General features: G+C 36.0%; 1 protein-coding gene, 1 long non-coding RNA gene, 1 other non-coding gene and 2 pseudogenes across 12 annotated transcripts; 4 read left to right on the top strand and 1 right to left on the bottom strand.

Annotated features, from left to right (window-relative positions):
• Nucleotides 1–22,190: 22,190 nt before the first annotated feature.
• On the top strand, nucleotides 22,191–28,831 carry LOC113358523. Of its 10 annotated transcripts, none has more exons than XR_003364635.1 (9): nucleotides 22,191–22,355; nucleotides 22,528–22,598; nucleotides 23,941–24,063; nucleotides 24,165–24,236; nucleotides 26,137–26,214; nucleotides 26,668–26,933; nucleotides 27,015–27,218; nucleotides 27,296–27,983; nucleotides 28,554–28,831. It is a non-coding gene; the product is annotated as an uncharacterized LOC113358523 (long non-coding RNA). The 10 variants fall into 10 exon arrangements; XR_003364640.1 differs by having other exon boundaries at nucleotides 27,015–27,360; nucleotides 27,434–27,983; XR_003364637.1 differs by adding an exon at nucleotides 25,361–25,765 and having other exon boundaries at nucleotides 27,015–27,983.
• LOC113362336 lies at nucleotides 25,633–25,724 on the top strand. The gene has a single exon (XR_003365704.1). It is a non-coding gene; the product is annotated as a small nucleolar RNA SNORD96 family (small nucleolar RNA).
• Nucleotides 25,860–25,939, top strand: LOC113362528 (annotated as a pseudogene).
• Nucleotides 26,011–26,123, top strand: LOC113362471 (annotated as a pseudogene).
• A 17,310-nt stretch (nucleotides 28,832–46,141) lies between the features above and the next one.
• On the bottom strand, nucleotides 46,142–46,690 carry LOC113360561. Its single transcript, XM_026604062.1, has one exon. The coding sequence runs from the start codon at nucleotides 46,688–46,690 to the stop codon at nucleotides 46,142–46,144; it is 549 nt and encodes a 182-aa protein (XP_026459847.1).
• Between the last annotated feature and the right edge of the window lie 25,399 nt (nucleotides 46,691–72,089).

Here is a 72,089-nt window from a genome sequence, read left to right as displayed (position 1 = left end):
TGTCTCGAAGAAAATTACGAACTATGAAGATTTAGTATGAAGATGAAGAAGAACTTAAGAAGGTTGAAGAAGAAAGAAGAAAAGTTGCAATAATGGAGTTTGCAGGAGAACGATGAAGTTGCAAAGAAAATAAAAATAAGAAAAAAGAGAGTGAGAAGGAATATATATATAGAGGGAATTTCTCCTCGAGAAAATCAGCACAATTAATACGGAAAGATATAAGAGGTTAAAAGGCAACGGTTACAAAAGACGTGTCGAGAAATAAACGGAAGAAAGAATACGTGTGATAAATGCAGAATATAAAGAAGAGAACAACTGCGGAATTTCTCACATCATTCTCCTACTTTGTAGAGAAGATATGAGAAGAGGCAAGATGTAGGATCATAATCTCACAACAATTATGTCTCAACGAAATTATCAATGGTACAACACAATAGCGTCACAGAACAATTTCAGAAACGACGTCAGCAAGGATCATGAGAAAGATCTGATAGTCCTGCGAAAATTAGAGAGCTTGCGAAATTAACATTTGTAAGGTTGCGAGAATGTCGCAAACCATATCCAAAAATAAAGGACAGATTAGCTGTCATCGACTATGTATTTTCTTATAAATAGTCATTTGAGTTGTAAAGGAAAGAGAGATCTTTTTTGAGTAAGAAACAAGTATTTCCTTATCATGCATTCCGGGGAATTGGATTTAAAGACGAATAAATGTCCAGTTCAACATATTTTGTTCACGGCTTTGGAAAATCCACAACAAAACCTAAAGGAGAAATAGTGGTACGAATTCCACTTGGAGAAATCGAAACGCATTTTGGTCAACTGCAAAACAACAACACTGATCTCTACTCTCCAGCAACAACCTTCTTGACCCCTCCATAGCCACAAACTCTACCCATTCGAACTCTAGCTGCCAACCACATTAAACCCAATCTACTCAACTCAGTTACTCATCTGAGTCTTAACAACCTTCTTGTTTCACAATCAAATCAAACCCATCATTCAATTATTGTCTTCAGCTTTCAATCAAAACCCTAAAATTCTGATCCATCAATCAATTCAAACAATTATGTTACCGATTTCAGATTCAAATCAAACCCATGTTATAATTTCAACGACACTAGAGATATCAATTTTCAATGGCAGTAAAAAGCATCTTCTAATACCTAATTTCTTCCACATCTTCACTGCCATTCGAACACCAAACTCCATTTCTCCTCCCTGATTTTTCAATAGAGAACTCAACCAAGATATTGTAGAATCCACATCACCAAACCCGTATGAATATTCTCATAACTCGTAGGAAACTCGAGTTTAAACAAAATCCATGTTCAGAAATATTTTTTGCATGTTCTTATGAAGACCGACGTCGATGGAGATAAAAGAAGAAGACGACGAAGATAAAAATGATCTCTTTCCTGTCCGTTCTTCAATCTGATGTCTCAGTTCTAATCTAATAACAAGCTTTGACTTCTTCTCAGTTCATCGATCTGATTTCTAATTTAATAACAAGCTTTGACCATAACTGTATCAGTGGAAGCAGTATCTCTTCTCAGCGTCAAACCCTTACCGAAATCCTAATCGCCCATCCATGGCCGTTGCTGATGGTTTGGGGAAGAAAGTGATTGTATTTTTATTTTTTTCAGAAATAAAGAAGAAGACGGAGATTGAGAAGATGGGGGTGTTTTCGGCATCTAAGCACCACGTGTATAATTTAGGCCACATGTACAAAGCTGTTGACTCAGATAACCAGTCTTGGACGGAAAATGTAACGAGGGGAGGTTTCACCAATTTTTTCTCAGTAGGGGAAGTAACTCAAATTATGATCTTCGCCAGAGGAGGAAACACAATATTTCACTAATCATGTTAACATTTCCCACTAAAGTTCATTTAGCTGAGTTGGTCTCCCAATATAAACCTATAGGATTATGTAATTTTATCCATGAGATTTTTTCTAAGACTCTGGCCAATAGATTAAAACCTTTATGGATAATCTCGTCTCCCAAAATCAGAGTGCTATTGTTCCAAAAAGGAGTATCTCTGATAATATTATGTTAACTAATGAGGCTATTTATACTGTCAACCATCATAAAGGGAATAACGGCGTTGCCGTCATTAATCTTGACATGTCTAATGCCTATGCCAAGCTAGAATGGTCCTTTCCTGAATTTTTTTTTTAAATGGTGAAAACACTGGGGTACCAAAATACACACCAACTTTTTCTTAGGCAATCTGTATAGACAAACTCAACACAACTTCGAGAGTTAAAACTCAAGCAAAGAAAGTATGCAGAGTTATATCTCTTTCTCTCTTGCGATTAGAAAATTTACAGGATTGAATCTGTGAACCTAATCACAAAGAGAGTTCTAGGACCGTACCAAAGACCAATGTCCAAGGATCAATCAAGTCGTATTCAACAAACCGGGTCGGACGTATCTACTATGATTCATCAACGTACAACATGTGATATTTCAATTATAAAGATAAACAATATAATACGGAAATAGAAATAACATAGACACCAAAAATTTTGTTAACGAGGAAATCACAAATGCAGAAAAACCCCGGGACCTAGTCCAGATTGAACACCAAACTGTATAGAGCCGCTACAGACACTATCCTACCACCAATTAACTTCAGTCCGGAATATAGTTGAGCTCGAACTCAGTCTCCCACTGATTCAGGTACATTCACGCTCCTTACGCCTCTTGAATCCTATCAGGACTCCGCACAATTGATTCCTTAGATGACGTCACACCTACTAAGAGTTGCTTCAACTCAATTGAAGAGCCGTGAACTCAGTCCGCGAACTGGCGGAAGTTCTTGACCCAAGAATATCTGCTGGAGTTTGAGAACTCTTTCCGGGAACTTAAGTCCGCGAACTAAGTCTGCGAACTTAAGTTGTTTATAGCTAAAGACGATTGTTTGTGAACTTATTTATATTAACCAAGGAATGCTAAATGCAAACTGTGGCTATAAAGTTCATGAAACGATTCGAGTGAATCAAATCGTTTTTTCTTCGATTGTGTCTTGTGTAGTTACATAAGATTTCCTTGCAATTGAACAACTCTCTAACTATTTCATTTGAGTCATTTGAACTAGTTATGGTGAAGAAGAATATGGTTGATATGAAAGTGCTCATATGGCTAACCATTTGGTTAACTATTGTTGAACCAACAAATGTACATGTTTGGGTACGGTTACACAAACCTAAAATCGTGCATTTCAATTGTGTGTAACAAGCTAAGTTTCCGATCCAACTGTTGAAAGATATTAGCTTGAATCTAATCAGGTTTTCATCTAAAGGTGAATATTGAATGCTTTGTTACCAAGCGAACATTGATTGTAAATCCTGATTTGAAAGACTATATAAGGGAGAACTCTAGCAACTGGGAAACCTAATCCCCACACCTCCTGTGTGATACTAGTTGTATTAGGTAGAGTCGATTCTCCTTTAACCTTAGGTTTCTTCTTGTAAACCAGGTTAACGACTTAAAGACTTCATCGGGATTGTGAATCCAGACCGATACTACTTTCTCGTAGTTGTGTGTTCTGATCTTGCATCTTCTATCATTTTGAGTACAATCGTAACGATTGGCTTGAGATTTATATCTCTGATAGGCAAGATATAAAAGTAATCACAAACATCTTCGTCTCATCGTTTGTATTCCACCATATCTTCTTTCGACGCGTCGATTAGGTGATTGATAATACTAAACTGTTCTTCGGGATGATAAGTCTGGTTTATCAATTGGTTCATATTCACCTTGATTTATCAAAAGACAGAACAAAAACTTGTAGGTATTTCTGTGGGGGACAGATTTATCTATTCCTGTAGACTTTCCTGTGTGATACAAATTTGTTTATTAAAGTCTTCGACTTTGGGTCGTAGAAACTCTTAGTTGTGGGTGATATCAGCTAAGGGAATCAAGTGCGTAGTATCCTGCTGGGATCAGAGACGTAGGAGCATAATTGTACCTTGGATCAGTGTGAGATTGATTGGGGTTCAACTACAGTCCAGACCGAAGTTAGTTTGTAGTAGTCTAGTGTATGTAGCGGCTTAATACAGTGTGTGTTCAATCTGGACTAGGTCCCGGGGTTTTTCTGCATTTGCGGTTTCCTAGTTAACAAAATTCTGGTGTCTGTGTTATTTCTATTCCGCATTATATTTTGTTATATAATTGAAATATCACAGGTTGTGCGTTTGAATCAATCAATTGGAAATACGACCTTTGGTTGTTGATTGAAATCTATCGATACTTGAACATTGGTCTTTGGTTCCGTTCAAGTGATTTCTCTTGTATTCAATTAGACTCATAGATTTCTATTTTCTTGAGAAAGAATTGAATCATAAAAGAGAGAGATATAAATCTTTGATATACTTTATTAATATTGAGTCTAGTTGATTCTCTTGAAAGTATATTGGAGTTTGTCCATACAGATTTCTAAGAGAAATATTGGGTGTGGTTGTTGTACCCCCACTTTTTAAATTGGTATCAGAGCAGGCAAACACGTTAAAGACCTTATCAGTCTGTGTTTGTAGCGATCTGACTCTATGGACATAGGTGTTATCTCTATCAACGTATCACCAGTCTTCGATGTCTCTAATTACTTATGGTGGAAAATTGCTATGCGAGCTTTTCTTCAAGCACGTGATTTTCAATCATGGGTATATGTTGTTAATGGCTATAATGCTCCCGTTGTGGCAGTTGGAAATATAAACGTTCCCAAGGATATTGGTGAATACAGCCCTGCCGAGATACTTGTTGCAAAGAAAAATTCCGACGGTTTGAATGCCATCATACATGCCATTACCCCGAATCTTCAGCATCATGTGTCAAATTGCACTAAGTCTAAAGAAGCGTGGGATATATTAGAAACCGTATTCGAAGGTAATACCAGTGAAAAGGAAGCTAGACTTCAAAACCTTATTTCCGATTGGGAAAACCTTCGTATGGCAGATAAAGAAACATTTGATGAGTTTAATCAAAAAGTGTCTGAAATTGTTAATGCATCTTTTGCATTGGGTAAGACTATTCCTGAATAGGACTTTGTGATGAAAATTCTCAGATCGTTGCCATCTAGATACGATTCTAAAAAGCATGCCATCGTTGAGGGAAATAACCTAGATAATCTCTCCAGAAATACGCTGGTTGGGAAGCTTAAGATCTTTCATCATGAGCATTCATCCAAATCTAAGGATGTTGCGTTCAAAGCACTAAAGGACACTAAATTACTTGATAAAAGTAAAAAAAGTGTATATCTCTGAAGACGATCGCTCTGAGACTGGTTCATCAGATGAAGATCTTGAAAAATCAGTCTCGATGATCACAAGAGAGTTTAGAGATCTTCTGTTGAAGAGAAGTAAACGGTTCTCCATAGATAAGCCTAAAGCATCAGTCAAACCTCATAATCGTGTTCCTCCTAAAAATAGGGATATTGACGAAACTGATGACGAGGATATGCCTCAGTGCTTTAAGTGTAAAGGATTTGGTCATTTTTCAAACGAGTGTGCAAATCGTAGAAAATACACTGGGAACAAAGGTCTTGTTGCAACTCTTGATGAAATGTCTGACAGCTATGATTCTAATGAAGACGAAAAACCAAGTGTTGCACTTCTTGGTGAAAATATTGATTTTGATAATTGTAGCAATACATACATCAATCTTGATATTCTTTCAGAAGAAAACCCAACTAATCTGGAAGAAAAAATTGACCCATTCTTTGGAAACTCTTTATGTAATGTTTCAGGTTCCACCATGTGTCTAGCTGCTTGCACATCTCAGAAGCCTGATTATTATCCTAGATTGACGTGCTCGTACTATTCTCTAAAGGGTCATGAACTTTCAAAGTGTTACAAGTACAAACATCAATTGAGACACGTCAACAAACTTCAACGAAGAGCAAATCAATTAGCAAACAAGCTTAAACTTTCTCAGAAGACCGCTGAGGTATGTAGGATTTTATCTTCGTCTAAGAAGTTAGTTTCCAATGATAAACCAAGACCATTAAAGAAGAAAGTATGATCAAATCGCTTTGATAGACAGAGGTATGTGGATTCCTCTCAAGAGGAAAATGATAGACAAATTGTTGTTCACCGCAGCACAACTTGATTGTGTTGATTGGTAAATCCTGTCTCATGTGCTTGATAAAAAGAGACAAGATTGTGTACCTCTCAGGCTTTAAGAAAAGTTTTTTTCTTAGTTTTGTGTCTATCAATAAATGAGGGTTATTCTCGACAATTCTACTCTCTCTAGGGTTCAGAGTTGTGCGTGCACGAACCTGTTAAAAGGTTGCGTGACCTTACATTCCTTTTTCCTTCCTTAAAACTTCTTTTTATCTCAAGACCACTTGTTGAGATTGTGATTTCCTCTCACAAACCCATACGCATATGGATGCTCCAAGTACCATGTCTTCTGATGGAAAGGATGTTAATATGATTGTCAAGCCATCAATCATGAAGGAAAAAGAGAAATTTCTTTAGCTCCGACATTGAAAAGAAAAACAAGGAATATGAGGAAGCCTAGAGCTATTCCTTCAAATTCTCAGAAGTTTTCTGATGTTCTTGAAGTGTTGAAGGATATGCAAAAGGAGATTCATCATATAAAAGCTTTTGTGTTTAAGACTCATGAGATTCAGAAGGCCCTGGTCCGATATCAGTCAAGAAGGTTTATTGATATTAACTCCTATCTTCATGAACCTTATGTCCCAATGGTTGTTGACGACAAGGAGTTCGGGGACGATAAAGAATTCTTCAAATGTCTTAATGCCTAGTAAATCTTCTATTTTTTCTTGTTTAGAAGAATAACTAGAGTTTGGAATAGCCATTATTGTGATTACACATAGCTATGTCCAACGTTTTCATCTTCATGTTTTTAGATTTATTGGTTTAAATTCTAAAATTGTTTGGAAGATGTTTTTTGCAGTATTAATCTTTATGGTTTTATATATTGCAATTTGTTATGGGATATGAATGTTTGCGTCCGTGAACTGTGTTTGTCCCATACCTTGTCAAAAGTTAAGTCCTTTATATGTCGATATGCATGTGTTGATAAAAGAAGGAATGAACTTTTGACAAATACAACAGTTAAGCCTATTATGTCAATTATTGATGGAAGATAGGTTAAAATCTTTTGTTTACAAGGATTATGTCTATTGTATGTCATTGTGCAAATGGTGATGGAAAATAGAATGAATCCTTGCTTATTCCACAGTATTTGGTCGACCTCCGGTCTACAATTTTTGTGCATATACTGTGTTGTTCCATAAAGTGTCTTATGATAAGCACGAAAGTGCGACGCATTTTCACCCATAAATACATTAGCTGGGACTCATTTTATCACTAGTAAACTTGTTTTAAGTCTTTTCAAGGAAGTAAGCTCTTTTGGAAAAATAGATCGAAAAAAGTGTTAAAAGCAGCCAGATGAACTGATAAAGGCACCCATCATTTCAGATACGGTCACCCAACTTGTTAAAGACACCCAACAAATGAACAAATGGATAGAGGCACCCTCTTCTTCTTCATTTAAAACAGATTCACATAATTTATGGGAGATCTCAAAGATTTAAGGCAAAGATATCTTGTTGCCTATTATACAAGAAGTTTTCATATCTTGAAGTTAAAAGAGATAATATATTGATGAGTTTGTTTTTATTGAAAAGGAGAAAGAAAATCTGTTGTTTTATTTATAAGTAAAAAAATAATAATATCCCCAGGATTTTATTCTAGCAAATAGAGGAAGATGTGTGATAATGGAGAAAGAAATTATTCCTGAGATATCTTTCATCAAAGAGAAGATCTGGTGGAGTTATGGAAGAATATTTTGAAAAGATGTTTGATTAATGGGTTGTTGTGTATAAATAGGGTGCTAATAGGACCAAACAGGAGAAAAAGAGGGGGGAGTTTTGGTAGAGAAAAATTGTTGCGTTTAATTTTTCTTCATTTTCACCATTGTAAACACCATTTGAGCTATTAATTATATTTTTTGAGTGTGTTTTCATCATGAGAAGCTAAACCCCAACATTGGGTCGACGGAGGAAGCCGAACTTCACACATGGGTGAATTTGTGTTATTTTCTGTATGACTTTTGCACTTATTTTAAATTGATTTATGATTCGAATTAATTAGTTATCATTTTATTAGATGGGTCATGCTTGCTTAGATGTTTGATGTCCCATGCTTACGATTTATAACTAATGTTTTGAGGATCTACTTTGGCAAAACAAGAGTCAATGTTTTATTAATTTATTGAACTTTAATTGTTGAGAATAAATAAATTGAACCATGTGTTATGAATTCGGTGGAATCCTAGTCCCAATGAATCTTTCTTTTATTTATTATTTTATTTAAACCTTTAAATTTAGTCTTCACAAGTCTTAGAGTTTGAATCCTTATTACAACAACGACAATCAAAAACATTATCATCTTATGTTCAGCACAATCGACTGAGTTATTCTTAGTCGTTACTCCGTGAGGTATTTTATGTCGAGCATGTTCAACTAAATTAATCATTCTCGTTTGGTTATTTAGTTGTTGCTCCGTAAGTTTTCTTATGTCAAGCATGACCAACTAAATTGATTACTTTTGGCGGTTAATTTGGTTGTGTATTCCGATTAGATTAATTATGGGTTCTCTTGTGACTAATCTAATTGAGTATTTTTGAGTCTCCATAAGTTCACTTATGTTGAGCATTTCCGATTAAATTAATCATGGGTTCTCTTGTGGTTAATTTAATTGAGTATTTTGGATTCAAATTCATACTTGTATGTGGTTTGATATATCCAAAAAAATCCTTCTTTTCTTTTGAAATTAAGGCCGCTCTTGTTGTTCCTTCGGGAATGACATATTATGGGGGAGAGTTCTTAATTGAACTTGTGCTTAATTGCTAAATCTTATGGGGAGTGCGCCTGTAGAATATTATAGGGATTATCTTGTATCTTTATAAACTCCTTGATGAATGCATTTAGCTTTGGCTTTATGATTGCATCTAAACAAGTTGATATATGCTTTCTTTTGATCATGAAATGTCTCTTTTGGAAATTTCATTAGGATCCCGTTTTCGTACATTTGCCAATTTTATTGACAAAAAAGGGGAGAATTAATATGTAGTTCACACTACAAATACATATGGTTTCCGGATCATTATGTAAGGGGGAGTGGTTTCCATGTGATATGGAGTATTGACTAATGGGGAGTGATACATATCACCATAGTATTGTTGTCGAAGTTGTGATACAATTGAACTTTGATACTATATAATGCTACTATGACACTGTATAACAATGATTGAGAATGTTTGTTTTCTCGTTGTTATAGCTACGGATTTTCAACAACGATGATGCTGAACTTACAACCTTTGGGATCATTGGAGTACTTGGAAGTGACGAAGATTTCGAGTAATGTTGAAGATTAGGCATGTGGAATAGGCGCTACAAAAGTCAATTCATTTATTTTTTTTGTATTCCATATTTATTGATAGTTTTGTCACTAAAATTGACAAAGGGGGAGATTGTTAGAGCATTTCTCGGTCGAACTCGCATGCATTTCTATCTCAAGCATGTTTTTCAATGTTAGTGATCAAAACTATAAGTCTTGATTTCTAATCTACTATATCCAAGTCTCGGACTAGGATAGAAAGTGTAATTGAGCTCAAGAACTCCATGTCAATCATCATACAAGACGAAGGACTACTCAAGGAACTGGTGGAACTTCATCGACTAAAAGGTATGTGGAGACTTGAACTTATCTATCACTCAAAAGTCTATCTACTCTATCTCCTATCTTGAGACAAAAGTCGTTTTGCTATATAGACTTTGATTATACACATTTGCTATTTCGAGACGAGTTTATCTCGCCTATCTATTTCTCGAAATATGTGTTGGTAAGCTTTCGCTTCGGCCAAGTTCATCTTTACCTAGTGACGAAAGTCATGATATGTTTCAATCACTTTGAAAATTTCTTTGACAACAAATGGTTTGTGACAACTATATAACGTCCTCTAAGAATGTTTCAATGATTGAAATGAGAGTTTAGATTATATAACCAAGGGGTAATTTGCGTTACCTCCCCCGGCAAAGATCATAATTTGAGTTACCTCCCCTACATAGATTGAATTAGCAAAACCTCCTCTCGCTACATATTACATCCAAGGTCAGTTAGCTGAGTCATCATCTTTGTATAGGTGGACTAAAAAATACACGTGGATCTTTAGTTTCCCAGTATACCCTCCATACAAAGCTGATTACAGGCACGCATGTGATATCGGTCCGCTCTTGACCATGTTAGATAATAGATGGTTTAGATGCGTACTGCATCCGTCTTCTCTTTCTTTCTGAACAGAAAAATAAATAGTTCTTCCCCAAAGTATCAGCAGCAACCATGGATGGGAGATTAGGAGTTTGGTAAGGGTTTTGACTCTTGGTGCTGATGGAGAAACAATTGAGAAGACAAATCAAATCGAAGAACTAAGAAGAATCCAAAGCTTCTGCCGTTGACTGTTGATCCCGATGGAGGAACTGATAGGGATTGTAACAGAGAGAAGACCTTTTTATTCTTGATTTGAGAGGGGTAGTGGATGATTAACGGTTCAGGTGGGAATTATAGGTTGGGTTTCATTTCAATTTTCAATTTGTAGATGATTCCTCGACTACCTATCGTTCTGAATGGTTAATGAAATTGTTTTCACCGACACCATCTCTCCGTCGTCGCCGCTGGAATGCAAGGAAAATTTAATTCTTTCTAAAGAAAATTGAAGCACAAAACAGAGTACAACATCTTCGACATCCAAAATTGCAAACAGATCTTCCAAATTAGGACTCCAAATATAATTTCATAAACCTCCATCTCAATCGTTCCTCCGATGTACATAGAGAGTAAAGCAAAAAGCGAATCCCATCTCTGAATCTCTAATCATTGCTTAAATTTCCTTGTAAGTGAAACCCCAACTCTAAATCTAACAACTTTAGTCTCAATTGAAATTTGAATCAACTCCTACGAGGCTTTGCTTAATTTCAGATAGCAATAAGGGTTGATTTGTCTTGTTTTTTTATATATAAAAGATTTCGTAACATTGCAGTATAAAGCTCTGGGATTGTAGAATTTTTTTCAATTTTGTATTACAAACCCTTAATTTACCTTTAAGTTTTAGTTTAAGGATGAAAACTCCGAATGATTGTGACAGATAATGGTTTTCCCACCTAAGGTACTAGGATTATGACACTGATTTTGGTTGTAGAATTCCTTTTCATGGAGTGTATTGGCTTATAAAATCTATTGCAGATAGAATTGACGCATAAACTGAGATGGTGTTGTTGCTGCAAGCCCGATGATTTTTGAGAATCAATATATCTCACGTAGAAGATGAGGGTATTTTCGGCATCGAAGTACAACGTGTATTTTTTAGTACACCTATACAAAGATGCTGACTCAGCTAACTGGCCTTGGATGGAATATGTAACGAGAGGAGGTTTTGCTAATTCAATCTCTGTAGGGGAGGTAACTCAAATTATGATCTTTGCCTGGGGAGGTAACGCAAATTACCCCTATAACCAATGTTGGATATAAGCATTGTGTGGTAACACATATATGTATAAGTCCTTTTTTCTTGAACCGAAGTTTGCGAACTTTGTTGATCAAGAGAACCGGAACAAGAGCCGTGAACTCAGTCCGCGAACCCAGTCCGCGAATTGGCGGAAGTTCTCGACCCGAGAATATCTGTTGGAGTTTGAGAACTCCTTCCGGGAACTTAAGTCCGCGAACTATGTCTGCGAACTTGAGCTGGTTATATCTAAAGACGATTGTTTGTGAACTTATTTATATTCACTAAGGAATGCTAAATGCAAACTGTGGCTATAAAATTCATGAATCGATTCGAGTGAATCAAATCGTTTTTGCTTCGACTGTGTCTTGTGTAGTTACATAAGATTTCCTTGCAATTGAACAACTCTCTAACTAGTTCATTTGAGTCATTTGAACTAGTTATAGTGAAGAAGAATATGGTTGATATGAAAGTGCTCATATGGCTAACCATTTGGCTAACTATTGTTGAACCAACAAATGTACATGTTTGGGTACGGTTACACAAACCTAAAATCGTGCATTTTAATTGTGTGTAACAAGCTAAGTTTTCGATCCAACGGTTGAAAGATATTAGCTTGAATCTAATCAGGTTTTCATCTAACGGTGAATATTGAATGCTTTGTTACCAAGCTAACATTGATTGCAAACCCTGATTTGAAAGACTATATAAGGGAGAACTCTAGCAACTGGGAAACCTAATCCCCACACCTCCTGTGTGATACTAGTTGTATTAGCTAGAGTCGATTCTCCTTTAACCTTAGGTTTCTTCTTGTAAACCAGATTTACGACTTAAAGACTTCATTGCGATTGTGAAGCCAGGCCGATATTACTTTCTCGTAGTTGTGTGATCTGATCTTGCATCTTCTATCATTTTGAGTACAATCGTAACGATTGGCTTGAGATTTATATCTCCGATAGGCAAGACATAAAAGTAATCACAAACATCTTCGTCTCATCGTTTGTGATTCCACAATATCTTCTTTCGCCGCGTCGATTAAGATTATTGTGAGGTGATTGATAATACTAGGCTGTTCTTCGGGAATATAAGTCTGGTTTATCAATTGGTTCCTATTCACCTTGACTTATCAAAAGACGAAACAAAAACTTGTAGGTATTTATGTGGGAGACAGATTCATCTATTCATGTAGACTTTTCTGTGTAATACAGATTTGTTTATTAAAGTCTTCGACTTTGGGTCGTAGCAGCTCTTAGTTGTGGGTGAGATCATATAAGGGAATCAAGTGCGTAGATCCTGCTAGGATCAGAGACGTAGGAGCATAATTCTACCTTGGATCAGTGTGAGATTGATTGGGGTTCAACTACAGTCCAGACCGAAGTTAGTTTATAGTACGCTAGTGTCTGTAGCGTCTTAATAAAGTGTGTGTTCAATCTGGACTAGGTCCCGGGGTTTTTCTGCATTTGCAGTTTCCTCGTTAACAAAATTCTAGTGTCTGTGTTATTTCTATTCCGCATTATATTTTGTTATATAATTGAAATATCACAGGTTGTGCGCTTGAATCAATCAATTGGAAGTCCGACCTTTGGTTGTTGATTGAAATTTATTGATACTTGAACATTTGTCTTTGGTACCGTTCAAGTGATTTCTCTTGTATTCAATTAGACTCGCAGATTTCTATTTGCTTGAGAAAGAATTGGATCCAGAAAGAGAGATATAACTCTTTGATATACTTTATTAAGATTGAGTCTAGTTGATTCTCTTGAAAGTATATTGGAGTTTGTCCATACAGATTGCTAAGAGAAATATTGTGTGTGGTTGTTGTACCCCCACTTTTTCAGTCTTTAAACCAAATCTTCCTCCCAAATATTAATATTATATAATTGATTTCCTGATTGCGATCGAAACGGATGATCAAATCAAACGTATGATCAAGGTGATGGAAATCGATAACAATTTGATAGAAGTCTAGATATCCTTAAAATCATGACTTATGCAACCCGAAATGCAACCTAGATTATTATTCACCTCACAAGTATAAAACTTAAGGAATCACAAAGTCGAAACGAAGAGAACTTTGTGATTTCTGTCTATCTTCTTCAAGTGATAAATCAACAATCGAACAAGATCAGGATACTCAAGTTATCAAGATAAAAGATTACTGGACCTGGCTTCACGAAAACCAATGAAGTCTTTGATAGTCGCTAAACCCTAAAAGGGTTTCTAGAGAGGACGATTCTAGAAACAACTAGGACACACCAAAAAGTAGTGCAGGATCCAAAGATCCCAGTTGCCAAGAGTTCCCTTTATATAGACATTTAAAGAATGGGTCTATTTAGATTTAAGCTAAGATAGCTTTGGAACCAAGCAAACAATATTCACCGTTAGATGAAAACTTTGAATCTTATTCACATAAGCAAGATATACACTTTGGTTATGTAAATCGTAACCGAACTGTGTACAAAGAATATTTTCAACATGGTTAGCCGAAACTAGCTGGTTTAAACTTAAAAAGCTTAACGCTCATTTTCATGAACACAAAGACATTAATCTTGAGTCACAATCATGTGATCAAATAAGTCTAGTGTTTTTATAGAATTGATCAAATGCAAATTATCTAATAGAAATAATTTAATCGCAATTGAATACAATTGACATAGTTGGTAAATGCACAAAGTACAAATACATGAGTCGTTCGTGAATCGGCTGAGCCATGGTACGTGGAACAGTTTGCAAACTTATGAGAAAAAACGAGTTCAGGAGTTGACAGAACATTTTCAATTCACGTATTGATTTGCAAACTTAGTTGCAAAACTGAGTTCTGGAGTTGACATAACTTTTTCAGTTTGGGAACCGGTTTGGGTACTAAACTGGTTCAAGAACATAGAACTGTATTGCTTCGCATACCGGTTTGGATACTTAAACCCGGTTCCCTTACCATAGTTCCAAAATGGTTTGTATACGAATATAGATACCTATCCGGATCATGAAACAAACATATTTTCCCATGATGTGCATATGAATATGCGTATCACACAAATATGTTATAGCTACTCCACTACGTTTACGAGTACATGTAATAAGGCTTCAGACATATAACAGTTTTCTCAGTTTGTAAGACTGATAACATTGTCTTTATTCTGAATATAGTAGTTCTATATTTTTCTATAAATGAATTCAAAACATCCCCGAATAACATCAATGACACATATCATTGTTCCAGTCTATTTTCTAATGATAATCTTGAATCATGATTTTGGTTCCGAACAATAAATTGTTCTCCCCCGAAATTGATCAAGTATGAACAAATGTTTATTAAGCTTAATCATTATATTTCGAGAAATTCATGAATTAAATAATTAGTTCTCGAGTCGAATTTCTCGTCTATGCAAGCTAGTATAATTAGTTATACGACAAACGTCTCAAGGATAGAAAAGTGAATATAACTTGAGAAATAGGTGGTTCAGCCTTCAATTACCTTTTGTTGATGAAATTTTACAAAAGCTTCGGTTGATCTTCACCTTTAAATGGTAGAACGCAAATGATGGTTGGTTCGTTTCTCAACTACCTCTATCCTAGACTGAGACTTAACTAATTGTAGACTAGAAATCAAGATATAGTTTTGACAACTAAATTTGACAACAAGCTTGAGATAGCAACACTTGTGATTTCGACCGAGCAATTCTCTAACAATCTCCCCCTTTGTCAATTTTAGTGACAAAACTATTAATACATATGGATAAAAAAAATAAAGCTTCGAAAAACTCCTCGATCTATCATGACTTGATTTCCATGGTTTCTTAAACTCTCATTGAACTCTTCGTTATTTCAAGTCGCAATGATTCCGAACGTGTTCAACTCAACATTGTTATTATTAGAGATCCATAGATATAACAACTTTTATCGTTATATAGAAACATAGTATTATTATCTTCTCTCCAAAGTTCAATTGTATCTCAACTCTGAAGTAATACTACAGTGATATGTTTCTTCCCCTTAATCAATACTTACATCTTTTGTATAATAGGTAAAACTTATAACTTAGTGATTCACTTCCTCTTACATAATGATCCCTAAACCATATATATGAAGTATGAAACTGTTTATGGTGAGATTTTTACAAGGGCATTTGTAGTAAATTAGCCATGATCTCGTTGTATAAATAATCCCTGACCCGGTATCAGGATTATTGAATCTGGCTAAATATAATTTGTATTCCGCAAGAGAATCAATGAACTGTATTTGGCTAACAGGCTCAGCATACCCAAGCTATTTTAAAAGTGTATAGCATGCCAAATTACAGGGGTTTCCCCAGCAGAAACCCTGTTATTTCATGTATGCCGATATACATGTCTTTTATGCCATATACATGGCATTATTCATATCAGAATAAGACTAAACGTCGTTCTTGAATCAATGAGTTATTGATATTGTGTTCAATACATAGTCATATCAGTATCACCTCAAGTCGCAAAATTCTCACGACCGAGTTCCTTGAACATACTATAGCGGCACTATTGTATTCGAAGTTTGCACTAAATGGTATTATGTTTCTTGGCATGTTGCCTTAAACTCAAACCCTAGATTGAAGTTATATGATCACATCATAAGATGTGGCACCATACCACGCACTATTCGCGGCCTTGGAAGCTTAGGCCAAGGCCATGGAACCATGACACGCGCTATTCACGGTCTTGGAAGCTTAGGCCAAGGCCATAGCACCATCTCGCGCAATATTCACGGCCTTGGAAGCTTGGGCCAAGTCCGTAGAACCTAGATGTGCAATATTCCCGGCCTTGGTCTAGGCTGCCAAGGCCGTGGCACCCAGTCGTGCGTCTTTCTCGGCCTTGGCATCTTGGGACAAGGCCGTGGCACCTAGTTGTGCGACATTCCCATCATTGACCTAGGATTCCAAGGCAATGTCACCTAGCTGTGCGACATTCCCGGCCTTGGCCTAGGCTTCCAAAGCCGTGGAACTTAGTTGTGCGACATTCCCGGCCTTGGTCTAGGCTGCCAAGGCCGTGACACCCAGCCGTGTGTCTTTCTCGGCCTTAGAAGGCTTGGGCCAAGGCCGTAGCACCTATCTGTGCGCCATTATCATCCTTGGAAGCTTGGGACAAGGCCATATCACCTAGTTGTGCGCCATTCTTGGCCTTGGCCAAGGCCGTACCACCTAGTTGTGCGACATACTCGTCCTCGGTAGCTTGGGCCAAGGCCGTAGCACCTAGTCGCGCGTCATTACCGGCCTTGGTATCTTAAACCAAGCCGCGCGTTATTACCGACCTTGGAAGATTAGGCCAAGGTCATGGCATCATAACATACGCCATTCTTGGATACCGTAGCTTGGGCCAGGACTATGGAACTATACCGCACGCCATTCTCGGCCATCATAGCTGAGGCCAAGCTTATGGCAAGACTCTGTGCGCTATTTTTGGCCATGATAGCTTATGCCACAACAAGGCACGGTCGCGCTTTAATCCCGCGGATGGTTTTGGATAAATTGTTTAACACACGTCTGTAAGACATACGACATATCAGTGGCTACGATTTTGCCCAAGTAAGATGAGATCTACGATTCATCAAAAACACGTAAGAAATGTCAAAATACATTACATGGGGGGATTCTTCGTGGGGTATTGGTCTGGTGGTCTACGACAACATGCAGCGTGGCAACACCCCATGTGAAGAGTTAAAGTAGTGTGGCAGTTACAACAGTTGGAGGGATATTGGGCGTAACATAAAGGGATTTCCAGAAACTTCCCTAAATTATCTCACACTAACCCATCATCTCCATCTCTCTATAACTCACGACTTCCACTACTTACGAGATTGGCATTGTGTATCTTAAACTACTATAAATAGGTGGCTCAACCTATTCAGAAAACGGAACAAACTTTCATATCTAAAAGCTTTATATTCTCCCAACACACACAATTCAATACCATTGCCAATTTCTCAAACTTTTCTGCTCCCCCTCCCCTCCCCTTAAGTTCAACCCATCTTCCTCTCCATCGTGACCGAAGCAGGACGAAACGACTACTATCGTGGTTTAGGCTTGTCCCATTCGATTTTGATTTTCGAACCTAAAAAGAAAGTACTACATCTGTGCATTTGTTTTACCTAGAAGTAATTTTTAGGTACTAACAGAAACTACTAAATAATTTTCCACCTTTTTGTCAATAAAATTAACAAAGGTACGAAAATCGTGGGATCATAATGAATACAACCTAAACATATCTCAAGTTTAAGGAAGATAGCGATACTACATAATAACATAGTTAAAATGCAACTCCTCATATCAACTTATTCAGATGATATCACATAGTAATAAATACTTAGCATTCATCCTAGGAGATTAAAAAGATATAAGCATCCCCTTTAAAATTCCACAGCCACACTCCCCACAAAGATATAGCAATTAAGCACAAGTTCAGTTAAGAACTCTTCCCCATTAAATGTCATTCCTGAGAGAACAACATGAGTGACCTTGCATTTGTGAAAAAGAAGGATTTTGGAGGACATTAAAAAATCACAAGGCTTTTTATCCAAAGTATGGACACAAATTAATTTGAAGGCCAGTTACAAACAATGAGACAATTTTACTCGATTTTACTCAACATAAGAGAATCTTATGGAGTGTGTCAAGCAGCAGAAACATAAAAGTGTGATCACAAGTAGATCAATACTGCGAGAATAATCCCAAAGATTTTGTTCTATTTTCTGTTTATAAAAACATGATATATTTAACTTCTGAGCATATATGAAATATTAGCTCGATTCACGAAAACGTAAAGGCATAAATATTTCATAAGAATTTTGCAAAAATTAAACTAATAATGATTACATAATGCAAGTTCATGTTCCAAAAACTCTAGAATTTAAATAAATAAATCTAAAAACATGCAAGATGCAAAATGTTGGAAATAGCTATATGTAATCACAATTTTTGATATACCAAACCCTAGTTATCCTTCTCAAGAACAAATTCTCAAAAGAAGTTTCCTAGATAAAAAAAACAAAAAACAAAAACAAAATAAATTAGATTTTTCCAGACTCTTCATCGGTATTAAGACCCTTGAATTTGTCATCAAATGTATCCACGAACTCTTCAGAGAAAATATCCTCATTGAGAAGTTCACGAACATGAGATTTCATGAGAACAAGTTCAGTAGAAACCTTTTTCAACTCAGTCTTTAACATGTCTAAACTTTTTAGTGTTTCAACAAGTTCTAGTTTTACTTCTTCAAATTACTAAAGGAAATCATAAAAAACATCAGCAGAGATCAGCTCTTCTGGTTCAACATCTTGATGATCATAAGAAAAGTAGCAATTCACATCGAACGGAATTTCGGATGAATCAACAGCTTCGACATCGACCAGAGTTCTCTTTTTTCCTCTTATTTCAATACCATCACGGTTAAGAGCTTTCTCCATGCATTCGAGGATTCGTGACACATGAGACATGCTTGGTTGCGGAACCTTGATTTCAATCACAAGTCAAGGTATTTAAAAGAGTTTGTTTAGAGAATATTTATGGGATGTCGGGTGGGTTCGTGACCTATCTAAACATTAGGGTTTCGTACGGTCATGAAGAAGTACTTGAACTTTCTCAAGGTAGGGGACCGGATGTTGTTAGATTTTCGGACACATTTTCTGAGTAGAGAAACCAATTTCAGAGAGCACATAATATATATATTTTTTTAATACTACAATTTTTCTCCTTAATCTATGACAACTATTCTTCTTGGAATACCATTGCATTCTTATCTCAACAAACATGAGTTTAGAGCACAAGAGAATTAATATTCATACAAATATATTTTATCAGAGAATGGTTTTCCTCATTGGAGCTTGGATTTTACAAGAATTATCATTCGTGTCTGATTAAAATTGTCATAAAGAATATGAAGATGTTGCAATAGAAAAAGATTATAGCTCATCAAATCTACGTACTACTTAGATTAAACAGCACACTTGTCAAGCAATAATCCTTATCCGGTAGGATTTTTTCTGGATAAAGTCCCGAAACTTGTGCCCAGTTTGCATAAGGGTGAGAAATACGCCCGCCACACGAATTATGTTGCCGTTTGCTTTTGTTTTACCTCCTTCTAAGAAAACCCTTTTGGAATGTGAAAAATGATCATATAAATTACTGTCATCAAAATAAGAGATAAGATTAGAACCCTTACCTAATATTACTTGTCTTGAAGAAAGAGACAGTTTGTCAATAAGATACGTATAACATGTAATGATCAAATTCAAGTTAGCTTGCTGAGCTGTTTTATAAAAAAAACATCGGCCCTTTTAGGAGGTGTATACGAATCCTTTCGAACCCATATTTGTGAAGGTTTCACCAAGTTCTTCTTGAACATATTTTGTATACGACCATTTTGGTTTGTTCGAATATTCGTGGACCATGAAGTACTGACATTCCTAGAAGCAGATTTGCTTGAACGTGGTCTCACCTCGAGAGGTTTAGACATCCGAATATCAGTAACACCTTTCAGAATTAAATCCAAGGTGTTTTAAAGACCGTCAAAAGAATATTTTTCCAACCTCATTTTACACTTTCTTTGAACATGTCCTTTAGTGTTGCAATAGAAGCACACTTTCTGAATTTCAAGGAAGTCAGAATAGGTAGTTTTAATAACTCCGTTTTGTACAGAATTTTTCCTCCTTGGAGACACAGTTTCATCTTGGTCAGAGAATTTCAACTGACACTACAAAATTAATGACATTTAGTCACGGCCCAATTGCCACAGATTTGAATATCCGTGGCTATTTGTTTCATTTTGCCACGCTGAATAGGTTACCGTGGAAAATAGGTCCCTCATTTGCCACGACATGATATCAACTTGCCACGGGCCTAGCTTTACACATTATAAAGAACGACTTTTTGGGGACCATGGTTTTTTTTGGGGGACCATGGTTTTATTTTGGGTAAAGGCATTAGAAGTAATTCTAGGTCACCCTATATCTAGTTATTTATTTAATACCTAATCTACCCTCTTAATTCATTTTAGGTTATGATTAGTGAATGATTAGTTAAAAATAATTAGTGAGATTAAATTAAAAGATGGGTTTATTATTAGTTGAGTAGAATTATTGAGAGAGTAGAGTTAGAGAAGATGAAGGAGAAAAACATGGAAAATAATTTTTTTTTCCAATTCACTAAGTTTGAGTATTCAAATGATGAAAACTCATCTGATTCTTCATCTCCATCCTTTCCTAGAATATTTGTTAATCTTCAAAATGATCCGGATTTGAACTGGATTTTGAACAGTTCAGTTACTTTACATGAAGAACAAGTAACCGAACTCATCTGAAGCTGTAGTTCGGTTGCCCCGTGAGATGAACAAGTAAGCGAACTCATCTGAAAGTATAGTTCGGTTACTTGTTCCAAACACGCAGGTTACCGAACTCTCTAATAATTTCTAGGAGTTACAACGTTATGTTCGGTCGGTTCTCAACTAACCGAACTTTGGTGTACAAAGTTCGGTTGGTTCGCAAACTGCATGCACTTTTGATCTAACCGAACTTTACGTAATATAAGAGTATATAAGTTTACAAAATTCGGTTCTTTCGCAAACTTGAACCTAACAGCTAACCAACCGAACTCTGAGTTCGGTTTCTGCGATAAAATTGTGAAGTTACCGAACTTAACAAACAAACAAAAATGTGAAGTTCCAGCATCTATTGGCTAAGTTCGGTTACTTTGTAGTTTTAAAATTTTTTCCGAACAAACCGAACTCTATTGGCTAAGTTCGGTTATTTTGGAACTCAACATAGTGGCCACAACAACACAGTTCGATTAGACTGAATTTGTTTTTTTTTTCGGTTCTAAGGGTGGAGTTCGATTACTTTGTAATTTTAAATTTTTTTGCGAAACAACCGAACAGAGAGTTCGGTGACTTAGTTTAAATCCAATAGAACCGAATTGTTCTTCGCGTTCTTCATTTTCAAGAAGTTCGGTTAGTAAACTAGGGTTTTTTTGGAAAATCGACCTAACCGAACATGGCTATGTAACTCCTATTAAAACCCTATTTTGATGATTTCTATTCGATTGAAGAAATCAAAATCAAATTAAAGCGAAGGGTTTGTTGGAAAATACCTCCAGAGTGGTCCCATGGCAGAATCAGGTTGCGGCGGGCGTCTTTTATACTCGATAAAATTATTATGTAACTGAACTTAATTGTGATTGCATTGATGTTGTTACATTTCTTAAATAGGCGGTGGTGGTGGTGCTGGGAGAAGGTGGTGGTAATCGGTGGTTGGTGGTGGTGATAATCGAAGGTGGTGGTGGTGGTAATCAGCAGTGGTGGGCGGTGGTGGTAATCGTGGTTGGTGGTGGTGATAATCGGAGGTGGTGGTGGTGGTAATCGGCGGTGGTGGTGGGAGGAGGTGGTGGTTATATATATAGGTGGTTATTAGGTTGGTTTTAAATTAAATTAGGTTAAGGGTAGGTTAGTCATTTCAATGTTTTAGGACACCCCTTATCACTATAGGGAAGGTGGCCTAATAAAATCATGGTCCCTCAAAAAAACCATGGTCCCTAAAAAATCATTCATTATAAACCTGCCGTGGGTATAGCGGGCCTTTGGCTTCGGTTCAGCAAATAGTGCCGTAGCAATTGTTTCCCGTGGAATTCTCTTAAAACCCAAAGTCGTGGCTAGTAAACCAGTAGAAGACCACGATCCCCATCTAATGAGACAACTCCCCAGTTCCTCCCACCTTCCTCAACTCTCCTCTTTCTTCGATTATGGATGCTATAAAAACAATCGATTTTTTGAAACCGTATACACAGAGAAGATTATACTTCAGGTAAGTTGGGATTTGTAAAATTAGGTCTTCTTGTTTTGATTTTCTGAAACTAGGGCTTTAAGTAGTAATTATTTATGTAGGAATCAACCTAATTGCATGTCGATTTCAATTATTTCGCACTGATTTAGAATTTATCTTCTTTAATTTGGATTGTTTTATGATATTGGGTCAGATTTGGAAAAAGGAAATTCATCAATTTCATTATTCTCTGCAGGACATCATCGATTTTATCTGCACAAGCTGGTAAGAGATTTAATTTCTTGTTCCTTGATTTCCTGCTGCGATTGTCATACGTTTTGAGTTTCTTTTAGATGAAAGTTCAATTTTTGTCTTGAAATTCCAGCTAATGTTCTTCCTTTATAACATCAAGTATACTAGGTTTACACTAGGTTTTTGTTTAGCACTCTATTTCTAATTCAAGTGTAATTGCAAAACCCAGTATGCATGTATTTCTAGGTTAGTCAAATACTATTTTTGGTTATTCTCAGAGAATGTTGTTTTTTTCAGTAAGAGATGTGCATCTGGATTTGTATTAAGTTTCCATTCTTATGAACCCAGTTGTTTGAGGGTAGGTTGTTGGCTTAAGTATCAGGAGTTTATGAAAATTGCTTTACTGTTCGGTATTCTCACTCTAGAAAGAAAGAAAAACCATGGACAAGTGCACTATTTGCTGGGCTTCAAGGTGGAAGATAGTGAGACCTAATACTCCGTCTAAGATACTGCACCACTTCCCGTTAAAGCCTAGGCTTCAACGTTTGTTTATGTCTTCCAAAAATGCCGAAGACATGAGATGGCATGAAGAACTACGAATTGATACTTATGATCCAAGTAGTCCAGTGAACCATATTGATGTGTACTTGAGACCTTTGATTGAAGAACTTAAAGATGTATGGGAAGGAGGGGTTGATACTTAAAGAGATTCTTTTAGATCCAAATTTAGATTTTTGTTTTAAAATTCCAGTCATTGTTTCCTTGTTCATGTGATAAGTCATCGTTGCATTCTATGAATCACAGAATAGTTTTCATGGTGAATGTATATTTGGTGAAAAAATGTCAGATTTGGTCACTAAGTATATCTATTGTTGTTTGGTTCTCGAGGGTGTGAGATATCACAACTTTATTCTTATAGCACAAAGTTAATTTTCTTCACTTCTATTTCTTCTTGGCCGTTAAGTTTTGATATACTGGTGCAAGTTTCAGCATACTAAGATGTGATCACCTGGTATGGAAATTTCACACGTTTAAAATGAAAATGTCACTCTTCGTAGGTGAGATGATTACACATAACAGTGGTATTATGCACAATGTTAAACCTGAAATTATAAGTCTGTAACTATGCCCTGTTGTGTTGTTGACCACAATTTCTCAAGCTAATGTGAAATTAACTCTCTGTGTTATTGACTTGTTGCCTTGTTGATGTGATAAGTCATTGTGTTGTCTTGTTATGTGATAAGTCATTTTTATTGACCTGTTGCCTTGTTACTTATTCACTATATTGAAGGGGAGGAGAGCATGTTAGTCCAAATACAAGATCGCTTAGAAATTTTTTTCAAATTTGACCCATTCTGCTCATCTTCCCTAGCAGGAAAAAAAACTTTATGTTTTCTGTCTCTACTGGTGGTAAATCTCTGTCTCTCTGCAAGTGAAGTTTGGCCAAGTAGAAGAGGCACTCGTTGATAATTAGGGTGCTCAAGTTGGTTCGTACTTGGTAAGTTCTCTTTCACGATCTCAGTAGTATTACTTTTTATTTGTGCATTTGTTATAAAAATTACTCCATATATGTTTTTGAGTTTCAGCTGCAAATTTCAGGTCTTCTTGGATTTCACTCATTCTTCCAAGTGGTTTTGGTTGTTGCTGCTACTTTGCTGTTGCACATTCAAGGTAAATGTTACATGAAAATAGAATCTGTTTTGCGTTGTATGAGCTCGAAAACTAGTACTCCGCCGCTTCCCGATAAAGTCTAGGCTTCAGCGTCTGTTTATGTCTTCCAAAACTGCAGAGGATATGAGATGGCATAAAGAAGGGCGAACTGATACTTATGATCCAAGTAGTCCAGGGAACCGCATTAATGTGTTCTTGAGACCTATAAATTTCTCCAGTAGTTATAATGATATTCTCAAGAATAAAATTGTTCAAGAAAACTCTTTTGACAAATAAATAGTTCTTCTCGGCCCATGTGCTGGCCTTGTCGTATGATGCTTTGAGAAGGTAAAGTATTAAGATTGATAGATTTTTTTATGCACCATAGTGTTTCTCTTTGGAGAAGGATATTTGTCTCACAAATAGGACCGCTCAACCAAAACGTGGAGCAGGGTGGCACTACAAACTCATGTACAATTTAGTAACTTACATTTATAACTTATATTTCGGATAGCTTGTTGCTGTTAAAATGCTGTTGGAGTATTATATTAAACTCACTTACAGGGATGATTCCTGAAATTGGGAATGTGATGAGAAATGAAATGGCTTAGAAATGTCACTAAGGATTTTATTGTTTCAATGGGAATAATATCGTCATTGTTGGCTTTGCTTTCTGTCAATGTTCTAATATCATGATAAATTGATTATGTCAGCATCTGACTCCGAAACAAGCTAACTTTACCTTAGCGTATCTGGATTACTTTAATATCATACCAATTATCTCAATAACCTGATCCCACTTCTAGTATGCATTCTAGTCTCGGGTTTCTTTGTGTTTTGGATTGGTTTGTGCTTGGTTGACTCAAATTTTTCAGTTTTCATGTTATGCTATATTGGTTGTTATTCTTTTGTTTTTGTGTATTTGATAAGCTATGGGAAGGAGTTGATACTTATGATACATAAAAGAGTTTATTTTAGATCCAAAGTTTGATTTTAAAAAAAATAATATTTTCCAGTTTGTTTTTGTTTCCTTGTTGATGTGATAAGTCATTATTGCCTTGTGTACGTTACTGACCTGTTGCCGATGTTCCTCCCATCTTAATGTGTATTTTTCTGGTGTATCTGATATTTATTGATCTGTTTAGGGACTTGTATGATATCGGCAGGGGAGATTTTGGCAAAACATTCTCTCTTTCGTAGATTGGAGCAAACCTGTTATGTTTGTAAAACCCATTTGTAAACGTCGTACAAAAAACTTGAGATGTTGATGGTCGAAAGATCTCCATTTCAGGTTGTCTCATATTCCATTGCCTTGGGGAGCTGCGTAGTGGCCATTACCTCTTGGGACGGGCCATGAGACATACATTTATTCAATAATTTATTTTCATAATTACATGGTTACTTGGTTTGGTATATATAGCCTATGAGGATATCGAATTATAAAGAACACCATCTTTCGGGACTGTATGGCTTAACGCCTTGGTGACATATTCTGCAATTCTGAGGCTTGTAGGTTTGAATTTTATGGGCAACCAGTTGCAAATTGCTTGGTATTCTACCATCCTTCTGGCTTGTTCAACTATTGAATCTGAATTTGTGTTAGATTATGAGTACATGTTTTACGTTTTAGTCTTTGATCATAAATGGCTATGGTTACCTGCGCTTCTGAGAGTTATCTATGAAGCTAAAAAGTTTAAAATGGTTGAATTTCTTGATATGAGCCATATTTTGTAGACTAAATAAATGATTTAGGATATCCCGTTCGATTATGTTATTGAATTGAATTAATGGTGAAATTGGGCTGTGATGATCATTACACAGCTTTATGCCAGTTCTGCTTCAGAAAATTCTTGATAGAGAGAGCTGAAATGCGAATATTCCTTAGAAAATTTTCAAATTTGACCCATTCTGCAAATTTTAGGTCTTCTTGGAGTTCCCTCAATCTTCTAAGTGGTTGTTGCTGCTGCTGCTGCTGTTACTTTGCTGCTGTACGTTCAAGGTAAACGTTACATGAAAGTGGAATTTGTTTTCCGATTGTAGTTTTTTGTATGAGCTGGAAAACTAGTGCAGGACAGCTTCATTGGTAGTTTGATACTTTTGAACAAGTTGAATTTTGGTTTTACAGAATTCGTCAGTATTTTCTGGTAGAATGAAGGTTTTAGGGTAATTTGATTAACCACTTTATATGCGATGTGGTCTTGATGCTCTATTATAAACTTGCAATACACAGAACTGATAAGGTTTTCAGAGTTTATTTCTCATATAGATTAGCTTTCATTTTACTTAGAGATGGAAGGTTCACCATTTAGCTTCATCATCAGTAACTAGTAAGCATGTTACGAATCAACTCTTTTTCGATTGTGTAAGCTTATTATGTGTTTTTTTATCCACACGTTATGTCATCTTTTTGCTTTGTCATGATGTGCTTACTTGTTGTTTGTGGTTCTTGCAGGAAATATGGATGAAAACCCACAACCTCCGGCAGCAAAGAAAGTAAGAGGAGGGGCTAAGTTCAACTTCCTTAATAAGCTGAAAAGGGGTGAGAAAGTATCACTGGAATTTCGCCGGGGTGCACCAGTTGGACCGAACGCAAATAAGATCTCGGCTTATTGTGGAAAGCTGGCACTAAATGGAGAAAACTTCCCGTTTGACATTCCAGACTGGTCTGATATGCCCCATAAGGAAGAAAAGCTTGAAGAAGCCATTGAAGAGCTGAAGGTTAAGAAAATTACTTTAACCAATATATTAAATTATTTTATTGGTTGAAGATTGCTAAATTTTAACTGATGAATATTGTAGAATATTTTTCATTATTCTGGTGAGATCAACTTTTGGGTGGAGGAGAAAATCCATGAAAAATGGAAGGCAAACAAACGTAACATGAGGTTGGAACATTTTGATGAGAAGAAGACTGATGCACAAAACTGAGCTAGTTGTCCAAACGAAGTTATTGACACTCAGTGGGCAAATATGTTGATATATTGGAGTTCACTTGAATTCAAGGTGAGAATGTTTACAGATTTATCGTTTATGAGTTTATATGTTAAATTGTGACTTCTAACTTCTGAACCTTGAAAAAGAGTGAGAATGGTTGGTTGTGCCTCATCATGGTGGTACTAAGTCATTCGTGAACCACGCGATAGAGGTAACGACTAATATGAATCGGTATTGATAGTTAATGTTATGTAGATCTTGACATACTATATATGAACATATAGAAGAGATAACGCAAAAGAAAGCAAGTCGAGCTGCTGTGTATCAGAAAACCTATAGAGCCAAAGAAGGGAAAGGAGACCAGTATTCTAAAATCATGGGAGCTGAGAAACCAGGTCGGATTCGTGGTGTTGGTTCAACAATTAAAGTAACCAAGCTTACGGGAGAATCTTCTTCAAATGTTGTCCAAAACAACGAGGAAAATGCTGCATTAAGAGATGAAATAAAAAAACTGAAGGAGGATCAGGTTCATATGCAGAACGACATGGAAGAAGAACGTCTTGAGATGAAGAAAACTGTAGATGATATGAAAAAGGCTAACGAGGAATCACAGAAAAAAATAGATGCCCTTTTGCTGCTGTTTGCTGGTCGGTTATGTATTAGCATATCCACAAATATTTTTGGCAGTGTATTCTCTAGATTCTTAAAGCTTTCTCGGGCATGTATGAGTATATCCACAAATATTTTACAAGCTTTCCTAATTGCATTTTGTTTTGTAGAGGGACCTCCCACATCCAGAGCCATAGAGTTGTGATCTTATTACACGAATCTGAGGTAATGTTTTCTGCTTTATTAGTCTATTCATATGATTACAGTTGCTTATAAACCTCTAAACATGTTCCCCTTGCTGCAACATATTAGAAAGACGATGGCATAATTGTTAAGTTAGACTCTGGATTAACGTCATGGACTATAGATTTTTGCAGAACATTCTTTACTTTAGCTGTCACGACACACATTAGCATTATCGTTAGCCAATAGCTTGCCAACCATCTAATTAGTATTTGCGTACACCAGTGGATGATATACATTCATATTGAATTATTAGGAAATTTGGAAATGGGTGTGCTGGTTCCATACTACGAATTTTTTGTTCTTTTTTCTTCCATGGATTGATATATGGGTAACTAGGTATATCGGCTTAAATGTTTGATGGATATTTGTACTTGTTTGAATCCATAGGTGTATATGAGAGATCATATGTTCTTCTCTATCTTCTTAATGGTTTAGACCACATGTTATATTTGAAGGGATAAGAAATTAAGCCTCTGTAAATGTTGTATACATGGATATTTTCTACTGTTATTTGTCATTGATATCAGATTTGATGTCTACATTTTGCAGGTTAATTTCATTGAAAGAACATGTTCAAGGTGTTGGAAGATATATGACAATTAACTTTGGAAGTAAGAAATCCATCTGTGATAGTTTAAGTATTTTATTTTCGTTCACTTTAAGTATTTGTGTATCAAACTAAAAATGGTTTAGTATTAAGTATTTATTTGCTTCCTGTATCAGACTCGGAATGGTTTAGTATTGAGTTTTTATTTGCTTCTGAATGTAATCAATCAGACAAACATGTAGTACTTGTGTTTTTTAATGAATAAATTGTTTTTCTGAAATTGTTGTAAAGTAACTATTGTCTTGTTATTTTAGTGGCTAGCAGTGTAATCCAACTACGTAAAATGACCTTGGAGCACCCATGCGTGAAAAACGTGGCTAATAGTCCCACACATGTGCCATCCAACTATTATTACCCACTATAATACCCGTGGTAAAATGATCATACATTATTAGCCACGCATAAAAAACCGTGGCAACAGTCGTGGCAAAGAGTTTTAGCTACGGGAGTATTTGTCACGAGGAGGCTGCCGTGGCAAGTTATTTTTTGCCACGGATTTTTGGTCAACTGCCACGGTTCTTTGATGTGGCTGAAACTTAGTATTTTTGTAGTGTGATCATCTCCTAACAAAGCAATAGTACTTTGTTTATTAGTTTCTGACTGCGATTTTGTTAGAATATCATGAACAGGATTTGCTCTTACTTTTTCTAACTTATCGCCTTGTTTAGAAGCTGTTATCATGGTAGTTTCTTCGGATTCACTATCGCAACGTCGAGCAGTGTTCTTACCCGTTGGTTGAACGATCTCCAAGGAATCATTTACAAGAGATATCCTTGTTTTGGAATCATATTTAGAAATAATACCAATGAGTGTCTTGACTTTGTGTCTCAGCCAATTGACCTCTGAAGTATGAAATTCTATTCGCTTGAAAATTTCAGTGATTTCCATGGCTGCTTCCCGTTCAACTTCTAAGTTAGACTCATCTATAAAACAATAGGAATGACATTTATCAATATCCAACTGTTTTATGGAAACACAATGTTCGTCTCTAAGAGAGTTTGACAAATCAGACTGTTCTATAGGATCTATAGAAACAGTTTCTTTTAAACTGGTGCAGCGTTTATCAGAGATTTTACTTATGTCCATATAGTCAGACTGCTTCAACCACAGATTTGTTAGTTCTTAACGTGTTTGCCTGCTCTGACACCAATTGAAAACACTGGGGGTACCAAAATACACCACCAACTTTACCGTGGGCAATCTGTATGGACAAACTCAACACAACTCCGAGATTTAAAACTCAATCAAGGAAAGTGTCTAGAGTTATATCTCTTTCTCTCTTGCGATTAGAACGTTTGCAGAATTGAATCCGTGAACCTAATCACAAAGAGAGTTCTTGGACGGTACCAAAGACCAATGTCCAAGGATCAATCAAGTCGTATCCAACAAATTGGGTCGGACCTATCTACTCTGATTGATCAACGCACAACATGTGATATTTTAATTATAAAGATAAGCAATATAATGCAGAAAAAGAAATAACACAGATGCCAGAAATTTTGTTAACGAGGAAACCGCAAATACAGAAAACCCCCGGGACCTAGTCCAGATTGAACACCAAACCGTATTAAGCCGCTACAGACACTAGTGTACTACTGATTCAGGTACATTCGCGCTTCTTACGCCTCTTGAATCCCAGAAGGACTCCGCGCAATTGATTCCCTTAGATAACGTCACACCAACTAAGAGTCGCTTCATCTCAATTGAAGACTTTAAACCAAACCTGCCTTCCACATATTAAGCATATATAATTGATTTCCTGATTACTGTCGAAACGGATGATCAAATCAAACGTAGGATCAAGGTGATGGAAATCGATAGCAATTTGATAGAAGTCTAGATATCCTCGAAATCCGGACTTATGCAACCCGAAGTGCAGTCTAGATTATTATTCACCTCACAAGTATAAAACTTGAGGAATCACAAATTTGAGACCAAGAGAACTTTGTAATTTCTATCTATCTTGCTCAAGTGATAAATCAACAATTAAACAAGATCAGGATACTCAAGTTATTAAGATAAACGATAACTGGACTTGGATTCACGAATCCCAATGAAGTCTTTTGATAGTCGCTAAAGCCTAGGGTTTCTGGAGAGGACGAATCTAGATACAACTAGGACACACCAAAAAGTAGTATCAGGGTTCAAAGATCTCAGTTGTCAAGGGTTCCCCTTATATATACATTCAAAGCATAGGTTTCTTTAGTAATAATCTAAGATAGCTTCGAAGATGAAAAATTTGAATCTTATTCACATAAACAAGATATACAATCTGGTTAGGGAAAACGTAATTGCACCGTGTACAAAGACTATGTTCAACACGGTTAGCCGAAACTAGCCAGTTTGAACTTAAAAAGCTTAACACTTGAAAAAGATGGGTATAACAACCACTCCTAATAATTCGTTCGGAAATTATATGGACTAACTCCAATATAATTCCGAGAGCACCAACTTAAAAAGCGTGCTCAATGAAGAAAAATACTAAAGAGTTATATCTCAATTCCTCAATACAATCTGCAATCGAACAGATAGAAATCTGTGAGCCCAATTGATATGAGAAATAACTTGGACGGTACCAAAGACCAATGTCCAAGTGCCAATCAATTACTATTCAACAAACAAGGTCGGATTTTCCAATTGATTGACCTACGCACAATCTGTGATATTTCAATTATGTAAACAAATATAATGCGAAAAATAAATAACACAGACACCAGAAGTTTTTTTAACGAGGAAACTGCAAATGCAGAAAAACCCCGAGAACTAGTCCAGATTTAAACACCATATTGTATTAAGCCGCTACAGACACTAGCCTACTGCAATTTAACTTCGGACTGGAATGTAGTTGATCCCTAACCAAGTCTCACACTGGTTAAGGAACAGTCACGTTCCTTATGTCTCTAGAACTACGCCGGATTCTGCGCACTTGATTCCCTTAGCTGATCTCACCCACAACTAAGAGTTGCTACGACCCAAAGTCGAAGACTTATAAACAAATCTGTCTCCCACATATAAGTTTATTCTGATTGAAAAATTTTCCTCCCACGGAATACCTATGAATTCTTTGTTCCATATTTTGATAAATGAAGATGAACAGGAACCAATTGACAATCCAGTCTTATACTCCCGAAGAGCAGCCTAGAAATATCAATCACCTCACAATAACTTAACTATATGATAGTAGAAGAAGTTATTGTGGAATCACAAAGAATGAGACGAAGAGCTTTGAGATTACTTTTTATATCTTACCTATCGGAGATAAATCTCTAGAAAATCTTAGAGAAGATAAAACTTAATACGATAGAACAAGTAAGATCATATTACGCAACTACAGAGAAAATAGTTGGACCTGGCTTCACGAATCCCAAATGAAGTCTTCAAGTCGTTAACCTATAATGGTTTTGGAAAAACCTAGGTTAAAGGAGAATCTAATCTAGTCGCAACTAGGACACAGGAAAGTGTCGGGATTAGGTTTTCCAGTTGCTAGAGTTCTCCCTTATATAGTCTTTCAAATTAGGGTTTTCTTTCAATCAAATCTAAGATAGCTTAGTAACAAAGCATTCAATATTCACCGTTAAATGAAAACTTGATTTAAGATTCAAGCTAAGTCTGCTTAAAACCAAAGCAATATCTCTCCACCGTTAGATGGTCTTAGCTTGTTACACATAAATGAAATATACTTTCATTTAGATATGGGTAACCGTACCTAAACATGTATATTGAGTTGGCTCAATAATAGTTAACCGAAGTTAGCCATATGAACACTTTTGTCTTAACCACATTTATCTAACACTTGTAGATCAACTATGATGATCAATCAATCATGAAAGATAATCAAATTAATCTAATTGTGTTTCAAATAGAGTTGTTTGATTGTTCACTATTTCACAGAAATATAAATGAACCAGTTGAATCAAAATCGGAGAATCAATTCATGAACATTAAGCCACTGTTTGCAAAGATTGCATTCCTTAATTCATAAATGTATTTGTTCATGAGTATGAAAACATACTTACCCGATTTTAGAACTTTAACCACTAAGTTTGTAAACAGGTACGCAAATTATAGCTTCCGGACTTTGGTCTTGTCCAGCAGTTTGCAAACGGGTATGCATACTGCTGTCCCGGACCTTAACTCGGGTAGAACCGTTCACATACTGGTATGCAAACTTGGTTCCCGGACTTTAACAGTTAAAACCGTCCGCATACTAGGTATGCATACAAGGTTTCTGGACCTGAATCATACCACAACAGTTTGCATACTGGTATACATACTGTGATGTATCCAGACAAAGGTTAATTGTTCTAAACTCACATTTCAATCATTGAAACATCCTTAGAATACAACAATAACTGTCTCACACAAACTATTAGCTTACGAGTAATTTTCAAGCGATTGAATGATCAATACAAAACTTTCCGAGTCGACATCAAATGATTGTCTCACACAAATCATGTAAGATGTTTCAAGGAAATTTTCACATGATCATATTTTGACTTATTATTTAGTTTCCAACAAATAAATTGGTTCCAACTAAACTCGTCAAGAATATGATGAACATAGCTAAAACAAAAAGCTTCCAACACATATCTCGAGAAATAGATAACGAGTTAAACTCAGCTCGAAATATCAAATGTGCATAATATAAAAGTCTATATAGCTATACGACTTAGTATCATTAGGAGATAGAATAGAATAGACTTCTGAGTGATAGATAAGTTTTAGTCTCCACATACCTTTTGTTGATGAAGTTCCTCCAAGCTCTCCTCAGTAGATCTTCGTCTTTAATCGATGAACGCCGTGAAGTCTAAAGCTCAACTACACATTCTATCATAATCCGAGACTTAGTTATAAGTAGACTAGAAATCAAGACTTATAGTTTTGATCAACTAAACTTGACAAACAAGCTTGAGATAGCAACGCTTGCGAGTTCGACCAAGCAATGCTCTGACAACACTCATTTTCATGAACACAAAGACATTAATCTTGAGTCACAATCATGTGATCAAATAAGTCTAGTGTTTTTAGAGAATTGATCAAATTCAAATTATCTCATAGAAATAATTTAATCGCAATTGAACACAATTGACATAGTTGATAAATGCACAAAGTACAAATACATAAGTCGTTCGTGAATCGGCTGAGTCATGGTACGCATACCGGTTTGCAAAATTATGAGCAAGACCGAGTTCCGGAGTTGACAGAAGAAAAAAAATAGTTCACGTACCGGTTTGCAAATTTAGGTGCAAAACTGAGTTCCGGAGTTGACAAAAAAAAATTAGTTTGCGAACCGGTTTGGAAATCTTAAGACTTTAGCCGTTCCGGAGTTCACATAACCTTTTCAGTTTGCGTACCGGCATGGGTACTAAACTGGTTCTATAACATATAACTTTATTGGTTCGCATACCGGTTTGGATACTTAAACCCAGTTTTCTTACCACATTTCCAAAATGGTTTGTATATGAATATACATACATATCCGGATCGAAAAAAACAGATTTTCCTATGATGTGCATACGACTATGCGTATCACACAAATCTGTAAGTCGATATATAGCTACTCCTCTACGTGTACGAATACATGTAATACAGCTTCAGACATATAACAACTATCTCAGTTTGTAAGACTGATAACAATGTCTTGTATTCCTTATATAGTAGTTCTATATTTTTCTAAATCAATTCGAAACATTCTTGAATAAATCAATGACACATATCACTGTTCCCGGCTATTTTCGAATGATAAACTTGATTCATGATTTTGGTTCCGAACAATAAATTGTTCTCAACCGAAATTGATCAAGTATGAACAAATTTTCATAAGCTTAGTCATTATAATTCGAGAAATTCTTAAACTAAATAATTAGTTCTCGACTAGAAATTCTTGTGTATGCAAGCTAGTCTAATTAGTTATGCGAAAAATGTCTCAAGGATAGAAAAACGAATATAAATTGAGAAATAGGTGGTCCAGTCTTCACTTACCTTTTGTTGGTGAAGTTCTCCAAAAGCTTCGATTGATCTTCGCCTTCAAACGGTAGAACGCAAATGATGACTGGTTCGTTTCTCAACTACCTCTATCCTAGACTGAGACTTAACTAATTGTAGACTAGAAATCAAGATATAGTTTTGACAACAATTTGATAACAAGCTGGAGATAGAAACACTTATGAGTTCGACCGAGCAATGCTCTAACAAATGGGTTTATCTGATTACTGGGTAAATCTGATTAATCAATGCCTCTCTACAGTGTCTTATTCTGTTTTTTAAAATGGTGTTCCTTCTGATTTAATTAAGCCATAGAGAGGTTTGAGAGAAAGGAAATCCCATATCTCCTTATTTATACATTATTTGCTCTAAAACTATATTTGCCTATATTGATTCTCTAACTAGAAAAGGGTTGGTGGAAAGCATAAAATTCTGTAAGGATGCCCCTAGTATCACCCATATTCTTTTTACTGATGACTCTTTGTTGTTTTCTAAAGCTACTGTTAAAGATTTTCAAACCATAAAGGATTATCTTCAAAAAAATTGTTTGGCTTCTGGCCAGGAAATAAATTTTGGTAAGTCTGGTATTTTGTTTAGCAAAAAACTCTCTGAGCATTTCATAGGTCAGTTGTTTATCATTCTTGATATCCAAAATCGTGATATGGGATAAAAATACCTTGGTACTCCTATTGCTTTTCAAGCCTATAAAATTCAAACCCATATGGGTAATTTTCAAGTTGTGGATGCTAGAATCTCTTCTTGGTTTCATAAATTTTTATCCCAGGCTACTACGACCACTTTAGTTAAGCACATTGGACAAGCTATCCCCTATACCAGATGACAACTTTTCTTATCCCCTAATACCTTTGTAGGAAGATGAATTCCCGTCTCTATAAATTTTAATGGAGTGAAACCCTGGACCCTAAAGATGGGAAACTTCATTTGCTTGGTTTGGATATTTTATGCTCTCCCAATTATGTGGAGGCTTAGGATTTAGGAAAGCTAAGTTAGTTATGCCGGCTTGCAATGCTCGGAAAATTATTGAAAATCCCAACTGCTTGCTGGGTACTGTCCTTAAAGCTAAATATATTCCTAAACTGATTTTTTTAAATGCTAAATCCCATAGTAGATGTTCTTGGACCTGAAAATATCTGCATACTATAAAGGAATTTATCAAACCTTTTATCTCTTGGATTGTGGGAGATGGGAAATTCATTGACCCCTGGTATGATGAGTGAATACCAAATTTGGGATCTGCTTCACCTAAACCGTTAGACCCCAGGATCCTAGTGTTAAGGTCTTTTACTTCATTAATCCAGAGACTAGAACCTGGAATATTGGTATACTAGATATCCACTTTGATAATAGTTTTGTTAAGAAGATTGTCACTATTCCCTTAAGCCAGTTGCGCACTCCTAATAGGAGGGCTTGGGAGCTTTTAAAGAATGACATATTTTCTTCTAAATCTTCCTACTTGGGACTTAGAGAACTAAGGTATTCCCCTTGTAGTAAACTTTGGAAGTGCATTTGGAAACTTAGAGTTCCACATCATGTTCAGATTTTTATTTAGAAAGCTGCTAGAAATGTCATACCTGCTAGAACCGTTCTCCATACCAGAATGCCTATGAGTTCTGTTGATTGTACTAGGTGCTATGATCATCATGAATCTGTTATGCATGTTCTTGTTTTATGTCCTTTTGCTAGACATGTTTGGTTTCTAGCCTCTTTCTGTGTGAACGTTAATACTTTCTCGGATAAATCTTTAATTGATTGGCTTGTTTTCTGGTTAATAGATCATGTTACAGAACTGCCTGATGAAAGTCAAAAAAAAAATTGTTACTATCTTGTAGTCTATTTGGAGTAGCAGAAACAATCTTGTTTTCAATAACCTAAAGGAACCCCATTCTGCAGTTATCAATAAAGCCAGAGCTATGCTTTTGATTAGGAAACCTAAATTACAGATCTCTTCTGGTATCACTATTGGTCATAATGATAAACAACCCCCACACCCCACCCATACCCCTTTAGATGGATAAAATATAATACTGATGGTTCCTTTGATGATATTTCCCTGGATAATCGTGTAGGCTATGTGATGAAGGACTTCTCAAATAAAGTTTCATTTTATGCATCAATAGTTTTTGATGTTGAGTCTGCGGTTAAAGCTGAAGCTAGAGAAATTTGGGTTGTTCTAGAGAAAGTTGTGGAGCAAAATCTTACTCACATTATCATTGAGAGTGATGCTAAAGATCTCATTGACCAATTTTCTACTAGGAAGTTCGATGGTGATCCAAGAACAGACGCTATGCTTAAGGATATTCAGTTTTATGCTTCATGTTTAGTTGCTTGTCTTCTCACTTTCCAACCTCCGTTATCTAATTCCGTTGTTCAGTGCTAACTCAATGGGCTAAAACAAACAAGTCTTCTATATACCGGTCTGCACCTCCAATTTGGCTTCTACCAATTGTGAAGTTCCTTAGAAAAATCGAATTTCCTGATTGTTTCATACGAGAATGCATCTTTTTGATAAACGTATCTATAGTAAAATAAAGAAGGAATAACAACAAAACCTCAACTTTGCCCTAATGATCTTACTCTAGTCAGTCAGCTAATTATATTCTTAGGATAATGGGATATGACTCTAATTTCTCAATGGTTTAATGAAGATGATCAACTCAACATACAAGAGGAAGATAAAATAATCTGGGGCCTCATTGACAATGCGATTTTCACTGTCAAATCTCTTTATGACAAGAAGATCAATCACAAATACACAGAGGACATCAGGACATCACCAATCCATCCTGGAAGAAAATCTGGAAACTGGATACCTCCCATCTATCCAAATGTTCAAATGGAAGTGTGCTTATGGTATCTTACTTACCAATACGAGGACTGCTAGCATCCTCAACTACATTGATCTTATCTGCAATCTATGCGAAAGTGCTGCATAAGATATAACCCATACTCTCATTTCTTTCCCATATGCTACTGAAGTGTGGATAAATCTTTTTGGTTCTCATCACAAATGTTTTGGGAAGCAACTAACTTCAATGATTGGCTCAACTCTTGGTTTCTCCCCACTTATCATCTCAAGGACTGGATACCAATCTTTGCTACTACTTGCTGATTCATTTGGAAAGTTAGATGTGACACTAGTGGAAAATAGGGTTTTTTCAATCCACATCCGTGACCCTCGTTGACGGTCAACGGACCATTGACCGGTCAAGACAATCATTGATCTAAAAAACACGGAAAAGTTCTTTAATCCCTATTAACGGTCGTTGCATAACAAATTTTTAATACCATATTAGTCCTATTCAACTACTGATATCGCGACCGCTGATCCTAGATGATTTTAGTGGTTAGATTTCCTCGAGATTGAGTCTGATAATTGACATACGACTGTGATTAAATACCTCATCTCTTAATTAAAACCAGAAGGAACCTTATCTCTTTAATTTTATTTCTTCTCTCTCACCTCTTTCACAGCCTAACTCATCTTTATCTTTTTCTTGGTTTTTTCTCTGAAAGTTTAATGGAGATCAAGTCTGCTTATTGACTTCCTCTCTCATCTCTTTCATTATTTGCTCTCAATCGACCTTCATCGTCTTCTTCTGCAATTTTTCCAGATCCGGAAGATTGAGGAGAAGTCAATACCCTCAAACAAATAATCGATTTCAATGGTAATATGTGTTTTTAGTATGTCTTCCCACGACTAATTTGGTAACTATCTATGACTGATTCTTATTCATCATGTTCAATTACAAAAATTTAATTTTTAATGGTAAATTTTCAAAGCTCTTGATTTTCCTGGTAATAGTTTTGATTAAGTGTTATCTTTGTTAATTGGGGTTGTAGATCACTTCAAATGGTTCCTATTGACGGTGTGGTGGTGGTGATGAAGGTGAAATTGACTCAGTTTGCCAATAAGATTGCTCGTTACATTGCTTGTATTTTTGTGAGGTGAGTTAATTTGTTTTTGTTTCTTCAATTTGGGATTTAGGGGTATTCTAATATCACGAGTTGATGATATTTCAGTTTGGTTTTGGTTGATTCCAGCTAAGTCATTCTTAGGTTCCATGACATGAGCTTTTGATAGGGCAAGAAACTGAAGGTGGTAACTGGTTATCAAGAATTGAGGGTTTGGTTGTATGCAAAATTTTGTTATTTGTCATTGATTTATTTATTTTTGTTGGGTGTTGGTGATCTGATCAAATTTTTGTTTTCATGTTGATTTTGAAGATGAAGAGGAATATTTTTGAAGGACCTTATGGAATGAGGATGTGTTTGTTTTCCTGAAGTGGTCATACACATGTATAGTTTGAGTTTATTTGATTGAAATCATTTATGTTTCATCAATGATGTCTTGGCCTTCTGGTGGCGGTTGAAGTATGTGTTTTTGTTTTTTTTGAACTTTGCTTATGAGTTTATAGTTTTGTGGACGTTGAGTTGACTAAGCAATAATAAGTACTTGGTTTCACATAGTTATTTTTAGTTTCCTGCTTACTAGATGTGTGAAGCAAGGATATAGACTTTTCCTTGGACTGGGAGTTACACTTTAAAATAGGTTTTGAAACAGAAGATAAGACCTTTTTGATGCTTTTGAGTATTACAAAAGGTTGGCTTGTCCTTTAATGAAATTTTGGTTGGATGTTGTTAATCTTAGAGAATGTCAAACACAGAGAGGCCTATAGATAACTGTCATGCTTTTAAATGTATCGACGCAAACCCTCTACCTCCTTGGCGGAATTTACAATTTGTTAAAGGACATCAAAGCTTTGTTTAGTAGTAAAATAAAAATACTATACGGTTACGGATGTATGCTGATTCTTGTGTTTATCCTTTTTATTGGTCTTACAGGCTGCCATTTAAGATTGGATAATCATAAGATGAATATTTTTTTCGAATGTATGCTACCTGGTTAGAAAGATGCGCAGGAGAATTTTCCAAAATGACGTTTTAACCCATTGGTTAGTTCAAGGAAATGTGGAATTTCAATACAACATGGTAGATTTAGCTTACACTTGTTAGGCTAGATTAACCTTTAAATGAGAATATTTTTTGAAGTTAAGTGTTAAGAGTTTACTAATGAATTTCTGACTGCAAAAGTCCATATAACAATATTCCAATTTTCCAAAATTCTTTTTCTGAAACGGTGTGGCAGTTTCTTTATATATTTTGTTTCTGATAACTCCTGCTTTCTTCATCTATAGGTCTTCATTGCTTAATAACTTTTATCTATATGAGACCTGTCATTAGTTGTGTTTTTTTATTTGATCTTGTAGAAAGCCTTGCCTATCTGGTTCATTCAGATTTGGTTATAATCATCCAGATGTTTCAACTGAATGCAGTGAATCAATTACGGTGTTTCTCTGGTTGACCTTGTGCCGAGCCATAAACCTATCATCTTACCAAAATTTGTGGTCATCCAGTTGTTTCTTCTTCTTCTTTTTTTTTTCTTTTTTTTTTCTTGATATATTCTGTCAAGTTCTTCAGGTATTAATAAATTGGTTTACTTGTTTGTTTGTCACTACCAGATTTGTTCCAATTCCTTATATATTTTTACATTTTAGTATTTTCTTATACTTGATCGTTATTTCTCTTATATTATATTTTCTCGTTGCTCAAGCTCTCAGTATTAATATTGAGATTAATATAAATTATGATAACCAAAAGGTTAGTATGGAGTCTCATAATTTATTATTTACAGATGTGATAATACATAATTCTTATGAACCATAATATTCGGAGTAATAATTCTGAAGGTTTGGAAAAACTCTCAATCTTACTACTCGGCATTAGCAGAGCCACACGCTTCTGTAAATTTACATCCCATTTTATGCACCTTCCATAGCTTTTCTGTGCTGAAGCATGTGATAACTTCTTCCAATTCGCATATATATAGGCAGGCGCTGACCCAAATGCTGTATCATATGTAAATATACCTCTGATATATGCAGCAAGGCATGACTGCGTAGATGCCATTACGCGCTTACTGGAAGCTGGTGCAGATCCAAATTATAAAATGGATGTACATCTGTATTTAACTTTTGTACTTGCACCTTTTTGGCCAAATTTTCATGTCTTTTGAGAGTGTGTTATCTACACACACAGATGATTATGCAGGCCCATACAACTTCATCATAAATTTTGTATCCTAATGACTAGTCTGGGTACTAGTGCTCGTCCTATATTTGATACATATTTAATATCTTGTCACATCAATTGAATAAACAAAAGACTGTATAAGATCTCAACTGCTATAAACTTATTACATTAGAACTATAAGCGACGTGTTCGTTCAGTACTAAATAGTCTTCTTCTGTGACATACTGAGTTTTTTTTTTTATGTTATATTCTTTCTGTTTTCGATCCCAGGGAGGAGTTACAACATTAGAAATGGCTGCTATGGAGTGCAATTATCAAATTGTTGAAGTTTTTTTTCCTGTGACGTCTCCCATTCCAACTTATCCTAATTGGAGCATCACCGGACTAATGAGGCATGTAAATTCTGATGCAAACAAAATGCAGGTATGGAGTTTATGTCATCAGAGTCTGATGGGTTGTTCAACTTTGCTTTGTTTCCTTATACTGTCATGGTAACTTAGCAAATGGTTCTTCTGGCTCCTCTTTATATTAATAAAAATTGTCGACAGCTTTTTCTTTCCCCTCCACTATTTGTGAACCTCTAGCAGACTTCCTCATAGTTTATGCCTTCTTTTGCATTCTCCACTATGAGTCATCAAGTTTGTAGTCCTACATTCTATAAGCCTACAGCAGTACTGCCTGGTTATTTAAAACCTGTATAGGCTGACTTGCCAATATTCTCGGGAGCAAGTATGGCTCCATGAGATGGCTCATTACCATATATAGTCGTGTTATGTTGTCATTGCCTGAACTAGTCAATCACCTGTAGAGCTTGCTGTCTAGTTTTAGGCTCGTTCACTCCGTAATGGAACCTCATTCACGCTCTTTGAGATGGGTACGTATACATTGAAGGCGAATATGAAACATTCACGCTCTTTGAGATGGGTACGTATACATTGAAGGCGAATATGAAACATTCTAGTTGTTGGACTATGTAACGTCTCTCACACGAGAGCTTTTATTCCCCAAAACTAAGACAACATGCACAAAGGTTAGTTAATGGGTGTGGCCCACTCTATAGCAGGCCAAGCTCAGGCTCAGGCTGGGTTAGATTGAGTTGTTAGCATGCCCTGTTGGCTTTGGCTGTCACTAAACAGGTGGACCTGTTTGACTCATCTAGTTATGGTGCACCAATACTGATTCCTAGCATCTCATATCTCTTACATTCATCGCTAATTCAGAATTCTAAATGTGCTGGAAACCCCAAATTTGATGTGAATTCAACAACAATGTGGAAAATCTTTGGCAGAGGGAAGCCCATATGAATGAGAAGTTTCGCCAGGCAAAATCAAAAGGAAAAGAAGCATTTCAGGGAGAGCAGTATCTTATGGCATCGGATTGGTTCGTAGAGGTAGTTTCTAATCGATGACATTCTTTTCGCTTTTGCATGTTGTTGAACAAGACTCTATGTAGCTTATAAGTGTTGTTACAGGAGGTTATTTGGCATTCAAACCATGAGGTTTTTTTCTTTTGTACTTGTAAATTCTTGGATCATGACTACAGAGTGACTTAGTAACCCAAACTTTGTCAGTCTTAGTGGCACATATGTCGGTTAGTGTAAATCAGCAATAATAACGTGTTAGATTAACCAATACTATCATTTGATTAACGTAGAATGAGTTCAACATGGTTATTTAATTTGCCTTTTCCACGGAAGTATTATTTCTTCTATTGGCAGATAGGTAACCTTGTTTTCAACACTATAGTGTTTTCACATTCACTTAAACGAGCATATAGGGTGTAGAATACAATTTCTTTTATATGTATCTTCCTTTAGAAGTATTGATTCTTATTCATTCTTTCTATGTTCTCAAATCTTGCAATGAAAACTTAAACTTACTCTGGTGTGTGGTGTCATCTGCTAGTTCTTATGATTAATTTTGGCATTTTAACATATTTGGTTCTGGTTTTCTGGTAGCGCATGGACCTATAGGATGTAATATATGCCACAATATCCGGTTTGTTCTTTTTTATGGTGAATAATGATGAGATAGACTGATTGTTTCTGAAATCATTGTGTATTTTCAGGTTCAGGAACAAACAAAAGTTTAATCTTCGTGCCAACTGAAGAAGGTTCCACATTGACTTTCATTTTTCTTCTTTTAGCTATTAAATGTGTTAGTTCTTTGAGTTTTTGTGTTAAACTGTGCTCTTTATGTTGCTGGATTCCACATGTATCTTTTAAAAAAACTTATTAGGACTTGTATTATGCGAATTCAGGATTTGAATCCTCTTTGTGTGATTTTGAAACTAAATGTCAACTGAATTCAATTATGGGTTGTGCAATGAATACAATGAATGTTTAATGGAATGGAATTTGGTCCAGCATTATTATTATTTGAGTTTGATTTTCTTCTTATTTAAGCTTCATTTGAATTCTAATTTGAGATTTAGTCGGATTTAGTCAGGCAGACGGATCAGTCAGATTCAGTCAGGCCAGACAGCCGATCTGAATCTATTTTTTTTTATATTAAGATTTATATCTGACTGATTGAAGTCAAACATAAAATATTTACCGTTAAAATCGGTCGTTGATATAAGATATTAAACGACCGTCAGAGACACGTCATAGTAGAAAAAGACACTCGAACAGCGACCCTTTCTTTAACCGCCAAAGCAAGTCATTTAACTCGTATCTATGACTTGCTTCGTCGGTCGCGAAACTGCTATTTTCCACTAGTGTGATTTAATATTCCAGAAAACTAAACCTCCTGCTCTGATTACTGCTAATAAGATTAAGCAGCATCTATGCTCTTTTAATAGAGTTATGCACAATCAGAACCATATTCTGAACAATCTTTATTACCAGAGAGAGAAATAGGATACCTTAATCAGAAGGACTAATTAGCATAAATTGAAATTTGGAATTACCATCAGCATAAGTTCCATGAGTTTTACTACTATGGAAAGAAATATTGATTCCTCTTATACTAACTATGTTTTCATCGCTATGTCTTATGCAAGAATCTGTGTGGGAGCAAGAAGAATCAAAGAATGCATTGCTGGAGATAACATAGCCAGATCAGGAACTGAGCTAGCAGTCAGATGAGCCAAAGAGTTGCAAAGATCAAATATTGATCTCCAAGCAGAAGACGATGCAATTCTGAAGGAGCTAGAGGATGAATACAAGTCAGAAGTTCAAGAAAGATTCAACATAGGATACCATCAGATGAAAAATGGAAACTTTGAAGCAATATCTTTTGTTCTGGGAAAGCTGATTAAATCACTAAGGATCAAAGATCTATGACAGTTAAATTAGCTAGTTTTGTAGGATCAGAATCTCGCAGCAATAATACCTCAGCGAAATTATCAACAACACAACACAACAGCGTCGCAGAACAATTTCAGAAATGACATAATAAACGACGTCAGCTAAAATCATGAGAAAAATGTGATGATTCTGCGAAAATAAGAGAGTTTGCAAGATTAACATTTGTAAGGTTGCGAGAATGTCGCAAGACATATCCGAAAATAAAGGACAAATTAGCTGTCATCCACTATGTACTTCCCTATAAATAGTCGTTCAGTTGTAAAGGAAAGGGAGAGATCTTTTTCTGGATGAGAAGCAAGTGAATGGGAGAGAGAAAATCTAGAGCAAGGGTTATTCTTGATTCCTTTATCTTTTCTTGTAAGATTGTTCAAAGATTCATTAATAAAATTAAGATTGTTAATCTAAATGAGCTGAATGTTAGTGAAATCATATGAGGGGTGTAGTGTAGGATTTCCTGCAACTACAAGTTTAATTTCCAATTCAAATATCTTAGATAACTTTAATTGGAAAGGTCCAAATTAAAAGTTTTACTTAATTATCTTCAGTCTGTAAGTGGTAATGGTAATGACAATGCCATCAATAGAGATGGCTCGCAAAGGTTTATACATGATGTTGGAGGCAACTCTGCAGAACTTAGATGTAATTTTTGAGTTTCTGCCGTCAGGCAGATAACTCATTTTCCTATAAAAATAAATAAAAATAAAAGTATGTACCCATTTATAAAATAAAAAGTAATCTCTTTTGGAGTTTAGGCCTTCAATATTTCCCTAACAGCCTGTTTGGTTGTGAGAATCGAAGACTAAGTAATTCAATTCCTAGAATTGGATACCAAGGAAAAAAAATTCCATAATCAAAAAATTTATGTTTGGTTGAGCTAATCTGATTGCAGAGTAATATGATTTTCTTATATGACTTAAATGCTCTAGAACTATACTTCATTTGAACACTGTTGAGTAAGAGAAGACTACCATAAAATTCAAATTTGAAAATTCGAATGGACAAAATCACCTTAGTATCCTCACTATCAAAAATTCTGATTCGTAAAACCAATCAACAAAACGTTATGACACATAACAAATTTTTGAAACTTCACTCTTGAACCAGATTGCATGTATTATTCATGAAACGACAAGAATAATCTGAATGAAATAGTGAACAACACCAAAGTTTACTATTTTATGATTCTTGTCCCTTACTTTGATGGGTTTTAGGGTTTGGGGAAAACGAAAACTCCAATTCAATATAGAGAGAGGTGGAGATTTTAGATAAAGATAAAGACCTAGATGGAGATTTTTCCGTGGCGATGTCCCAATTCGAGTTGGGGTTTTTCTCTCCATGGAGTTCGAACAATATAAGAAAAAACTTTCTTCAATCGATGATTATAATGGTAAGGATAATTTTGTCATTTCAGGGAGGCATAATCCAGAACTCCCCCGGAATCGGACTCAATTACGCTCTTCAAGCAGTGGAACCAATAAATGGGATAAGGGGTAATCCAATACCAAGATGATCCAATTCTGAGCACGTCAAACCTGTTTGGTTCGGGGAATTGGACAGATTCCTATGTAATTGAATTCCGGAGTCTCAGATTACCCCGAACCAAATACGTTGTAATTGTCTTTAATAATATAAATTGAAGCTTCCAAACGAAGAATCTCTATCACACATGCACTAGATATTGTAATTGTATAAGCATGTCACATTTTTACAAGGGAATCATACTCGATGTACGATCACGTGGCATCCATGGACCAATATGCGATAACTAATAGAATCGATGGCCGAAACGGAATGCCTCAGGTTTTTTTTTTTAATAAGAAAAGGCCTTCAAAAAGGCTAATGGTCTTCCTCAAAAAAATGCCTTAGCCAAACATGAGGTACGGACCAGTACATAGACGACTTGTTTTTTTTCCCATTTATCTAGTTCATAAGCAACAGAGTTCCAAGTTCTTTGCTGAAAAGATAAGATACAACCACTAAGAGAGGAAGCAAAAAATTGAATGTCTTTAAAAATTGCATCAGTCCTCGGATTCCCATCAAAGGAGCCAATAGAGAATTGGGAAACCAGGTCTTGAGCATCACTTTCCACTATGATATGTGTTAGCTTTAACTCCACATCTTTCTTCAAAACACCTCAGCCTCTTCAACAGAATCCACATCAAACACAATGGAAGCACGGAAAGAAACCTTGCTGGAGAAGTCCCTCATCACATAGCCTGCACCATTATCCTTAGTAGTATCATCAAAAGCACAATCAATGTTACATTTAATCCATCCAAAAGTTGGGGGCATCCAGTGGTCACTAAAGGAAAGGATATAATTAACTAGGTGGGTTTGGAACTCTAGTTTTTCCAGTAAGGAGCATTTAGCTCTATGGATAACAACAATATGTTTTTCCTGGAGGTTTCTAAAGACTAAGTTGTTTCTACTAGTCCATAAAGACCACAAGATAGCAACAAAAGTGCAATGTCTATCAATAGGAATTCTAGTAAGATGGTCAATCAACCAGAAATTTAACCAATCAATCATAGAGCTAGAAGAGAAAGCGGAGATATTAGCACAGAAAGAGGCCAGACTCCAAACATGACTAGCAAAGGGACACAGAACAAGAGCATGCATAATAGCTTCACAAGGGTCAGGGCATCTATTGCAAGAGACAGAGTGCATATGCATCCTAGATTATAAAATAGTTTTAGCAGGTAATACATTTCTAGCAGCTTTCCAAGTAAAAAGCTTAATACGGTAAGGAACATTAATTTTTCAAATGTACTTCCAAAGTTTATTACTAGGGGAGGGCCCAAACCCTCTTAATCCCAAGTAAGCAGATTTAGAAGAAACTATGCCATTCTTTGAAAGCTCTCAGTCCCTTCTACTAGGTTTGCATAACTGGCTTAAGGGAATGGTGATGATCTTCTGAACAGAAGCATCATCAAAATGAGTATTTAGTTTATCAAAAATCCAAGATCTAGTAGAATCATCAATGAAGTAAGAAACTTTAACACAAGGGTCAGGAGGGACCAAAGGATTAGAGGTGGAAGAACCTAAAGTAGGGATCCATTTATCACACCAGGGGTCAATGAACTTTCCATCCCCAACAATCCAAGAAATGAAGGGCTTAATCATCTCTTTAATGGTATGAAGGGATCTCCGAGCCCAGGAACAATTATCAGGGCAAGTAGCATTAAGAAAATAATTTCTAGGAAAATAACGAGCTTTCAGAACAGTACCTAAAAGGCAATTAGGATTCTCAATGATTTTCCAAGCATTTCTAGCTAACATAGCCAAATTATTAAGTTCAGATTTCCTAAAACCAAGCCTACCTTCAGACTTTGGGGGAGCATAAAGCATCCCAACCTAGAAGATGCAATTTTCTATCCTTAGGGTCAAGAATTTCACCCCCACCAGAATTGGCAATGGTGAGAATCCATTTTTTTGCAAAGGTGCTTAGGAATAAGAAAAGCACCCATCTGGTAAAGAGGAATGGCCTGGCCAACATGTTTAACCAAAGTAGTTCTAGCAGCTTGAGAAAGGAGTCTATGAAGGCAAGAAGTAATCCTAGCATCAATAGCTTGGAGAATACCCATATGGGTCTGGATCCTAGAAGCCTGAAAAGCTATGGGGGTACCAAGATATTTCTCCCCTAAGTCTCTATTATGGATATCCAGAATGTTAGACAAATGGTTCATAAGGGGAGCAAGAACTTTCTACTAAATAAGATACCAGATTTTTCAAAATTGATTTCCTGGCCAGAAGCTAGACAATACTTCTGGATATAGTCTTTAATGTTTCTAAAGTCTTTATTAGTAGCTTTAGAGAACAAAAGGGAATCATCAGCAAATAAGAGATGAGTCATGCAAGAGGCATTCTTACAAACTCTAATCCCTTCAACTAGGCCTTTACTGGTCAAATATTAATATGAGACGATAAGGCTTCAGAGCAGATGATGTAGAGGTATGGAGAGAGGGTATCACCCTGTCTCAAGCCTCTCTCAGGTTCAATAAGACCAGTGAGACTACCATTCAACAAAACAGAGTAAGAAACAGTGGAAACACATTGATGAATAAGATTAACCCAGTGATCAGATAGACCCATTTTAAGTAAGACTTTGCTAAGAAAATACCATTCTAACTTATCATAAGCTTTAGACATATCAAGTTTGATGGCAGCAATACCCTCCTTTTTCTTATGATGGTTGACAACATAAACAGCTTCATTGGCTAGCAAGATATTATCAGAGATACTTCTTTTGGGGACAAAAACACTGTGGTTCTGAGATATGATGTTGTCCATAAGAGGTTTTAGTCTATTAGCTAGAGTTTTAGATATGATTTTATAAATGAAGTTACATAGGACAACGAGTCTATATTGGGAGACTAATTCAGCCAGAGGGACCTTAGGGATTAAAACAATATTGGTGGTGTTGAAAACTTTTGCTAAATGACCATTTCTAAAGCAGGTTTGTGTCATATCTATAACAGCTTCTCCAACAATATCCTAGTTTTTTTGGTAGAACAAGCATGTGAAGCCATCAGGGCCAGGAGCTTTCTTACCACCCATTTGAAAGACAAATATTTTATTTCCTCAGCAGTTAGAGGGAGGTTTAACAAAGAGTTATGCTCAGGAGAGAATTTAACTGGTAAATTTTCTAGAATTTCATCTTGAAACTGCTGAGGTTGGGAGGAATAAAGATTTCTAAAGTAATCCAAAAAAGAGGTACCTATATTGTTTATGTCAGTGACCACAATACCAAGAGAGTTTTTAATCCAACTGATGGCATTCTTTTTTCTCCTAAAGAGAGTGACTTTATGGAAATATGGAGAATTCCTGTCTCCTTCCAAGAGCCAAATATCCCTATATTTACCTTTCCAGTATAGTTCCTCAAGGTTATACAGGTATTCAAGTCTAGCCCTTAATCTAGAAGTAGAGGAGGAATCAGAAGGGTTGTAAATTTGGAGGTCAAGCAGCTCTTCTCTAGTGGTTTTGATGTTGGTTTGAAGGTTACCAAAAGAAGTCTTGTTCCAATCCCTAAGGCCTTTTTTAGTGTTAAGGAGTTTTTCTTTAAGTTTAAAGGCATGGGAACCAATAACATTTACAGACCAAGCATTTGCTATAATATCCCTGAAAGTAGGGTCCTTCATCCACATTGCCATGAAATGGAAGGGTTTAGGCATAAAGTTTACTTCAAAATGAAAACCAATATGCATGGGGAAATGATCAGAAGAGTCCCTAGGAAGATTATTAACACAAAACTTAAGACATAATAATTCAGCTTGGGGATTAATAAAGCACCTATCTAGTCTTTTAAGGATAAGGTCAGGACCTTGTTGCATATTAGACCAAGTAAACCTAGGACCAGAGAAATCAGGATCATGTAATCAAAAGCATTGCATAAATTCCTAAGATTAACAAAATCAGTATCATCAACCTCTAGACCACCATTTTTATCCTCAAGACCTAGGAGAGCATTAAAATCACCTACAAAGAAGGCTGGTTCATCTACTGGTATAGGTGGTATGAGACATTGGTTTTCCCAGAAAGCTTGTCTTAAAGCAGTATTAGGCTCTCCATATATGAAATAAATGTGGCAAGTTTTGGAGTGAATGATATCCTTAGTGGTGATATAGATGCCCCTATTACTAGTGGAAACAATGATAAGATCAATTTCCTTCTTCCAAGCCAACACAAGACCACCACTTCTTCCAACACAAGCCACATGAGAAGTGTAAGGGAAGCCCATATTTCTCAATTTCCGAGCAGCAAAATCACTCAGCATTTTTATTTCAGACAATAAAACAATATCAGGGTTAACATTCCTAAGGAGGATATTAAGTTCCTTATTAGCAGATTTTTTATCAAGACCACGCACATTCCAACAAATAATGTTCACATTATTGATAGGAAAACATGGGGGATCAGTATGAGAAGAAGAAGAGATAATGGGGGTGGGAGAAGAAGGAACCTGAATGGTAAAATCCTGATTCCCATTAGATTGAGAATTGTTATTTCCACCAGCAGAGATAGTTCCTTGGGTAGCATCCAGGTTCAGATCAGCAGACTCGTGAGAGGAATTGTTGCATGCACCATTACCATTTGAAGTAGCATCAGTAGGTACAGTGAAGTTTCCAAAATCCTCGGGAGAGGGGTGGGTATTGAAGGTACACTGAGATAAGTTGAAAGTGGATATATCTCTGAATTTAGTGATAGGAGGACAGAGAGTAGAGTAATCTGGTTCAGAGCTATCAATTTGGGAGAGATTGTAATATGGTCAACCAGGAGAGGAGATGAAGATCTAGTCCTCTTTCTAAGCTCATCACGGGGGTTAATTTTCCTCTTTAAATTGGAAAGAGCATCATGTTCAACTTCTATATATATAACAACTTTCTGGTTAGGGGTTGCCGCCGTTTTGAACCTTCTAGATGAGTTACTGGTACAGATCAGTCCTGAGATGGTGGACTCGGGTAACGGATTAGGTGTAGGCAAGACTTCAGTTTGATTGGTGACTTTCTTCAGGATAAGTGGTAAACCATTGACCAAAAGAATAAGTTTCTTAATTTGATTTGTTTCTTCTTCATAAATCTTGAGAGTGGTAGATCTGCTACCAAATGGGCCCATATTAATCAATCAGTTGGGAGATTCCTGATTAGATAAACTTGAAGTTTGGGAAACAGCTGCAGCCTTTCTTTTACCCACGGAGCCAGGAGATATCAATATTTGACTTTGCGAATCTGGTACTACTTCAGCTGAAGTAGATGGAGAATCAACAACTAGGATGTTTGGAGTAACCTTTGGAGGCATCTGTACTTGAGTAGGTGGCATCATTAGTCTAGAAACTGGTGGGTAGACATATTTTGAAGTAGACGAGCTAGCTTCCTTGATAAGTTTTTGTTTTTCCAACCAGTTATGACAGACAATCTCTCTATGATAAATAACACGACAAGAGTGACAAAAATTCCTTGGGAATTTGAAATACCTACACTCAATGAGAAAGGGTTCTTCTCTTCCTCTAGTAAGAAGCGGGATACCAGTTGGGAGAGCTCGGTTGATGGGAATTGTCACATAGAGTTTTACATTCTTTTTGAGAGGATGACTGCCATAAGGATATTTAGCATCAAGTAGTTCTCCAAGGTTGAGAGTCAGCTTCTTGAAGTCTTCAAATGCGACATATTCTTTGGGAACATTGCACAGGATAAGCCACATCATTTTTTCCTCGAAAGAAACTTGAACATTTGCAGGCCAACCAGCTGGTGGAACCACCCGTAGAACTGTAAGGAATCCACAAGCAAACCAAGGGCGTTGTTCGTTGACTCTGATGAAATCACTTTCATCTAAGAATATGATCAGAACTTTGTTTCTCAATCCATTAAAGTTTGTGACAGTAGGAGTTTGCGATAGAGGCCATTGAGAGCAGATATAGTATCTGATAGAAGAGGTGGGCACTAAAGTTTCACTGCATATGTAACCCACCATACATCAATTCCAATTATTATCATTCTCAGCTAGAACAACTGTTTTATTAATGTAAACAGATTCAGATAGGGAAGCAGGAATATTTTGAGTAACGAAAGTTTCTCATCCATTTCAGAAGAGAGGTTTTGAATAAAGGTAGACGAATGGGTTTCATTTGAAGAATTATAATCCTCCATATAATCAATAAAAGAGGTGGTGAACTTAAAAGATAAGTGTGTATCTGCACTCTTAGGATTGGATGCAGAGAAATTATAGTATATTTGTATTTGTATTTGAAGTTGATACTGCCAAGAAATAATGGGTATCAGAGAAGAATAAGGACAGGTCATAGAGATATTTAGAGATAAATAAGTATAAGCCTGTCTAGAAGACTGAAACTTAAAAAAGGAAATTCTGATAAGGAGATTATAGTTTCTGTTGGTAAAGAGAGAAAGAAATTGTGAAAGATTCAGGTTGGGTATGAGTTGGTAAAGTTCATCAGCAATGTCGTTGGGCATTGGATCAGTGACCTCTGCAGAGTCCGTGATTGTTGTGCCATGATGATAATTCATTGACGTAAACGTATTTAACAGGTATGATAATAAGACATTCGTAATAATGGTAGAAACAAAATAAAAATAATATTCATTCGGGTTCGGGGGGGGGGGGGGGGGGGGGGGGGGGGGGGGGTTGTTTCATAGGACTGGAAGTACATTTTTGGGTTATTATTTACTTTTGAAAAATGTAGCATAATATGAATGCTTCCAAATGTAATAATGGTAGATGGGGTGTAATGAGGGGTGGTACGAAATAACAATGGATGAATTGAGGAGGTAATGATGAGGCCATGCTTGGTTTGAGTAGGGTATTGATTACTTTGGGGTATTAGGGTTTCGAGCATTGATTGGGAGATGGTTGGTATTATGGAACCTCAAATATCTACTCGACGTGCCCCAAAAGCCAATGGTGCCTCCTAACAGGTGCTGCAATATCTGAACCTGCATAAAATCATAGAAAAAGATTAATACCCAAAGAGAAAATGCTAGGCATAGTGGCTTACCAATTTCACTCATAATGGTGGAACCATAGAGGCTAGAAGTGGGTAGAGGATTAGGTTTGGTGTATTGGAGCGGAAAAGCTGAAGAGATGCAATTAAGCCAAAACTGAAAGGTTAGAGAAAATTGATTGTGTGAGATAATTTTCAAAGCGTCATGATGGTTCTGAGTTCCGTGTATGGGGTATTGAAGGGCGTGCATAGTCTAGAGACATGACTCTTAACCAAACACCATAAATGACTATGAATGGTATTAATTATGAGACTATAAAATGTGTTTATTAGGTGATCAGAGATATTATACCAAGAAAAGGCAAAGATTAAGTGAAGAGGGTGATTTTTAGAGAATCGCCAGTAACAGTGATCAAAACCTCCCTGAAAACTCCCAAATTCCTCTTCCGGACGCTTCACCACCATCATGAACAGAGTTCAAGCAAGCCACGACTCTTTCCCTGTCATTACAAGATCAGGAAATAGAGAAGTTGAGGAAAGTTTTATTGGAGGAATTAGACCGTCGAACATTGGAGAGAATTCTTCAGATACGAGAAGAAGAAGAAGAACATGCGGCACATGAGTAAATCGTCAGAGACGAGAAAAAGAGGAGATTGATACTTTGTTTGAAGTTCGGAAGGTGAAACATTTTGAGAGAGTTGATCGGAAGGATGAGGAAAGAGCAGCAAGAGAAGAAAATCCAAAGGTTGTTTGGAATGCCACTGAGAGTGATTCGGAGGAATCATAAAATGGTTTTGAATATCACGTAGAGGAAATGGATACCAGTGAGGGGATTCTGATGCTGCAGATGAGCGGAAGAGAATGGAGGCTTATCTACAGTAAAATAAAGAAGGAATAGCAGCAAAACCTCAACTTTTCCCTAATGATCTTACTGTAGTCAGTCAGCTAATTAAGTTCTTAGGAGAATGGGATATGACTCTAATTTCTAAATGGTTTAATGAAGATGATCAACTCAACATACAAGAAGAAGATAAAATAATATGGGGCCTCATTGACAATGGGATTTTCACTTCCAAATCTCTTTATGACAGGAAGATCAATGACAAATACAAAGAGGACATCACCAATCCATCTTGGAAGAAAATATGGAAACTGGATACCTCCCCATCTATCCAAATGTTCATATGGAAGTGTGCTTATGGTATCTTACTTACCAATGTGAGGACTGATAGCATCCTCAACTACATTGATCTTATCTGCAATCTATGTGAAAGTAATGCATAAGATATAACCCATACTCTCATATCTTGCATGTAAGCTACTAAAGTGTGGATAAATCTTTTTGGTTCTCAGCTCAAATGTTTTGGGGAAGCAACTAACTTCAATGATCGTCTCAACTCTTGGTTTCTCCCCACTTATCATCTCAAGGACTGAATACCAATCTTTGCTACTACTTGCTGATTCATTTGGAAAGCTAGATATGATCTAATATTCTAGAAAACTAAACCTTCTGCTCTGATTACTGTAATAAGATTAAGAAGCATCTATGCTCTTTTTATAGAGTTATGCACAACCAGAACCATTTTCTGAACAATCTTATTACCAGAGAGAGAAATAGGATACCATAGTCAGAAGGACTAATTAGCATAAGTTGAAATTTGGAATTACCATCAGCATAAGTTTCATGAGTTTTACTACTATGGAAAGAAATGTTGATTCCTCTTCTTATACTAACTATGTTTTCATCGCTATGTCTTATGAAGGAATCTGTGTGGGAGCAAGAAGAATTAAAGAATGCATTCCTAGAGATAACATAGCCAGATCAGGAGCTGAACTAGCAGTCAGATGATCCCAAGAATTGCAAAGAGCAAACATTGATCTCCAAGCAGAAGACGATACAATTCTGAAGGAGCTAGAGGATGAATACAAGTCAGAAGTTCAAGGAAGATTCAACATAGGATACCATCATATGAAAGATGGAAACTTTAAAGAAGTATCTTTTGTTCTGGGAAAGCTGATCAAAATCACTAAGGATCGAAGATCTACGATAGTTAAATTAGCTAGTTTAATTTCCAATTCAAATATCTTAGATAACTTTAATTGGAAAGGTCCAAAATTAAACCTTTTACTTAATTATCTTCAGTCTGTAAGTGGTAATTGTAATGACAATGCCATCAATAGAGACCGCTCGCAAAGGTTTACACATGATGCTGGAGATAGCTCTGCAGACCTTAGATGTAATTTTTGAGTTTCTGCTGTCAGGCAGATAACTCATTTTCCTGTAAAAATAAATAAAAATAAAAGTATTTACCCATCTATAAAACGAGAAAGTAATCTCTTTTGGAGTTTAGGCCTTCATTATTTCCCTAACAACCCGTTTGGTTGGAAGAATCAAAGACTAAGTAATTCAATTCCTAGAAATGGATTCCAAGGAAAAATTCCATAATCAAAAAATTTGAGCTAATATGATTGCAGAGTAATCTGATTTTCTTATATGACTTAAATGCCCTAGAATTCTACTTCATTTGAACACCGTTGAGTAAGAGAAGTCTACCATAAAATTCAAATTTGAAAATTCGAATGTAAAGAATCACCTTAGTATCCTCATCATCAAAAATTCTGATTCATAAAACCAATTAACAAAACGTTGTGAGACATAACAAATTTTTTGAACTTCACTCTTGAACCAGATTGTATGTATTACTTGTGAAACGACAAGAATAATTTGAATGAAACAACTAGTGAACAACATCAAAGTTTACTATTTTATGATTCTTGTCCCTTACTTTGATGGGTTTTAGGGTTTGGGGAAAACGAAAACTTCAATTCAATATATAGGGAGAGATTTCAGATAAAGATAAAGACCTAGATGAAGATTTTTTCGTGGCGATGTCCCAATTCGAGTTGGGGTTTTTCTCTCCATGGAGTTCGAACAATATAAGACCAAATTTTGTTCAATCGACGGTTATAATGGAAAGGATAATTTTGTCATTTCATGGAGGCATAATCCAAAACTCCCTCGGAATCGGATTCAATTACGCTCTTCAAGCAGTGGAACTAAGAAATGGAAATAAGGGGTAATCCAATACCAAGATGATCCATTTATGATCCTATCAACCCTGTTTGGTTCGGGGAATTGACAGATTCCTCTGTAATTTAATTCCGAAGTCTCAGATTCCCCCGAACCAAACACGCTGTAATTTTTTTTAATAATATATAAATTGAAGCTTCCAAACGAATAATCTCTATCACACATGCACTAGATATTGTAATTGTATAAGCATGTTGCATTTTTACAAGGGAATCATACTCGTTGTAGATCACGTGGCATCCGTGGACCAATATGTGATAACTAATAGAATCTATGGACGAAACAGAATGCCTCAGTTTTCAATAGGACTAATGAAGGCAATTATTGTGGTTAGTCTAGAACTGTTTGGAAATGCATCAGCAGATTCAACACCAATAAATCAGAACATAAATACCATAAGATATCAAGCTTAATTATTCACCGTGTAGATTCTTCCTGCTAGTAGTACGAAACCGACCAATTAACTTATGGAGTTTTTTTTTTTTTTTTGATACCCTAGACTAGTGGTCCCTAGACTACATCCAAACTCCTTAAATTGGAGTGTATTTCAGAAATTACAGGGTTCAAACCCTTACCGACCAATTATGGAGTTCTACAGTCGTGATTCATGACCAATATAGTAGCTCACCAACATCTAAAACGACAGTCTGATGAATGGATAACCCAGACTGAATATTCATCGTCTCTATCTATGAAACCGTCTCTAGTTTGTAGTTTATACTACCTATTCAAACGCACAAATTTTTTTAACACCTAAGCGGTGACGAATCAGGACCTTGCAAGACGATCAGCTCGGACTCCAAGATTCTTCTAATTAGGCAAACAAAATGAGTTTGAAATACCTGCCTCACATCTGACGTGGGTCAGGAGCTTCTATGCGGGCTGTAGGAACATTAACTATTAGGATATTCATGGGGTTTGTGATTCCTGTCAAGGAATCCCTTGCTGCAAGTGAAGTCCGGCACCAAATATGTTTCCCGTTCCGTATTTGACCATTTCTGTGTATATGACAACATGCATGCGGGATCTTTATCTAGTTATCCCCCGTCGTTCAGACATAAGAGCAAATAATGATGTTTTTTGGTGAAGTTCGTAGAATCTCATAATTATTATTATTAATTTAAAAAAACATATACAACACATCAAATTATTGAATCAGAGAAATCCCCATCAAGAAACTGATTATCAGTGACAAAGAGCAATCCCCATCAAGAAACTGATCATCAGTGACAAATAGTAACATTAGCAGATAACATCAATTTTATTCAGTGTATTTTATTACGACATAAATGCCTGAGCATTATTACAGAGAAGATAAACTTGCTATTACAACACCTTACTTTACACCGAAAACAATACAACTCTTTTATAGAAACCTTCTCACTAATCTGACCGACATAATCCCGTGAGAGTTGTGTATGTAGAGAGCCAGCTATGGACAGCCTGGCATGAGATGTAATCTCTTATCCTGCACTGCAGTATCTTCCTTAACCTGCACCACTTCTTCTGCTGAGATATCCTTACTCTGTAGAATGATATCTGTGTTAATATCCCCCCTCAAGCACAAAGAAGCTTCAACTACTTTGAGATTGGATCTGATATCTGTGGATTTTGGACCATGAAGAGGCTTTGTAAAAATATCATCTAACTGATCTAATGTGTTAACATAAAAGACATCCAAAGCCTTAGATTGGACTAGTTCCCTAACAAAATGATAATACAAATGAACATGCTTCATTTTAGAATGCTGCACTGGATTGGAAGCTAAAGAGATATAACTAATATTGTCACAACCAAGCTGAGGAATACCAAAAATTGCAAAGTGTAAATCCTGAAGCAGAAAGCATATCCACACAATTTCAGCTGCACTATGGGCAAGTGTCATGTACTCAGCTTCAGTACTAGACCTGGCAACTGTAGTTTGCTTCTTAGAAGACCAAGATACTACATTTGACCCCAAGAATATACAATAACCACCTATAGACCTTCTATCATCCACACAGCCAGCCCAATCAGCATCAGAGAAACCCAATAATAATGAAGGACCTTTTGTGAATTGCAGACCAAAACCCAGAGTGCCCTTGACATATCTGAGAATTCTTTTGGATGCATTTAAATGTGGAACCCTAGGTTGTTGCATATGCTGACATACTAGATTTACTTCATAAGAGATTTCAGGCCTTGTCCATGTAAGATAATGAAGTGAACCCACTAGAGATCTGTATTCATATGGATCATCAAGTAAGTCACCAACATCTTTTGAAAGTTTATCAGTAGCAACCAATGGAGTTTGACAAGATTTTGCATTTTCATATGAAACCGCTTGAGCAGATCAACAACATATTTTGTTTGAGAAAGCATCAAAGTAGTTCTCTTCACCTCAAGACCCAAAAAATAATGTAGATCACCAAGATCCTTAATAGGAAACTGAGTTTGGAGGTGAGAAATAACTGATTGAAGAAAAGCAGGTGAAGAACCAGTAAGCAGAATGTCATCCACATAAATGAGAGCCAATATAACTTGACTTCCATGATGATGCACAAATAAAGAAGTATCAGATTTTGAGTTACCAAAATTTAGATGAAGAAGAGCTGTACTTAACTTCTCATACCAAGCCCTTGGTGCTTGTTTCAATCCATGGATAGCTTTATGAAGCAAACACACATGATGTGGCTTCTCAGGATCTACAAAGCTTGGAGGTTGTGTCATATAAACTGTTTCTTTTAACTCTCCATGCAGGAAAGCATTACTGACATCCAATTGATGTATCTTCCAATCATTGTGAACAGCCATAGACAATATGATTCTGATTGTTGTAGTTCTGGCAACAGGACTAAATGTATCTTCAAAATATATACCTTGCTGCTGATGATACCCCTTAGCTACAAGTCTAGCTTTATGTTTGTCAATTGAACCATTTGCTTTATACTTCACTCTAAACACCCATTTACAGCCTACAATGTGTTGATCTTCTGGTGGGTCTACAAGTGACCAAGTTCCAGCCTGCTGTAATGCAGTAAATTCATTTGCAGAAGCTACTCTCCAAACTTTTTGCTTATGTGCAATAGTAATGCAGGTTGGAACAGAAACATTATTAACAAGTAATGCAAGTTTGAATGGATGTTTGGTTGCAAAATAGGATTTTGGTGTTTTAATACCATTCTTACTCCTAGTAATTATGGAATGAGCATTCTTAGTGACAGAAGTAGAGTCAATTGATGAGCTAAAAGGAACTGATAGTGAAGGAACAATAGAAGAAGGGACATTATCAGAAACAGATGATGAAATATCAGCATAAGCATTTGAGTTCTTAAAGGGAAAAGAAATTTCATCAAAAGTCACATGTCTTGAAATGTACACATGACCAGTGGAGGGATCTAGACATCTATAGCCTTTGTATTTCAAGTTGTAGCCTATGAAAATACAATGTTTGCTTCTTGGTTCTAGCTTGTTGGAAGTATAGGGTTTTAACCAAGGAAAACAAGAACAACCAAAAACTTTGAGAAAAGCATAATCAGGTTTTCTGTGAAATAGCATTTCAAATGGAGTTGAATATTGAAGTGCTCTGGTAGGAAGTCTATTAATCAGATGATTTGCAGTTATAAGAGATTCTACCCAATAAGATATAAGTAGGCCAGATTAAAAAAGAAGATTGCTAGTAACTGCAATTAAGTGTTTATGATTGGTTTCAGCAACACCATTCTGTTCTGGTGTATGAGAGCATGTAAGTTGATGAGTAATACCTTTTTGAGCACAAAAGCCTTTGAGAAAATCATTTTAAAACTCCCCACCATTGTCATTTCTAATGGTAATGATAGCAAAAGAAAGAAGTTTCTCAATTCTAAGAACAAAGGAATGAAAAGCATGCTTGAAGTCAGCTTTAGAATTTAAAGGTAGAACCCAATAATATTTGGTGTAATCATCTATTATATTTGCATAATAAAGAGAGCCAGATACAGAAGGTTCAGTACAATGACCCCAAAGATCCATGTGCAACAACTCTAAAGGTTGTTTAGTACTAGTGGAAGAAAGCTGAAAGGGAAGTTTATGACTCCTACAAGCTTTACAATCCATACAGGTAAAAGGCTTATTGACTATATTCTTTAGCTGTAGATGATTACAAATTTTCTGAAAAGACAGAAAAGATGGATGACCAAATCTTCTATGAAGAAGATTATTGTCAGTTATTTTTGATGATAATGCATATGTGGATGAGGTGAAGTTGATTGGATATAGACCATTTTTATGTGGTCCTTGGAAAAGAGTCTTCCCAGAGCTCATATCCTTCACAGAAAAACCATGACAATCAAGAGTTATGGAACGGTTGTTGTCAGAGGTGAACTTATGAACAAAAAGAAGATTGTGCGAGGATTTAGGAACAACTAAGATGTCATTGAGTGTAAAGAATTCTCATGTACATGTTTACTAGTAGAACCAATTTGAGTAATAGGCACACCTTCACCATTTGCAGTTTTAATGACTTCAGTGCCATCATAGTGTGTGACTTCTTGCAGACCGTCTGATGTAGATGCTATGTGTGAGTTTGCACCACTATCTGCAATCCATTCATTCGAATCAAAAATGTCAGTTGTTGCTAACATTGCATTTAAATTTGCAGGTGGTTTCCTTCCTTTGTAGGTGAAATTGAGCCTGTGAGGACAAACATCAGATGTGTGACCTTCCCCAACGCAGATTTGACAAATTGGTTCATCAGATTGTGGAGAACCTCTTCCAGAAGAGTTTCTTGTGAACATTGCAGGATTTGGATACCTTCCATAAGAACCTCTTCCTCTATAACCTCCTCCTCTATGATTATAAGAACCTCTAAATTCTCCTCTGTGAGAGTTAGCTAAGAAAGCCTTTGATTCAGTATCAACCTTGATTGCCTTAATTCGATCACCAATAACAACCTCTTCACTGAGTAAGTTGTTGTGAAACTCAACACAAGTGATAGGTGGATTTCTATGTCTCATAGCAGTGGCAAAAGGAATATAATCAAATACAAGTTCTTTATCTGAGATAACTTCTCCAGCAGCAGTTAATTGATCAGAAATGCTCTTAATCTCATTAATCAAAGAGGGAATTGACTTGTTACATTGAGTTAAGGAAAGTAATTTGGTGCGGAGTTGAATTGAGTGAGTTGAAGAAGCTCTACCAAACATTTCTTTAATACTTGTCCATAATTGATGAGCAGAAGTAGATCTGGAGAAGTAGGCAATCACATAATATGATATTGTCGAATTGATCCACATAATAATTGAAGAATCTTCATCCATCCAATCTGTATATTGTTGATTCTCTACTCCATTTTCTTGATTTCTTCTTGTTGTAAATTGAACAGGATAAGGAAAAGAGACATCTAAGTACCTCATGAGTTTGTATTTTTGAATTACCAGATTCAGTAGGTTTTTCCAGGTGATGAAGTTATCTTCTTTGAGTTTTAGAGTTACAAAATGAGTAAGATGATGCAGAGGAACACTAGCGAAAGAGTTTGCTGTAGGATTCTCCATTGAGGGAAAATAGATGCAAGAAATCTAGGTAAAGAAGATCAAAAGTAGATCAAGAATGTAATGAAAGAAATACCTCAAAACAAGAAATCTGAGAATCTTGTTGAGTGTTGAACTTCAAACAGCAGCAGAAAGATCTTTTCTCAATAGAATACACTGAAAAACCTAATAAGAAAGGAAAATTGATGAAGAAACAGATCGTTTTACAGGTTGAAGAAACCTAACCCGTCTGATACCATAGTAACATTAGCAGATAACATCAAATTTATTCAGTGTATTTCATTACAACATAAATTCCTTAGCATTATTACAGAGAAGATAAACTTGCTATTACAACACCTTACTTTACACTGAAAACAATACAACTCTTTTATATAAACCTTCTCACTAATCTGACCGACATAATCCGTGTGAGAGTTGTGTGTGTAGAGAGACAGCTATGGACAGCCTGGCATGAGCTGTAATCTCTTATCCTGCACTGCAGTATCTTCCTTAACCTGCACCACTTCTTCTGCTGAGATATCCTTACTCTGTAGAATGATATTTGTGTTAATAACGAATATCAGTGATTAAAAAACAGATATTAGAAATCTAAATAACTTGTTAACTGCTAAATTTCAGTTGAAAAACCAAACAAAAAGCTCAACTTGTACATAGAATCCTAAAATACACAGAATAACCAACTATGGTGCTCAATGTTCATGACTGGATTCTCGAATCTTAGTTGGTTATTCTATGTATTTTAGGATTCTATGTACAAGTTGAGCACCACAGTTGGTTATTCTGTATATTTTAGGATTCTATGTACAAGTTGAGCTTACCAACCAGAAACAGATTATGACTTGGGTTTGATTGGTACTTGTTTACCACTAGAATCAAACTACAGAAGTATTCTAAGGCTGCAGTTTGGCCGCATAGTTGGATACCTAAAAATGTATTAAATTGGTTCAGGCTTGAGTAGTTCAGGAACTTAATCAGAAACTATGAACCAGTAGTTGACATTTAAGCCTTGTATAATTCTTTTTTTTTTTTGAAGGAATAAGGAGCATGACTGCCCCAATTTTTATTGATATTATATAGTTACATAATACTCAATTACATCCATAAATCGAGTTACATGATAAGTACAATTATCTTGAACAGAAAAAAATCGAAAAGAAAATCATGCACCAAATATATGTAAAACGATAGGGTAATCGAAATCTTCTAATGGTTTATCACCATTTTGTTGGATACTCTCCGAGAAGATATGATGCTTCCATAAAAGAAGTAATATGCCCAAATTCCACATCGAATTCTGTAATCTCTGATCATCACGCTTGTAACTGGTTGGATGAAAGATTGAACGAAATCGAAGGCCCTCCAGGAGGTATGAGAAATCATGATGGCATACACTTGCCCTACGTATAATATAAATATAAATATACTGATCATTGCTATAATGTAATTGTATTTATTCAAAACATAAAATTAAAAAAAAAATACTCCACTCTACCCGAATCTTAACAAAATCAAGATCCGGGTAGAAATGGGAAAGTAAATCTAGGAAAATGAATTTAGAAGATGAAGATAATTGACTTTTGGAAAAATGAATTTAAGCCTTATATAATTCATATGTAGAATCTATATTATGTTCCTAGTCAAGAATACAAGCACAGTTTGGATAAGTTAGCCTAGATAAAGAGTGGTTGAGATTTGTCTAGGAAGAAGATAAATCTACGGTTGTGGTCTGTTCAACTTAACAATTATAAATGTTTTATTAATTAATGTCTCATTAATTGTTTATAATGAATAATTAATTAATGTTTTATTATAAATGTCTCGTTGATTAATCTCATAAATACATATTTTTATTAATAATTAATTTTACTAAAAATCATAGTATTACTAAATGGTAGTAGTGGAAGAAGTAATGGCTGGTAGAAATGGTAGCGGGTGTTTGTGAGTGGTGGAGGCGATAACATTACTGGTGGTGGAAGAAATAGTGGCGGTGGCTGATTTTTATGGTAGTGGTTGTTGGTCAATAGTGGTGGACAATAATAGTATTATGTCTTTACAAATATGCAATATTGTATTGTAAAAGATGGAGTTGGTTGTTTTTAGCTCGATTGATAAGGACAAAAACCAAATATTCGATGATGGTACCAGATCATATAAGACAATATGATCATGACTGCTGGATCACCCAAATGGCATTCCTACTATATATGATACCCGATCGAATAAAACATGGTTTGTAGTTTTAAAATAAATTGATTACAATATAAAAGAGAACATGACAAAAAAAAATAGAATAATTTAATTGACGACTTAAGTTTGTTCAGTCTAAACTTTATACATGACGTTTGTGATTAAAAATTAAAACCACGCCCAACTGCGGGGGGTGGCAGCAGTGGCGGTTGGGGAAAGAAGTTGTATCCGGTGATTTTGTGGTGGTGGAAGGTGACGATGAGTAGTAATATATTCTGTTAATTATGTGTCATCATGAATCGATTAATATTATAAAGCAAACAAGATTTGTTCGATCGTCTTAATGATAAAAGAAATTCGATTAAAATACATGACTATCAAAAAAACACTAGAATGCCACGGTATATGATCGCTGCAAATGAAAGGTATGAGTCAAAATCGGTACACAATAAAATAACTTATTATTGAGTCGTACTGTTACAGCACGGGTTATATCCTATCTAGGTGATCTTTTTCTCCGTTTCTTTGTTCTGTATTATAAAACAAAGTTAGCCAAAGTTAGTCAACATAAAGAGCGATCTTGATTTTCTCTCTCAATTGATAAATCCATGGTTGTGGTCGATTCTACGAATACACACTTTAATTGAGAAATAATTCATTACGTGTTCTCTTTTTCCCATCTCAAAAGTCAGAAGCAAAGCGGAGAATTTGATCGACCAAAAATAATAAACCTACATTCCCATAAAACTAAACAATTGATTCTCTCACTCACATCCGGTAGGAGAAGTGGATTAAAGAACTTTAATTCCCCGCTTTTGTGCAAACCTAAATCAGGAATAAATTTGGGAAGGAGATATAGACTATAGAGACAAAAGAACTTAGATCCAAGAACATACTTCCGCTCAACCTTCTTTCCTTGATGATTAGGTATCATCCTCAAAATATTTGATTTTTTTTCTTAATTTATCATTTTTTTTATTGTCCTCAAGATTTGTTTAGGGAAATGATAAATCAATGGTTCTTTACGTAAGTGACTGTATGATTGAAAGTTAGAAATTCATTTAACGGTCTTAATCTGTGATTGTGTACATCATTATTATCTCATTAATTTCTCATAATAAATATTTCATTAATCCTTCATAATAAATGTCTTATTAATTATCATAATAAATATAAACTCCCACTAAACAACTTTGTTAATAATTATATCAATAGATATTAGGGATGGTCAGTGTGGTATTTATGAGTGGTGGTTCATGGAGCCGGTGCCGATAATGATACTGGTGGAAAAGGTAGTGGTAATGGGTGGTTCTAGTAGTGGTACTGCAGTTGGTCAATGTAGTACTGTGCAATGTTTATTCTGTGTCGCTATGATACGAGCGACACTATATTATGGAAGTTGTGCTTGAATTTTTAGTGTTAAAATAAGAACGCGCGATTGGGGGATACTTAAACTAATTGGGGGATAAAAATTACTTTCCCCAACCAATAGTGTCTGCTAAGGGGTGTCTTTTTGGGGGGACAAAAATACTAAAATACCCTTCCCGCAAAATAAAAACTTAAAATCAAAAAATAAAATCATATCCCTCATTTTCCCACTCCCTTTCAAATTCTCTTCTCCTTCTCTGTCGACTCCTCACTTTGAAAATGATTTTTTTTAATCATTCGGAAGCGATGAAGACCATGCCGGTAGTGATGAAGACCATGATGGTATTGATGAAGACCATGCCGGAAGTGATGAAGACCATGCCGGTAGTGATGAAGACCATGTCGAAGTGATGAAGACCATGCCGGAAGTGATGAAAACCATGCCGGAAGTGATGAAAACCATGCCGGTAGTGATGAGGACCATGCCGGAAGTGATGAGGACCATGCCGATAGTGATGAAGACCATGTAGGAAATATTTTTTTTACATCACCGGAAGTGATGAAGACTATGCCGGAATTGATGAAGACCATGCCGGAAATGGTGCCGACATTCTTGCTAATTAACATTCAATGTTGTAACTAAATGCCGACATGCTCGACAGAAATATATCAATGTTGGTAGTCAAGTGAAAAAAAATCAATTTTCTGGATACTTTACATCATGTGCCGGCAAAGGAATTTAAGCAACATATTATGTCGTTAGCATTACTGGCATGCTCGAGAATTAATTAACTGTGCCGGCAGTGGACTGATTAAAACCAGAAAATTTCAAAATTGAATAGGTCGAACAGATCCGGGAGGGGTTATCCCCCCCCCCCCCCCCCCCCCCCCCCCCCCCCCCCCCGGACCCCCACGGATAGTGGCAAACATTTATGAAAATTTCCAGCAAATGCCAGCATGGTTTTTCGGTTGAATATAATGCTGGTTTGCCTTTCAAAATGGGGATATTGTTGGCCGACATGGACGTAATATGAATACAATGGTGGGAATGTTGCTGCCGACATTGTATTCATACTACGTCCATGCCGGCACCGAGCTATTTCAGTTGCAACAATGGTGGATTCAAAGAAAAAAATCAAATTTTCAACACATTGGCACCTTTACATGAGTATTGGGAGTGCTTCTACAATCATCCTCCATTTTTACCAAAAAAAGTTCCCTTTGTTACAAGGCCTACGACCCATGGATGTGCGGTCCAACTAGATTCCTAGGGTTGTATATAAAGGAAAATATGTAATGATTCTACTCTAACCTCCTAATAAGATTGTTCTTCTTCTTCCCCTTATCTTTCTCTGTTTCACCTATAATTTCTACTACAAAACCCTTTCAATTTTTTCCCTCCTTCTAATCTCACCTCACTCACCCCAGATATAAATAAAAATACAACTAATCATTTATCAAATAATTTTATGAATTTACTAATTATAATTAAGCACTAAGCATGATTAGTGAGGGTAGATTAGGTATTAGGTAAAATACTTAGATAAGGGGTGACCCTGATTTGATATTTGGATCCAGTTTTTGTTCTTTTCCTCTATCCCCCAATCACGCATTCTAAAATAAGCTCGGTTATTATAAAAATAAAAAATAATAATAAAAAAAGTATGAAGAATGATTGTGACTTTATAGAGTAACAACAATTGAATAACACCAGTCAAAATTGATATAAATTTTCTTACTTATTTTCGAAACCGTGTTGTTATGGCACGGGTCAAGTTCTAGAGAGCAATAAAGAAAAGAGAAATAATGCCTCATATTAGATAAATCTGTTAAATGGGTTTTTATTACAGTGGAAAATATGGGAGAAAGTAAAGAGGCCAAAAAAGGTTTCTATTGATTAGGATAATGGGTTACATGGATACAATTTCCTTTATATACGTGTAAAGGTAAACTCTAAGTAACTAGAGGGACCGCACATCCATGAGCCGTAGGCCCTGTAACACTCCCCCTTGTACGGTTTAATAACAAAACTTTATACATAGTGCTTTGAATGTAGTTCTTCAAATGTCGTTCTCTCCTTGATGACTTGTGCCGAAATTAATTGCCTTACTAAAAATTTTACAAGGAAAAACCCAGTGGGATAAAACCTTGGTACAAATCTTCACATGTAGTACTTCACATGTTGTCACTTACTTTACATGTAGTTCATCACATGCAATACGATCTTCAAAGATCGATGATCTAAGTTAATTGCCTCGTTAAAACTTCGTCCGCAAAACCTATAGGGACAAAACCTGAACTAAAGAAAAGAGTACAATATTAAGCAAACTTAGAACATAGTTGGATGTGTATATGTTGCCTCATTAAAACCTTGACAAGGAAAACTCAGTGGGATAAAACCTTGACGAAGGGAAAAGAGTACAACCTGACAGATGCAAGTAAAGGTGATCCATTGCAGATGATCACTTTGCTCCGTTGAAGTTGACTAGTTGTTTCACAACTTCTAAGGCAGAAAATCCTCATGGGAAAGACAATAGCCTTAGCTGGGAAATTACATTCCCGGTGTTCGTTGTTGTCTCATTAAAAAACTTGCCTCGTAACAAAACCCTGTGGGAAAAACCAACCTCTGTAAAGGAATATATTTCAACACACTATTAGATGCTCCCCATGATGTCAGACAATTTTCATTAGTCTAATGCAGTCAGAAGAAGTTTATGACACTTTACTTTGGTGACTTGGATGTTTATATGACCTTGTTGTTGATTCTGGAAGTTACGTTGCTTAACATACTATCACGTTTCATTTCTTTGATTCAGATATTTTCAGTAATATCAACGCGATCTTTATGTCCTCAACTTTCAACACACTTGATGCTTTTAGTGTTGTCTCGCTAAAAACCTTGTTGATTAATAAAACTCTTTGGGAAAAACTATTCTCGATCGAAGGGAAAAAGAGTACAACACAACTTCAAGTTCGAAGTGAAATATGTCGACATCATATCTTGGATCCCCCCTGATGTCGGCATCTCCCTCTAATTACTTTCAGAGTTGTTCCAGACAGTTCCTTTAGTCATGTACTTTTCGAAACTGAATATCAGTAATGACTTAGAAAATGGTCTGCCATATCTCTCCCTGATTACTTTTCGTTGGAGAAGAGATTATTGTTCCTTCATAATCAACAACTTTTGGATTGCACTTTCATTAGCATTTCATTTTATGTCTTTGCAGGGATAAAACAAATTTATTTCAATGGTTATTTTTAAGTACATGATTACACTCATTTTACCATTCCAATGACGTTGCGTTGGCGCTGAGATATATCTAGCTAACAAGTTCCCCGAGGATGCAAAATTTTATCGAGTACATTATTATACTAAGTACAACAATGCGTCTATTGTACTTAGATATGGAAATTTCATCTCCCAACCCATCTTCATCATCTTCCTTTAAACGAAATGGTCACTTACTTACATTTGAACCTCGACTAATCATGAGAGTACTATTAGGATGCATGTCTTTGTTAAATTTCCTGACAACTTTAGACATATGCAAACTGGTGGAATAATATATCACAAGCTCAGTATTTGGTCGAGCTTTCCCCAGATTTTTCATCTCAAATTCGGATTTCAAATAGCTTTTAAGGTCTCTTATTCCATTAAGAGTACTTATCATGTTTATATCATCGACATAGATAGCTATAATTCTGAATTAGGAACTTATTTAATACGCATGGCACAAAAACCGTACTTGTTTATCCCTTCCCAATCAAATAGTCACTTAGACGGGTATATCAAATCCGCCTGATTGCTTAAATCAATAAGTGAGTGTTCCAGTGTACCTACAAACACACTCCGTGGTTTAGAGTCATTCGACTTGAGAAGAAAAAGTTCATCGTGCACTTTTGCAAATATCTTTGAGTCTAAATCTCTATAGATATAACCACAACTACTATGTTTCAATTTCTTTTGAAACTACCAAGAAAATTCATTAACTGAACATTATGATGTTCAAAAGAGTAAGAAACCCAGGGGTTTGTGAGAAACCTCGCGCCACAAGGTGATTCTTTATACTTTAAGACCTCATTCTTCTCACTACATTTTGTGACAAATAAACACATATGTCCCACAGGCTTTACACTTGGTTGGTCAGCACTACCACACCAATACCTGTATATTTGTCAAAGAACTAAGTTCTACTTGGATTGCGTAAGCCAAATATGCTTTTTATTTGAAATTAATCAAAATAAATCATGGATCGATCTCATTGTGCTCTACTTTTGGAGCAACTATTTATGGATTATATCATCACTGTACACGCATGATCCTTCAATTGATTCATGTGCATTCTCATAATATGTTAGGATTTCATTGTTCTCTAGAATCATTTAAAACCTCGGAGCGTCCTCCCGTTTGACTCATGGACATATTTAGAGACAATCTTATGAGATGATTTCAGATGATATAATTAGGTTGTGCCTAACTCACCTATTTCCTTTCTAGGTGAGCTGATCAAACCTAGTGGTCTCTGCATATTCCTTTATGGAGCCACGACCTCAACCACACTTCCACCAAGTGTAGTTGTAACACTTTAGTTTTACGGTGCATATCCTTTAGTAAGGATTTTTAACCTTACAGGAACGTTTTCAGTTGGTATGTTTGATCTCGTCAATTTACCGATATCAGTGTATATTCCGAAAATCGATAATCCTTTTTTCACTTCACATTTCCATTTGTGGAGTATAGGAGTCTATGTGAGACAAAATGGGAACACACCCCGACATTCCATGTCGTTTCCTCGGAAAATACTTTTTCTTGTCTCCCCCTAACAGCGGGAAGACTATCCCGTTAGAGTGACTATCCGCAAATCAACGGTTGAGAGATCGCCTGTCAAAAGGTTTAGAAATGCGGATAATTATTGGAAATTCTTGTCCAACATAGTCACTTAATCATTTTTATGACCCATCATAGTACGATGTAGAGTCGTAAGGGAACATATATAGTGCAACCAAAAATGCGTAAGAACAAAAAAATGTCAGGTTTATATCTAGTTACCAACTGGTACGCAAAGAATGGTTGACCAATTGTGGGTCTAAAACGAATAATTGAAGATGCGTGTAATATTGCATATTACCCAAGCAGTTAAAGGTATGTTTGTACACATAACCATGCCTTAGGCACCATCTGTAACCTTTGATGATAGCCTTTGCGAGACCATGGGGTATAGGATGCTCTACATTGATCATATTGAACATGCAATAACCATCAAGTCCTTTTGATGTATACCCTCTAGCATTTACAAGTGGTGGTGACTCCTTACATGTATAATATGTGCTTGTAGTTTTCCAAATGCAAAACTAGTTGGGAACTATAACTAGTCCAAAATGTCAAAACATCCACAAGAGTCATAAGTCACTTTAATGGTCTGCATTCTGTATGGATATTTTTCTGAATATTACCTTGTTTTCTTTGTAATATGGATTGTTTAACATTTGCATCTTAGGATGGTCTCGATCATGTTTTACTGAAGACTTTGTGAAATGAGTGATATGTTCTCTTACTTAAAAGCATAATGGGAATGGGAGGTTTTGCATCTAGTTCTTTAGAGAACACTTATTGAGAGATATGTCGTCATTTCGCATTCTGTCAGTCTTTCTCCCGTTTTTGTTCATTCAAACAAAGTGATGTTCATATGAGTCCTTTCAAAACGATAATCATGTCACAACCAAAGTTGCTTTGTGGTTATGCCCAAAGCCTGTATGAGTCAATTCCCAACATTTCACCGTCGGAGTCAATATGGATTCAATAATCCAAATATTACAGTGATTTACATTTCACTAGATTGACTCATTAGTTTCTCTAAAATATATTTCCTTCCAAATATATTAGAGAATATAAAATATCCAATCAAATACATTCTCATCACTGTGAGGTTCCACATGATATCCATTTGCATGGGTTTCTTTCGAATTTAACAAGGTGTTATTATCTCTCGGTACGTGTAGAGATTTTGTGACATCTTTGTTCTATCTTGAAAACAAATTTTCAGCAGTGTTTCGCTCGATGATCCAATCCTCGTAGTCACATTATAAGGAAATAGTTCAACAACTAGTTTATATTCCGTAAGCTGGTGGGAGGGAAACCACAATCTGTTAGACATTGAGTCTTGAGATATTAAATAAGTGGTGTGGCCTTATTAGTAACAAAAGTGAGATTCAACTCAAGTACTTTAGAGTGAATATATATTACATTTCAAGATGGAGGATGATATATTTATCATCCGGATATATCTCAAGTGTTGTAGAGAATTTATGTGTCGTGGGAATGATGCACTTTTCATTCCATAAGCGCAGACATTAGATCTAGTTCAAATAAATAGTTAATTGGCCAGGAAAAGTTCTTCTTGTCATTAAAGTTGATGTCTAAAGTATGATCTTCCCATGGAAATTGGTTGCTACTATGGTACCCGCATTGCATTGCTTGTACCAATACCGATAAGAACATTCATTCCCAACTCTTTGGTGAGAGCTAGAATTACATCTTAGCTTCATCCCATATTCAGTTGATACCAGTACTTTGGTTTCATTACTAATGGGGAAAAAATACATCTTTTTCTGGTGATATATATATCCCTTTTCACATGCTTTATATGAGTCGGTACGTCTAACCCTCATTACTTCGGGGTTCTTTCCATTTTCAGTTTTGCTACATTTTGATGAACTTGAGAAATTTCTTTATCTCAACAAGCCAAGAGAATCTCACTACACATGTCAATCACTTACTTTAGATTATATTACTAAATATAGTTCTCTTGTTGTCATACTTCAACATATACTGGTTAGTATCATGGATGAAGTAGAGAAATAGAAATTTTCTGACTCATATGGCCTTTTGTGAGTTCTTCCACAAAAATTGGAATATATGTGATTTTATTTGCAACGTATCTTTTGAAAATACCGACTTTTCAATAGTCGAGCCAGTGGATTACATCCCACGGAACATTTCAAATTTGGGAAAAAAATATCAAGTACACAATAATGATGATCAAGTTCTTCTAAACCCCAAATAAATATATTGTAATCGAGTTGGTACAACAAATTGAACAAAAGACACCATTCAACTATAGCCAATATCATATTCAAGAGAAAAAAATAACATTAAGACCAAAATTCTTAATGATCAAGATCAACAATCATAATTTAAATTGACTGTTTATATGTTGTGGACTTATCGTAAGACACAACTAAACAAAATTAGGCATGTTCTAAAAACAAATAAATAAACCTAGCAAATATTCAATGTAAAAACTCGCGTTATAGTTATATACCTCAAAATTTGGTTCCCACAATATATAAACAGAACTGGAACGCCCTTGGTCGCGCACATCGCAAAACCAAAAAAAAAACGGAACACTGGATATAACAGGCTGAAACAGGATCGACAACGGTTGGACCGAACCAGACCTGGGT

Source organism: Papaver somniferum, chromosome 3 (assembly GCF_003573695.1).
Source record: "Papaver somniferum cultivar HN1 chromosome 3, ASM357369v1, whole genome shotgun sequence".
In the NCBI taxonomy this organism is placed as follows: Eukaryota; Viridiplantae; Streptophyta; class Magnoliopsida; order Ranunculales; family Papaveraceae; genus Papaver; species Papaver somniferum.
Note: the sequence above shows the minus strand (reverse complement) of the source record. Positions and strands in the feature narration are given on the sequence as shown.

Coding starts and splice junctions, on each gene's coding strand:
- LOC113360561 (XM_026604062.1), bottom strand. CDS start 46,690: ATGCATATGCACTCTGTCTCTTGCAATAGATGCCCTGACCCTTGTGAA.